The sequence below is a fragment of the Carassius carassius genome, chromosome 17 (assembly GCF_963082965.1).
Source record: "Carassius carassius chromosome 17, fCarCar2.1, whole genome shotgun sequence".
Taxonomy (NCBI): Eukaryota; Metazoa; Chordata; class Actinopteri; order Cypriniformes; family Cyprinidae; genus Carassius; species Carassius carassius.
Window position 1 is genome coordinate 23,139,220 of NC_081771.1, and position 72,089 is coordinate 23,211,308.

The 72,089-nt window shown below is 36.5% G+C and overlaps 3 protein-coding genes across 4 annotated transcripts in view; 2 read left to right on the forward strand and 1 right to left on the reverse strand.

Moving 5' to 3' along the window:
• The first annotated feature begins 3,458 nt into the window (after positions 1-3,458).
• On the forward strand, positions 3,459-21,213 carry mtmr14 (myotubularin related protein 14). 2 transcript variants are annotated; one of them, XM_059571301.1, is made up of 20 exons: positions 3,459-3,746; positions 3,841-4,192; positions 5,344-5,492; positions 8,541-8,649; positions 9,213-9,288; positions 11,585-11,645; positions 11,833-11,955; positions 12,612-12,685; positions 12,804-12,874; positions 12,984-13,058; positions 13,522-13,588; positions 13,690-13,775; positions 13,925-14,001; positions 14,677-14,713; positions 14,893-14,963; positions 16,275-16,333; positions 16,621-16,753; positions 17,921-18,115; positions 18,363-18,521; positions 19,430-21,213. In XM_059571301.1, the coding sequence occupies exons 2-20, from the start codon at positions 4,106-4,108 to the stop codon at positions 19,608-19,610; spliced, it is 1,890 nt and encodes a 629-aa protein (XP_059427284.1). In that variant the 5' UTR covers positions 3,459-3,746; positions 3,841-4,105; the 3' UTR covers positions 19,611-21,213. The 2 variants fall into 2 exon arrangements, with proteins under 2 accessions (XP_059427284.1, XP_059427285.1); XM_059571302.1 differs by having other exon boundaries at positions 3,910-4,192.
• A 2,725-nt stretch (positions 21,214-23,938) lies between these two features.
• Positions 23,939-32,452, reverse strand: rhebl1 (Ras homolog, mTORC1 binding like 1). Its single transcript, XM_059571303.1, has 8 exons — positions 32,178-32,452; positions 30,732-30,803; positions 30,121-30,188; positions 29,952-30,034; positions 26,667-26,723; positions 26,527-26,574; positions 25,633-25,714; positions 23,939-25,458 (listed from the first exon to the last, which is right to left on the reverse strand). Exons 1-8 carry the CDS (start codon positions 32,227-32,229, stop codon positions 25,366-25,368), a joined length of 555 nt encoding a protein of 184 aa, XP_059427286.1. The 5' UTR covers positions 32,230-32,452; the 3' UTR covers positions 23,939-25,365.
• Positions 32,453-68,454: 36,002 nt separating this feature from the next.
• The window catches only part of si:dkey-43k4.5 (potassium voltage-gated channel subfamily S member 2), a 10,574-nt gene continuing 6,939 nt past the window's right edge, over positions 68,455-72,089 (forward strand). Inside the window, 2 exon segments of the mRNA XM_059497828.1 lie at positions 68,455-69,484; positions 70,511-70,997. Coding sequence (XP_059353811.1) covers positions 68,459-69,484; positions 70,511-70,997 — 1,513 coding nt within the window. The 5' untranslated portion in view covers positions 68,455-68,458.

Sequence of the window (72,089 nt, forward strand, 5' to 3'; positions counted from 1 at the left end):
CAATGTGTGCCGTCTGGAAGAATATGGTGGAGAGGGAGAGTGAACATAACTTCTTACAATCTTGGCTTGATTTCCTCCACCCTTTCTCTGACAAATTTGTCTATCAATTATTTATCTGGTATGAACTTTCTTTTGGCTGGATGAGCTCAGGGACAAGTTGATTCTCATGCCATCAACAGAGGAGGATAAACTTTCATGACTGCTTGAACACTCATTGCTCTCCTCACTTTTTGCTGAGCTACTATCTTGTGATGCATTGTGAGAGGCTTGGGCATAGTTTGGATTTGCTAGAGTTTCAGGTCCTCTCGGCTTTCTTAGGGCTGGAACTGGTTAAACACGGTCTAGGGATTTGGACTGACAAGGTACAGGAAGGGTATGCCTGAGGAGGTTGTGACTGATTTTGCCAACTTAACAATTGTTTCACCTCCACGTGAAGTTGAGATGTAAATTTGACATTGGCCTGCTTGAGATCATCTCTTTCCTCCTTCAGCTGCTGAACTGTAGTAATCAGGCCCTTTTGCTGTTTCTTTAAATCCGCATTTTCTCCTCGCAGTATTTCCACCTGCTGATCCCATCGATCTGCTACATACCACTTTTGAGCACTGTAATAATCACTATGATGTGCCGCTACATGTGGGGTGTCCATCCTGACATCCTCTTCAGACACACCACAAGGGAATTTATGAGAATAGCTGGGTGGTGATAAGGATCTGTGTAGATTGTAACCAGTCAAATCATAATCCTGCAAGTGTGCAGGCAGAGATGATTGTCTCCTGGGCAGCTCAACAGGAACATCATCTGATGGCTGCATCTCCATAACTGTGGAAAACTCTAGTTCCGGCTCGAAGGACCAAAACTGGTAAAGCTAAACCAGTTGGGGTTGCAAGTGAGGGGACTAGTTCACTGCGGATATCCGGTCAGAAACATAAAGATGCGGTATAAAGTTCTTGATACTTTTATTTTCCATGAATGTCCAATAAATGTTAAGCACATAAGTGCAGACAATTACTTTGGTGTTTTCATGTGTGTGGTTTGGTTCATCTAACATACACACACAACAACAAACTTGAGAAAAGCATTGAGTACATTTTGCTTTCACCTACTCTGTGCGGGCTATTTCTATTGAACGCTAATCACTGCCAGCTGCTGGAAATGGGCGGAGTGTAGTGTCTTTATTTTATAAAAGCACATAGTTGTATTGTGAGTGCACACAAATAAAAGTAGACCCTTAACAGTTCTGAATGATGTATTTTGCTTACCTTTAAGAGAAAAAAACAAAAGTGATAGCGCTGGCGCCTCCGTGTCCTTCAAAGCTCGCTTTCACTCTCCGCACAAACTATTCGATAAAGCGCACATTTATCTAGGTTTAACATTTAAACATGCTTACATGCTTGAACTGTTTTATATCTATAGATTTTATTTTAGGCAAGTTGTGATGATTTGAGAAAGCTAAATTGATCAAACATGGGCTCACTGTCTGCCGCTGGCTGCTTGGTCATTAATTTAAAAACAAAAACTTTTAATGAACAATTATTCATTCTAAATTATCCTAATAAATAAACAAAACAAAATATAATTAATTTGCCATTACATACAAAACTGAACTATTTTAATAGCTGAAACAGTAGTATAAGCTGCTTTGGGAGAAGGGGGAAAAAAGACAGGCTCGGGCAGTAATTCTGATAAGCTGTCGGACATTGGCTACAGGACTATATTTGAGTCCCGTGCAGGGCTCGACAAGGAACTATGATGAAGCAGCACTAAATATATAGCATTATGTCAAAATACTAATTAATTTCTTTTTAAATGAAACAAATGTAATCCTTATAGTATTCCCACTTTTTACAAAATGTAGGCTAATCTGAATACTTTGTTTTTTATGTAAATGTAACCGAATACAGTAACTAGATTTTTGTATCCTGATTACGTAACGCCGTTACATGTATTCCACATAGACAGTAAAAGAAATGGACACAACGACCCCATTGGATTCAACGGAGACAAGTGAAGTAAATTAGAAGCACGCACTTCCTGGGGGTCGAGCATACTGCGCAGACTCAAACTGAACTTGATTACGTAAATGTCACGTAAGCAACCTGTAAGTCTTCTAACCGCTGTGCCAAGAGAAATCTGAATCACCCTCCGAATCTTGCAGGCGTTGTTGAATAATTTTGTCCCGTTGCTTTTATGGACTCTCTATGGGCTTCTCCCTTGACTTCATGCCTCCACGTCCCCCCGATTGCCTCATAGACAGTAAAATATTGCCTGCGAGTTTATCCTCCTGTCCATACGGTAATTTAACTACTGTGCGACAAAGAGTCTCAGGTTATGACACAATCGTTAGCCTATTTTTCTTTTACAAAAACTGCTTCTACGGGGCCACAACGTAACATACAAGGTAATGGGGCCTTTTATACATTTTCGTGTTTCTTTAGAAACAATGAATGGACAAATGGAGTATTAAAACGCCTCAGATGTAAAGTTATTCGCTGTCAAAGTGTCGCCAAAATGAATGGGAGTCAATGGAATGCAAACAGTAGCTGGGTGTCCGCTAGCCAATGGCGGCGCCCAGGAGTGCTTCAAAAAATATGAAACCCTGCCCCCCTGGTATTCCGTTACACCCCAACCCTGCATACAAGTAATATGAAGAATATAAATTATTTCAGGAAAATTAAATATTTGTTATATGCAATTAATGTGTAGCCTATATTATTCCAATCGTATGATATTCGTACTGGTATTAAATTGCACAGATTATTGGGTAAATTAATTGATCAGAGACAGAAATTCAACAAACACACACACACTTGTTATTTGTGCACGTAACTTAAACCTATCTATAGAATGTGTGGCGGATGCTTTGTCCTGGATGCTATATATATTTTATTATTTGAATGTATTGTATTATTTTTTTATTTTATTTTTTATCTTTTTGTGTTTGATACTGTATCCCCTGTGCAATTTGTAAAAAAAAAAAAAAAAAAAAAAAATATATATATATATATATATATATATATATATATATATATATATATATATATATATATATATATATATTTTATTAACCACCAGATGGTGCTGTTTTCAACGCACTCGAAGGTTTGAATCTTTTTCTGAAACAGTCAGTGGAAAGCCTCAATGCTTCACGAAGCTTCATTTGTCCATCACTGAATATATGCCTGTTTCTAAAAAACCCAGATTTATTGCAATAAATTGCTGAAATGCAATACTAATTTCAACCTTTGGGCAAATGCAAGACCAATACTTTTTTTTTTTACTATAATGTAATATCTTACATTCATTTAATTTTGGACATCTATCAAAATACCTGGATATTTACACTTGATCAAAACTGTTCATTACATTAGCCTTCGTGATGCCCCCCCATGCAAGACCAATACGCTCTCAGCTGAAATGGCAAACTTGACGTCACCTTTCAGGAAGTATTGATCACATGATCACTTCAGTTTCCTGTTTACTACTGGCCCTGGTTAAAGTTCATTGGCTATATCTAACACGGATAGATTTCATTGCAACATTACAAACTGCTCTATTGTATCCCTTTACAGACAGCCGACCGTTTTGTCGTTGTAAACAACACTGAATGTTTTGTCTCCAGATCGAAATCAAGTCGATTATAAAACTCAAGGATAAAAGGCGTATGAAAGACTCAAGGATAAAAAGTCGTGCGGATTTCCTGTGATTGGTGACCGGGTGTTGAGATTTGTGGGATGCGGTGTTTTGACGTGAGTGCTGGGAAAGAAAAGACACACTTAAACTGGGCTTTCATTATAAATGAATTACAGAACTCTTTCGTTTTGCTGATTGGGGAAATAGTAGCGTCGAGAAGTCCTGAAGGCTTCCTCGTGACATCTACTACCGTCGGTAAAGGGGTATTTTGATCACCAGGACTGTGGAGGGTAATCATCCTGCCAGGACCCTGAACTCGGGACGCGCCATCCGCTCCGGCCCCGGTGCCTTAAAGCGGGCGGTGAGGAAGAAGCTTGCCCTGAAGGGATGGCCTGGAGGATCCTCTCGGCCCCAGGGAGCTGCGCTATTTAGTGAAGGGCGGGTTCGGATCGAGCAGAAGGCGGGTGACGGCTCGATGATGGCTAGCCGGAGCGAGGATATAACCGATCTGATCTATGTGTTCTCTAAGAGTCAGTACAGAGCGAAGGAGGTCACCCCGTCGGTAAGACTGAAAACATCAAACATCAGTCAGTCCCTTCCCTTAATTCAAATCAGATTTTAAGTATGTGATGAAATGCCATGTGATATAAGTAAAAAATAATAACATTTAATGTAATTACTTCATATTGTTACTTAAGGTTTTCTTCAAAAGCATTTTTCTTAACAGGAACTGGAAGCAAGCTCATATGACCTTAAGGAACTTCCAAAGGGAAATTGATTTAATGAGTCATGAGTCTTTTCTTTCCAAAGTCACGGATTAAGCAGAGAGAGAGAGAGAGAGAGAAATGAATACATGTTATTTCCTTTTTTATTATACTTTTACATTTTTGTGCCCCTCTTCAAAACTATACGTTGTCTGTATAGACCACAGTAATTGTGATTGGTCCACAGTTGTGATTTGCTGTAGTAACTAATAGACCCTGCACTGGGATTGCAGAATGTACTTGCAGAAAGTAATATAAGATAATCTATATATAATATAAATGCAGTATGTATATATAATATAAATGCAAACAGCCATATAGAAGTTATTGTCTAGATCAAATGTTTTAAAACAGGTTGATTTTCATGTTCGAACTTGCATTGTCTGCATGAGCTCCATGGCTCAGTGTTGTGGTTAACATTAGGTGTCATCTCAGACCTACATGTGTTTTGAGATGATGAAAACCCAGGAAAATAATGCTGGTTCTGTCAAAATGGCATTACCATTCTCATATTTCACAGGCAGTTGTTGTTTAACTGGTTGCACAGTTAAACTGATTTGTACACTTAAACACTCATGCAGAGATAAGAATACGGCCAAAATCATTGTCAATGGTGGTGTTAACAGATAAATGATTGTAAATGGGTCATGAAATAAGTGATGATATAAGAAAATGCAAATGTACAATACAAATAGAAGTGCTCTGTATAATTTAATTTACCAAAAAATGGCCAATTATTTTTGCTGCTGATCTGATGATGATTAAAGTTCAACATCCCCAAAAAATAATTACTTTAGTTAGGAGTAATTTCTATTTCTTTATGTTGCTGAAATTAGAGGATTGAACTTGTTCTTGTTCTTCTGATAACCTTGTGATAATTTTTGGCTTTCTGAAAGGGTCTTTAAAAAGCTTTTAAAATGTTATGTATGTATTATGTATGCATTTTTAGGTAGAGAGAATAGAGAAGCGCTATTTGGAGCTGTTTGACCGGGACTACAAGTACAGTATCATCCACAACACCAATGGTGACGTGTGTGGTCACTACCCACGGAAGATTGTGTTTCTGGAATATGAATCTTCAGACAACAATAAAGAGAGGTAAAAACATTGCTGTCTCTTTTAGTCTACTGAAGACACACAGTAGTAGGGAAAAAGTCAATGGGAAAAAGCATTTTATATTTATGTTTTGCCTTATTTCTCTGAAAAGAGATTCTTGGAAGATACCATGATTTTTATAGTAAAAGAAAAATATAATCAGTGTGGCTTAATTCCTATATTGCTGTACTAATGACATATGCCTTAACAAAAGTCGTATACTTGATTTTTTGATGTAGTAATTTACAATTCATGCTCTATTATATGTGTAAGGGTTGCAAATAGTTAAAACACACCACACCATATCCAAGCAGGAGTAACTAATGGAAAATATGGCAGACTGATTAAATTACATCAGTGAGCTTAAGTTTTCATTCAAATGGTATGTGCGCCACCCTGTGCCATTACTTATACATGCCAAGTTTCAGTATGCTCACCCAAAATTTTAAATATAAAAATAAAAATGTTAATTAATTAATAATTAATTAATATGGTTCGTTAAATAAAATAATGGTTTGATATATAAAAATCTTTATTTCTAATATATTTTATGTATGCATTTTTGCCAATATTTATTCATATAAGATTTTTCCGGGTTTTTTTTTATCACTGTTAACAGTTATGTAAGCAAACAATCATAATCAGATAAAGATGTTGACATGTACAGCCTGTCAACACTACTTATGTTTTTAAATTATTTAAAAATTATTTAAAATTTTAGATTTTAATAATGATTTAAAAAATGCAATCAGGTTTTGAAGAACCAAAACAGCTATTTAATTCTGACAGTTCTTTACACTATCACCCAGATACCATTTTGAAATTTTTGAAACATCAAATGTGATGAATTTGAGGCTTTCTTGGGAGACTGAAGTTAGGTTAGCAATAAACCAGGAACTTGTATCTGAGATTATCACTGTTGGGAACGTTACTTTAAAAAAGTAATTAGTTATAGTTACTCACTACTTGTTCCAAAAAGTAACTGAATTAGTAACTGAATTACTCTATAATAAAAGTAACTCGTTACCAGGGAAAGTAACTATTTGCGTTACTGTAAAAAATAAAAAAAATAAAAAGTTGCTATACGTCAAAGATTTTTTTTTTTTTTTTTAGCAGTTTTCACAAGTCAGTTGAAATAAGTAGAACAGACAGGTGTTCGTACATAACTTTCGATATTTATTGCACGTCAACAGACAGCAAGAGTTTTATCCTGCACTCTTTGTAAGAAAAGTGTTTTTGGCCACTAGCTTTGTAGATGCGTGTGTATCACATTACATGCACACATTACATGCATGTTCTTGCCTTTGACTACAATTAATTTGAAATAGTGCTTATATCTCCACCTTGAGCCAACTTTTCATCAGATTGCTCCTGTCTCGCCATTTCTGCTGCTGCTGCGAATCTCTGTGTAGCTGTTGCGTGTGTGTGACTGTGTGTGTTTGGCGCCGCTGGCGCGTGTGTGTAAAAACACTGGCTCTGATTGGCTACCATGAAACACATGACTCACATGACACATGACTACCATGAAACACATGACTCTGCCTCAGCCAATCAAAAATCAAGCTTATCTCGTTATTAACCCACCTGCTCACTCGCTGTTTGAGCCAGAGGTGCATTCGGATTGCATAATAAATTAATGCATAGTAACGCACCGCATTTAACGTTCAGTAAAGTTAACAGTGTTGTAACGACGGGAAAAGTAATTAGTTAGATTACCCCGTTACTGAAAAAATAACATCGTTACCTAACGCCGTTCTTTTAAACGCCGTTATTCCAAACACTGGAGATTATACAGTTCCATTATAGTAGTGTTCATCAAATGTAAAAAAACTAACAAACATGGAACTTGTAGTTACTCAAACACAAGTAGCCTACATCGCTCACTACATTGTAATTACCTTTTAATTAGTGATATAGAAATGGTAATCTATTTTGTTTAATGTAACTGCATCTGCAGTTAAAGGGGTCATTGGATGCAAAATTAACTTTTATATGTTGTTTGAACATAAATGTGTGCTGGCAGTGTCTGTACACTACCATCCTATAATGATAAAAATCCCCCCTTTAGTTTTTAAAATCATTACCCCTTTCTCAAATCAAGCCGTTCTCAGATGCCTGTCAGTGTGACGTCACAAAGACCCAGGCCATCCTGCGATTATTGAATGACCTGTATTTTGTGGTGAACGACCCACCCTGAGTGAGCTATTATCAGCAGAGTTGCCAAGTCCGTGTATTATACGTGACTTTGGGCTTTTTTTTTGTAAAGTTGCGTGAAAAAATCAAAAATAAACTGCGTACATCCTTAAAAAAATTTCCCTCACACGGTTCCGGGTATGAATAAAGGCCTCATGTAGCGAATCCATGCATTTTTGTAAGATAAAAATCCATATTTCAAATGTAATAAACACTTTTTTCCTCACTTCCACTGACTGTGGTACACGGAAGATGTTCAGGCAGATGACGTAGGATGTATGCGTCATGCGTGCACTTCTGAGAAATGCAGGAGTACTTCTTTGATTCTCTGAGCCGTGTGAGGGACATTTTATTATGGATGCGCGCGCTTTATTTGACGTCTTCTGAACTATTGACAACCAACACCCACTTACCCCTATTGAAAGGCTTGGAGGGGCCAGGACAATTTTTATATAACTCCGAAATGGGTTCGTCTGAAAGAAGAAAGTCACATACACCTAGGATGCTTTGAGGGGGGAGTAAAACTCAGGTTAATTTTCATTTTTGGGTGAACTAACCCTTTAAGACACTAAAGAATCATATAACCTTGTGGAAAATGGGCATATGATGACCCCTTTAAGAACATTGTAAAAAAGACTACATGGTTTTGTAACTACAGGCTAATATCTGTGAATGAAATCTGAAGACATACCTTTTTGTTATGTTGACATTGTACCTGTTTTTCTTATGACTGCTTCTGTTAAATGGCCATGTGGGCAAAGTTCTTGGCTGATTGTATATTGATATATTGCTCTGTCACCAGTGTATTGTATATAAAAAAATAAAAAGTAAAATTATTCCCTCTTCATCTTTGTTCAGCTTTGAAAGTACAGTACAGATCAGTAGGTTGCAGGATCTGGTAAACCGCAGTAAGATGGCTCGCTGTAGAGGGAGATTTGTCTGTCCAGTCATCCTCTACAATGGAAAGGTAACTATCTTACCATAATCAAATAGGGAAATTCTCAGTGCAGAATTGGCCTAGTATGGCATAGTATATGATTTATGTTGCTGTTTTATTATTTACATTTATACTTTTTAAGTATAAGTTTAAGACATTTACATTTATGCATTTAGCAGACGCTTTTATCCAAAGCGACTTACAATGCAATCAGGCTATAATTTTTTTTTTTTTTTTTTTTTTTTTTTTTTTTTTTTTTTTTTTTAACCTGTATGTGTCAATTCCCTGGGAGTTGAACCCACAACCATTTGCACTTATGACGCAATGCACTACCACTGAGCCACTGGTAGACAAATCATAGTGTCAATAACGGATTTAATTTTTTCTTGTGAAATCTGGCTGTCGGGATCTTTAGTACTGAAGTGTTTAGTTCTGGACTATCAGCCTTTAACTTTGAAGGTTGGTATAATTTACTAGGAGCTACTAACAACATTCCAGACTCATCTGTAGTTAACTTTACCAGGGGCCTGTGTTTCTGTTTTTGTTCTAGTGACCTTGAATTTTTTTTTCCCTCTCTCTATCTTTTATTGTAGCATGTGTGTCGATCATCCACACTAGCAGGTTGGGGCGAACTTTATGGACGTACTGGATACAACTACATTTTTTCAGGTACACACTCACAGTTAGCTACTACAAGCTATATCATCATCAAAATGATGTGTCAAAAGTTGACAAGTATTAATTAAAAGTTTTGTGCAACTGGCAAAGACATTTCCCCAACATTGGAAAAAAATAGAGCAGACAGAATGTGTTCTGTTTGAGTGACTCCTTATAAGTTTGAATTTCCAGAAGGGCAAAAAGCAAAGAAACAAAACTGTATAAAGTATTGAAAACTGTTCATATTCTTTATGTCACCAGTGAGATTTGTACATGACACTTAACTCTCAAGTCACTTTGTATTGTGAATATGGAAGCTGTCTTGAACATTGCAGTCTAAGGTTGATCAAATAAAAACTGCTTATGGTTCTTTGGAGATTAGATATGGTTTTCTTTACAGAATGTTGGTGTGTTTGTTTGTTTGGCTTATTGGAAATGTTCCCTAACATGCACCCATATGCCAAAATATAAATGTGGACAATTGCCTATAATGGAGTATAACATTTCCCCCTAAACTCCTGAACCCATTTGATTACTCATAGAACTCCTGTCAACATTTACACCCATTTGTAAATAAGTTAACAAATATGTTTGTTATTCATATGTCAGTGGGCTATTTGTGATGGTCCTGTTGTCATTAAAACTAATTTGGGCAGTCAGTTAAAGCCATTGATCCACTACTGGTGAACAAGATAGTTATAGATTTGTGTACTTTGTGTAAGCCTTGAGTCCAAAATACATCCATGGTCAATGACAATAAATCTGTTTTCTCAGATAAATTCACACAAGACTAGTATTCACACAAGACCTTCACCAAGATCTCGATTGCCTGGATGATTGGCTGTAGAAATCACACTTCAGGATTATGAGATGATAATATCAAACATTGTCACAGACCCCAAATATCTGTCCCTCACAGCAAAACCCAAATAAAAATCATGCAGTATAGACACAATTTCAGTCACTTAAACTGAACTGTAAAAATATTACAAAGATAAAGACTCTTGTGTATACACATTAGAAAAAGGGTATCCAGTTTTGCTTGTGAAGGGCCAGAATCCTGCAAAGTTTAGCTCCAACTTCCCACAACACACCTGTCTGATAGTTTTTATTAAGCCTAAAGACTTTAAATAGATGGTTCAAGTGTATTAAATTAGGGTTTGAGCTAAACTCTGCTGGATGGTGGCCATCCAGGAGCAGGATTTGACACCCCTGCATTACGAAATAGATTTTCAGATTGTATTGCCAATTGACCTATCGGTAAGCCCCCTTAGTTACCGTTGCTCCCTCGGACAAACAAACGGAGTTGCTCACTGTCTCACAATGACAGCTGTCAATGTGAAAACCTTGTCCCACAAACCTTGACACAGAAGGGCCACCAATCAAGTGGGAATTAAATATTCCATGGAGGGATATATAAAAGATTTTAAAATAAATATGTTGGTTAACTCGAAGCAAAGGTTTAAAGATAACAATGCATGTGGGAGAAGTCTCATATTATGGTAGTCATGATTGCGGATGACTACATGCAGTATCAACACTGTTCATGTACCGCGGAGTATGATTAAATCAATGCATATTTATTATGGAGAGGCACTGAAATGTTGACCTTCGTTTTTGACTTTCACTGTATGTGAGAACAGTTCTCTATTTAGGTTTGTTATAGCATTGACTCACTAACTTTAACATTAGCTGGTTTTAGCCAGAGATACCTTGCTGAAATGCAAGATCACATTAACATTCTGCTTGAGCAGATGAAAATTGTAACTTAATGAGAATATGACAAGCAGAAAATTTAAGCTTTTGTCTTCATAGGGATTGAATGCTTGGGGACATTTTGCTCTGTTTTGTTTGGGTTTCAGGAAATGTGATAAAAGAAATTCTATTGCCCATCCTATCAGGATACCTGTAATCAGTGTTGCAAGTACCACAGGTACATCGTTTTTCCATTTTCGTAGCACAGACACCATCAAACCGATGAAATGCTTGGATCTTCCAATATTTCTCTATGACGCTGAAACCTAAAGGTGTCAGAGTTCAGCTCCTCGTGCAACTGATACTCGACTGCCATTGGCTCATCTACCTTCGAAGGGATGGGCTTAACGATAAATCAATTGGTACAACTACAGCCATTGATTAATACCTTGAAGAGATTATTGTAACATTTCTAACATAATCTGAACTTCCAAAGCTACAGTCATACACTCAAGAGAGTCATTCAAGAGAGCTTAAATTGTGGGGCAATGTAGATGTAGCTGTGGACATTACTTTTTTGGATTGTATTAGATTTAATCTCAAACTATTACAGGGGGTTCAGATGACACCTTTGGTGATGCTGAAGAGGTTCTGGAGGATGACTGTGCAGTTCGGTAAGATAAGCTGTCGAGAAATACAATCTTACAAGGAGCCAAATGTTTCAATTAAATAGCCAGTTATAGACATAGAGCAGTCGTTTAACAATGGTTCTGGCTTGCTCCTGTGAATTGTGTGTGTGTTTTGTAAGAAAATACTTGTCTTCTAATCATCTTATTCTGGTCTTTCTTTGTCACTCTACAGGAATAATGATTCACAGTTGTTTGATAAGGTTAGGGGCTCTGATATTAAGCTGTTGAAGTATTTGTCTGTACGCTACATCTGTGACCTCATGGTAGAGAATAAGAAGGTGAAGTTTGGCCTCAAGTGAGTGAACTTTGTTACATTCATGTTAGAATGTTTTTATATATATATATATATATATATATATAATTCAATTCTCTGAATTTTAGTATTTATCTCATAATGTAGGTCTTTCACACCCAAATCCAAAGCCATTATCAGGATCCAGTTTCAAGACCGTTTTTATTTTAAATTTTTAAATTTATACTACGTTTTGTGCCAAAATGATTAAAAATAAACATACAAATTAAGCATTTTCCCCCCCACATTAGGATAAGTATTATAGAAGAGACATTATAGATAATACACAAAATAAAAAGCTTGTAAAATGAAAAATGTTCTACAGGAATGCACATTCATGCCTCTGTCATACATACATGTGCGCTCACTCCTTGAAGTCTTTAAATTTAACAACAATGGCTGGTTCACAGATTTTGGTCAACTTGTTAGTTATCATACTGCAGTTTATTCTGTGCCCTTAGCCATTTATGAAATCCGTCTTCATACTAACATGTTAACTACAACCAGCCAACTACATTGCAGGAGTTAATTTTGGACCATGGCCACAGTATTCATTATGACTTGGCTGTGTTAGATTTTATTCATATGTCTGAGACAATGATTTCACTTCCTTCCTTAATGATCTCTTACTCTCTGTACAATTTTGTGTTTGTCTCCAGTGTGACTTCCTCAGAAAAGGTGGACAAGGCCCAACGCTATGCTGACTTCACCCTACTCTCTGTGCCTTATCCAGGTATAGATCTTTATGCTGATAACATTTTAAAAAAACAATTTCTCTTCTATTCTACTTATTCAATGGCAATAATCATTACAATGAAGCTGTAATATTAGTTTCATGCACTTGTTTTCAGGATGTGAATTCTTCAGGGAATATAAAGACAGAGATTACACAGCAGAAGGGCTTGTCTTCAACTGGAATCAGGTCTATACATAAACACTGAAAAAAATTGTTTTATTAGAAGTTCTACAGAAACTGTTTCTGTAAGTACAGTTGTTCTTTCGCTGACCATCACTTTTGGTTGTGTGTTTAGGACTTTGTGGATGCTCCTCTGACAATCCCTGCTTGCTTTACAAAAAACCTTAACATCAACTGGAGTGAATATCAGGTACTCAGAGTCTCCCATACATTTTCTTTTAGATAGACAGGAATTGATTGGGTTTAAGGAAATGGACAAGCTGGGTCTAAACTCTGATTGCCTTCGCATTTAAAAAATGTTGAAGCAGAATACTCTACCTGCAAAATGTCTCCATCTTTTTTTAGATAATTTGATATTAAATTTGTAACATTTTTGTCAAACAGTTAAGTAATTAATTTCAAGGCACAAACCTTACTGACGTATTCTTGGAGTGAGGGTACTATATTGACCAATAGCTTTTCAGCGTCTTCAATTTAATTGAAAAATAAAATGAAAAATAATCATCACTGTTCATTTGTAGAGACTGTAGCTTGATGGTTCAGACAAAGGGTAATAAAGAATGCTGGATGCACTGATCCACAGACTTAAATTGTGTAGCCTATATACATTTATGATTTAGAATTTGGTAATTGTTGTCTTCATCTTTTTTTAGTCATGGGACCTGGTGCAACAGACTCAGAACTATCTGAAACTGCTTCTACACATCATCAACTCTGATGGTAAATTACTGCACTTTCACACACGTCTGTACCAAACTGAAGAAATTGTTTCACTAGTCTGTTTAGTTTTGGATAACGTTTTGGAGTGTTGTGGTCTGCAGATGAGAACGGTTTACTGGTGCACTGTATATCAGGCTGGGACAGGACACCTCTCTTTGTATCTCTGCTCAGACTTTCTTTGTGGGCGGCAAGTATTAATTCCTCTGTCTCTTATTACATATGTCCTCATTTTATATCTTTATTTACTCCACCTTGCTAAATATTCTAATTTCTCCTCCCACCCCACTTTCCTTTCTGTACCTTTCTTTGTGTTTAATTAATTTCAAATTTTTAAAGGACGGTGCTATTCATGCCAGTCTGGAACCGTCTGAGATCCTTTACCTGACTATCGCATATGACTGGTTTCTTTTTGGGTTAGTCTCATTCCTGTTTCATTTATACATTAATGTTAAAAATATTACAAATTTGGCACATAGCAATAACATGATAAATATTTTCATGATATTGCAGATATTAAAAATTATTTTCTTAAAAAAAAAAAATTAATAAAAAATAAATCACACATGGTAAAACTTCAAGGTAACATTACTAAGTTACTGAACTAAGCTCATTTTATTTATGTACACATTGGCTCTACCATTATTGAACGCACACAATAAACTGCAATGAGTTCTGATGTACCTAAAGCATTCATGAACATTCTCATTCATCTCTTGGCACTTACTTGACTGGCACATGAAGCCCAAAAAGTATGTGACCTGCAGTGTACCATGGGTCTTTGTAAACAACATTTTACAATAATTTTTTGATTGACTTTAGCCCATTGATTAATTTCTAAGATTTTTTAAGCAGATTTTAAGTTATAAGTGATAAGCACAAAACATATCTGTTGTTAACATTACTTGAGTCTTTCACATTTTGTTCTACAACATAAATATACATGTATTTGCTAAAGGTAGTCTGAAGGGTGAAATAAGAAAAATATGTCTGCAGAAAGTAATGTTTGATCTGCCATCATTAGTTATGCAACAACAACAACAAAAAAGAATATTCTAATTCTCAATTTTTAATTTTGTCCTTTTCTATAGTCACATGCTGCCTGATCGGCTCTCTAAGGGGGAGGAGGTGAGACTTCACATATTTAATACCTATGCAAAGCATATGTTAGATTTGAATGGAGTTCATTACTGTGATTTAGATTGTTTAATTATTGTTTAGTATGCACCTCCCAGACAGATTGTTCATGTGTCGGTGCATTTGTCTGTTATATAAATCAATTTGATTTTTGATATTCTCTTTCCTAGATTTTCTTTTTCTGCTTCAATTTTCTGAAGCATATTGTTTGTGACACATTTTCAGTCATAAAAAAACAAAGGTAAGTTATCTGACTTCATTTTTTTAAGACAAGAATAATCTTTGTGTGTCATGAGTATGTGAAGAATAATTTGATAGATTTTAAGCGTCTTTCTGTTCTTTTTTCTGTTTTATTCTGTGTGGTTAAATTGCTGGTAGACATTGGCCTGTCCTGTTTTGGTGCAGCCATATGTGGTTGTGATTTTTTTTTTTATATATGGTGCAATAACCAATGATTTTAGCACAGGTCAGTTGTCGTCTCGATTTTGAAGTGTGTATTCATAAAAAGTTGGAGAATGTTAAGAAATATGAAGTAATATTAACTTTTTTTTTCTCATAACTTACTAATTTTATTTTTAAAATTATAAGAGTGGTCTCTTTTTATTCCTTGCTGTATATAGAAGCTTATGCTGCACAGTGTTTCTATTTTGGCCATAATAACCAGCCATTTTTACTTTTGCATTAAATTTTATAATTTACAGAGCCATTGGTTGACTTGTTTGTTTTATGTACTGCAGAAGGACTTTATCCTCAAGAGCCAGTGGTGTCGGTTAAACCTTCTTAAAAAATTATTCAAATTTTCATAAAATACTTTTTAACTTTTTCTTGTTGTTTTTGTTCTTTTACATCTCAACAATATCTTTGCAAATATACTTTTAAATCTGTAGGTCAGTAATTGAAAATGTGGCAATAAAGCATTTTGTCACAGACTCAAGAGCTTTATATTTTTGGAATTACTGGCTTTTGTTAAATGTACGTCTCAATTATAAGCCTTCTCACCCCAAACAATAAGTTGACCATAAGTTGTTATAAGCATGGCCTAATAACCCAATCACCTAAAACATGTCAACAAAATATCCAGTTTTATAAAATATCAAAAGTGTGAGATTTGCACCAGCTTGATGTTGACAAAGGGCTTCTTGTTCCTCTCTATCTGTCTGTACCTCCAAATCAAATGGCTGTATGGATTTCTGTGATCTTTTTTTTTTGTTTTTTTTTTTAGATTAGATAAATTAAAATAAAATTCCTCACAGATCAGTTAGATAATTGTGTGAAATTTTTTATGCATTATCTAGAGTCAAACACAACGAAGTTTTGATTCATCAATTTGTTTAACAGAATTTTATTTTTAAAATTTCATTTTATTCCACAAATAAGGCAGGCTGTAAGTTCAACATCTTCATAGGTTCTGTCATGGTTTCACAGAGGAAAATCTGCTAAATTCTGTGATGCATTCTGTTCTGCAAAATTTCTGTGACCCAGATATTTGCCGCTTGTGACTGTATTGATCTCTGTCTGTTTTATCTTTTTCTTTTTTGTTTTACTCTAACAGAAGAAAAAATTCTCAATTCAAAGATGCTGACTTCACAGTCGATGACCTCTGCCAGTTAAGTAAGTTTTTTTCAGAATTGACTTTCATTGAAATGAGTGATTCGAGTCTGATTATTCTGAGTACAGTAGTCAAGCAGCAGATTCACACATCTTTATGCTAATGATTATAAGATCTTACAAGTTATACAAAACCAACTGGATGTGATCCATCTGTTTGTTGTTGCCCTGCGGGAAGTTAGAGTTTTTAAATAGACTGCAGGTTTTACTTTCCTTACTGTTTTATGGTTTCTTTCTTTCTTTCTTTCTTTCTGCAATTCTTTCTGTCTTCCTCTCTCTCTATCTCTCAGAGCCCAGAGATCGGGGTAGTGTGACAAGTTTGAGCAGTGATTTCTCTCTCATCACAGAAGATACATCTGCTCCCTCCAGTTTACTTGCAGAAGCTACAGACCCTATTACCACTGGACCACAGGCTTATAATGGGTAAGGCTTACAAAATAAAAATTAAACAAGCACCTTTAATTGCACCTTATTAGCATGAATGCACTTGCCTGCCTGTTACTGGCAGCATCAGTCAGGTAGCCAGACGGAGATTGTGGTTACATGTGGATCTCAATCACACTGGCCAATCATAACGCCTGTTTCACACATACTCCATCTGCAGTACGTATGCAGTACGTATGCAGTCCGTGTGCGTTATGTATGTGGTGCAGAAGCAGCAGGGACTCATTGTGCTTTCACACAGGACGCGTTTGCAGTCCGCTACTGATCCGCGGCTGTTAGTCCACAAACAAAACATTTGTTCATTATTTTGGTTTCAAATCATGATCTGGTTTCAAATCATTTCAGCACTGTGATACTCTTTAATCACAGTACAGTAACAATCTTTCATAGACATTAGTTTAAATAAATATAAACAACGTATTATTCGTGCATTTGACTTCTAGGTTTGAATAATAAGTTGCTCAAGCAAACTGCAACATATTTAAACATAACATTTAGCCTACTTTTCTTGTTAGGCAATCAAAAATATTTTAAATAAAAAATCACCACTGACAGAAACAGTCAACTCTCATGCCTTTTGTATTTAAATCTTTATTACAAGCAATCCCATGGGTCTTAATGAACTTTGGTTTTCTGCTTCCATAAAAGTGCATATATTAGGCCACGTTGCCTTGTTTACCTAAAGGTGCTCTTTTTCTTGTTTTAAACCTAGCCAAAAACCCATATGTTGCGTGTGAAACACAGTAGGCTTTAATTGTATAAATCTTTTGCGAAATTTCTGCATTTCCATGTAAATCTATTTTCATTTTTACCGCGAACAATGCGCTGTCACTTTAATTCAGCACATGCACCACAGCAAAAATAGACTCGGTACGTAAACGATCGCTGCACTGCTGCAGACGCACCGCTCATGGAACACACTGACGAACCGCAACCATGTGCAGTGTGAATGCTGGAATCCGTTAACATGGGTGCGTAAAAAAATACGCAACGCACACACACTGCAGACGGAGTATGTGTGAAACAGGTGTAAGATATATGCAAACTGCTATAGAAAGTGGCCATGTCATTATTTTCTTGTTCACACTTTTTTGACTTCATAGCTGCTGTTTTAAATGATGTTGACGTATTTAGTGTTTATCACAGGAGGAAAGGCATGCTATTTTCTTCTCATTCTGGGCATTGGAACCGACCGATCACTTCAGAGGAGCGAACACCTAATGTAATGACTGAGGCCAGTCCTCTGGGGTCATTTAAGTCCTCAAGCTCTTCCTCATCCAACCACTCAGATCAAAATGTTGCACGGACAGGAAGCACCCCTTTAGCTGTACCAGGAAGGAGGTGAGTACTTTCAGAGTTTATTCTGTATTGATTTTGAGTGCTTTCTGATAATGTTTGTGTAGTGTGCATAATACTGTATACTTGGGTTGACATTTGTTTACTAATACACACTTCACTAATAATTTTCAATAAAGATGAACCCGAGCTTGCTATTATACCAAAGATTACATTTTCAATTTTCTCTATTCATATTTTTTTCTTGCTCTATTCATCTTTTTAATATTTTGTATCTCGTTCTGAATCTCAGGCCAGTGGTGGAATATGCTCGGTCAGGCTCCTCGCTGTCCACAGATTATGGCAGTTGGCAGATTGTGTCAGGGTGTGGGAGCATCCATGATCTTCCCCCAGTGCCCTCAGAGTCTCCTCTTCCATTCAGCTTCCAGGATGAGGCTCCCAGCGGACTAATGTGAGTCTCATACACACTCCAACCCCACCTGTACTCATTCACTTTATTCTTCTTATATTCTTGTAATTTGACTATAAAACTGAAATTGAATGAGTAATAGTTTACATGATAAGTCAAGATTATCACAATAAGAATAGGCTGCATTCCCAGGAATACGCAGCAGCCTCATCACTGCAACATGTTAAGAATTTTGTTAAATCCAAAAACTTAAGAGACCAAAAATTCTTGTTCTTTTGGCACATCAGCACCATGCTATTATTAGTATTCACACATCAGTCATTTTGTAACTGAACAGAGATGACATCACTGAATTCAATGATGAACTGCCTTTAACTATCATTTTGCATTATTGACACACTGTTTTCCTAATGAATGTTGTTCAGTTGCTTTGACGCAATGTATTTTGTTTAAAGCGCTATATAAATAAAGGTGACTTGACTTGTACAAAGCTGAATTCATTCTGGAGAAAGAACCAGACATTCCAAAAATGGCCTCACCAATTAATTAGTTTTACTTTCTACTTTAACTTTTTTCTTGTAATATTATGATCTGATTTTTGAAATATTACTTTTTTAAACTTAATATGATATTGTTAGGTCTAAGGATATTTGAAGATTTCTTTTAAAATGTAAATATATATTGTGTTTGAGGAAGGCACAAAAAATTGGTGATTTAAGTGAAGGAAGAAAATGGATACACTGCAAAAAAATTTTTTAGCAATGTTGCAAGGCAACTTTGGGAAATGTTGCCATCAACGGACAACCAGGTGAGACACATGACGAATCTAAAGTATCCAGATTGAAATTTGTTACCCATTCTCAATGGAAAAGTGCCCAATCAACATTGTTAAAAAAGTTGCCCCGTGTATCATCAGTCTAAGACGATAAATGTATCTCTTTTCTTTGTAGGTGCACATTTGTACCTGAAAGGCAAGTGAGGTTGGAGGCAGTGAGGGAGCTGTTCCTTGCTGCTTACAGCTCTACAGTAGGACTCAAGTCATCGGCTCCAAGCCCTTCTGGTGCCATCTCAGGCCTGCTAGAGCAGTTTGCCCGTGGGGTCGGCCTTCGTGGCACTAATGCCATTATCTGAGCCTTCCTTTGTTGTGCACATAAATTTCACTCATCTTACACACCCTCAGGACTTTTCATGTCATCTTTTTTTTTTCTCCTCCTCCGTATCTTGATGTGGCACCATATCTACCACATCAGAAGTACCTAATTTATTGGTGAAACTGTACAGTGTATTCTTTCATCCCCTCTTCCATCTCTTACCCTCCAGCAGCTCCTATCTTCTCATCCTTATTCTCTGCTCTCACTTATTCCAGTGCAATCCTCTCACTGCAGAAAGGAAAAGTGCCAAATCTAAATACAGGGCTACATTAAACTGACTGTTTTTTTCTTTTACATTTGTTCTCTACAGACCAAATAATACAGTACGTCCATTTGTTTTCTAATTTAGATTTTAATTTGAGCTATTTATAGTCTTACTTTTTTGTGTGTTGCACATTTGTACTGTAATAGGGTAAAATAGAGAGGGGCAGAAAAGGGAAAGTTATCTCATCTCAAAAATGAAAAATGCTTAAAATTACACTTCTTGGGACAAAAAGGTCATTGTAATTGAGAAAGAATGATTTATTTGCCCATTTTAATGGCTTGTTTTATTTTATTTGCTGATTGTCTTGTACACTTAAAATACATTTCTCTTGAAATTCTTGACTGGTTTTTAGACCTTCAGGATTTGAACCAAGCCTAAAGACATTCAGTTGTTTAGTGGTAGTTTTAGAAATGGCAACAGTTTGGGCAGTGGTAATGGAAGACAATGTCAATGTTCTTTTAATGAACACCTTTTTTGGATCATTTAATGAGTGTGTTATGAATTTAATTCATTTTTGTTGTGTCTTGATAATTTTTTTAACTGTATTATTCAAGTACGCAAAATTGTAAAGATTAATTTAATCAGAGCTAATCTATACAGAGCAGCAGTTCATCTCCTGCACTCACTTTTTCGTTCTTGTTATTAGACAAAACTTTTTTTCTTGTGAATGATTTGGGTATAATGCCTCAAAATTACTGATTTGCCTTGGCAGTAGATACAGATAAATGGCTATAAGATTGCACTTGAATTCAAGGATTGAAAACACAGAATTTGTAGTATTTTGGACATAAAACCATGGTGGCCTCTTTACCTCAGGGCCTTTTATTGTGCCTTTTGTTCTTATGGAGATACAATTCTGTTTTCATGCACAGCTGTATTATCTTGCTTTTAGATTTAAAACCATGCCTTGATATGTATCTGTTTCTCTATTTGTTCGTTTATGACAGAAACAACATCCTTGTGTACTGTAGCAGCTTCTGGTGTTGGGCAAAATTCAGACTTAAATTGTTGAAGACTATACAAACTCCTTGTCAAATGATTTTTCGAAACGAATTACAGTCAAGAACAACAGATCTGTTACAAGTACATTTAATAGGTTTTAACATCCCTGTGATTATTTTACAAAAGTGGTTGAAAGATATAATTAAACATTCTTACAATACAACTGCTTATAATTTGTTTATACACTAGTTGGCACTGTTACCAAGTTGGTAATTGCATGGTATGGTTACATGCAAAGTTTCATATTCCAAAGAATTGCTTTACATGCAAAACATCTTGCCATAAATGTGTTCTGTGAGAAGTAAAAAAAACAAAAACACCTTACTTACAGTTAGTAAAATGTCTAAATTGGACTATCAAAATAGTGTAACCAAATAAAATCCAAATACAACTGGTAACCACATAACTTATTTTTGGTATTTAACAGAAAACCCATTCAAAAACCACAATGACTCAAGACAACAAAAGTCAAAAAAAGAAAAGTCAATTTCTGGGTGTCAGGGCTAATTCCTGCAGCACTCCATAGGTGATGAGTAGTGGTATCATATCCCTTTTGATGATAATTTTCAGTGTCTTTATGAGGTCATACACATATTTCTCCTTCACATGCTCCTGTAACATCTAGTCATTGAAGACTCCAAAATTAAAGTCTCAAAATTGCCCTTTCTAAACATTAATTTATCCATTATGATGGAAATAGCAATGAAAATAAAAGGTTTTGTTCAGAAATTACAAAACATTTGAAATCAAAAACTATTTAATTTTTAGTTGAATGTTCTTATTTACATTGTCCCTTCAGTGTTCATTGCTCCCTATGCACCAAGCAGGGGAGAAAACTGTTAAAAAGTTCACGGACCCTTACAAAATGCATTTATTTGAACACACTGTTACATCAGTTTTACACCTTACATTATAGTTACGGGTGTGATGAAAATGTACTTGTGTAAATAATACTTGTTTTATTATAAATTAATGTAATCTGTCGTATCCAAAAGGCTTAATGTCTGATAAACATTTATAAATGATAAATGTCTGATGTGATTTTAATATGAAAATAACATGATCTAATTATATTGAACGTGTCTTCTTATGTGACCTATAATCATAACAGATGCATTATAACAGTTGCATCACATCTATTTTATAACCATTAATGAATCACACCAGGAACTACTTAAAATCAATTCAAACACTGGTCTCAATATCTTTTCGCTGTTTGCTTTAGCCCATTTGAATGCAGTAGACTGATGTGCAATTACTGGTGGGTAAATTGTTGTCACTACTTTTCGTTGGTTACTAAATCCTTACTTATACTTATGATCAAAGACATCACTGCACATTACCTCAATTTAAACTCACTGTTAATGAGCGTTAACTTGAGGGAACCTGACCAGTTTTCATCACCTTAAAGTGTCCATCTTTATTCTATTGCCTGAAGTAATTTCAGCACATAGGCAGCGTCTGGCTTAGTCCCCTTTGAATCAATACTCTTAACATTTCCCGATGTATGGAGACCATTTCTCATTTAACTCAAAAACTATTCCATCTATTAAATTGCAAACTTTTATGACTCATTTGGTTTTCTCTACTATGGTTAGGATTAGTTGTGGGAATGAGTATTAGAGATCCCCAGTATAACAACCAATTTGATTAACCATTGATTAAAAGAGGAAAAAAAGCAAAGTAGTCCACAGATTCCATGTTCATTTTCAGCAGTGTAACAAAAAATTATGATCCCATGAAAATTATTGACTGAATAAACTGCACATATATGGGAGGAAAGCATACAGCACTTACATTTGTGTGTGTGTGTGTGTGTGTATATATATATATATATGCACATACATATATAAAATGGAATTCGCTTTATGTACAGGTGCTTCTCAATAAATTAGAATGTTGAGGAAAAGTTCATTTCAGTAATTCAACTCAAATTGTGAAACTCATGTATTAAATAAATTCAATGCACACAGACTGAAGTAGTTTAAGTCTTTGGTTCTTTTAATTGTGATGATTTTGGCTTCACGTTTAACAAAAACCCACCAATTAACGATCTCAACAAATTAGAATAATAATAAAAACATTTAGTGAATGGTTGGCCTTATAGAAAGTATGTTAATTTACTGTACATGTACTGAATACTTGGTAGGGGCTCCTTTTGCTTTAATTACTGCCTCAATTCAGCGTGGCATGGAGGTGATCAGTTTGTGGCACTGCTGAGGTGGTATGGAAACCCAGATTTCTTTTGACAGTGACCTTCAGCTCATCTGCATTGTTTAGTCTCTTGTTTCTCATCCTCTTCTTGACGGTACCCTCTAGATTCTCTATGGGATTCAGGTCTGGTGAGTTTGCTGGCCCGTTAAGCACACCAACACCATGGTCATTTAACCAACTTTTGGTGCTTTTGGCAGTAAGGTTAGGTGCCAAATCCTGCTGGAAAATGAAATCAGCATCTTCAAAAAACTGGCCAGCAGAAAGAAGCATGAAGTGCTCCAAAGTTTCTTGGTAAACGGGTGCAGTGACTTTGGTTTTCAAAAAACACAATGGACCAACACCGGCAGTTTGAAGGCTCAGGAAACCTGTGCCGGTGTTTTGATTTGATTAGCTGTTTGGCATGTTATCATATTCTAATTAGTTGAGTGAGTTTTTGTCAAAATCATCACAATTAAAAGAACCAAAGACTTAGACTACTTCAGTCTGTGTGCATTGAATTTATTTAGTACATGAGTTTCACAATTTGAGTTGAATTACTGAAATGAATGAACTTTTCCTCAACATTCTATTTTATTGAGAAGCACCTGTACTGCAAATGACTATATTGATTAATTGTAAGATGTTATCACTCCACCATCAACTCCTAAGTTTGATGTTTGACAAGTTACTAAAAGCTGTGACTAGTTATTTAATCTCTGCAAACATGCATTGTACTAAGGTGGATAAACAGCAAGTTGCCTTATATTGAAAATGTATTGCCATAACTATTTCAACTGTGATGTGAGAAATCCAACTGTAAGAACGAAAACAAACAGAAAACAGATTAACACGTTGTTTAAATGTTTATTTTTCCATATACAAAAATTCCATATACAGAAGTCCCTAAAATTATAATGAAGAAGGATGTCAAAATTATAAAAATGAAAAACCTGGCACCCTGAACTTCACAGGAAAATGAGGAGGTCAGATTTCAAAGGACCCTTGGACTTCAGTAGTGCTGATTCAATGTAGTATAGGTCTGGACATTTCTGGATGTTATTCGTATCTTGGTGCTATTTAATATCACTAAGGGGTTACTAAACAGGAAGCAGGTGGGATTCTACAACTACACTGGAAAAAAAATGTTTTGGTAGCCGGTGTATTATCAATCGTAACGGCTCTACAGAGGTATTGTTTGTGACCCTGCTTTTAAATGAAGATTAAGCTTATACGACTATTCCACAAGGGGAAACTGTTGATCATGAATTGACTGGTCCTTGGAAACTATGTAAATATTAGACTATGCCCTCACAAACGGCAAACTGTCTGTATGAAGTTCAGCATCACACTAAAACTGTTTATTTTTCTCACAAACACTTTGATATGCCACGTTAAGATAGTTTATGCTGACAGTGGCATGAATAAAATGGGTGTAGGGCATCGTTACAGGTAACCAAGCTGAATCAAAAGCAAAACACTTTCAACAAATGAAAAAAAAAAAAACGCTAAATCTCACAAATAGATTTCCAAAAAAGTTTTAAAGATCTCATATTTACTTTGTACTGAAGGTTTAGAAAAAATACAGTTCTTGTAGTCACTTGACTGTGTATAAAACCAACAGTGTGAACAGTGGATCTTTTAGGATGTTGTTTACATCATCTTATATATACACACCCACACTTTTCATACTCCACTGTGAAGAGGAAAGGAGGAGCACAGCACTGACTTGTTAATATGTGCAGTCTCAATGACAGTCTCTGTAAAAACTAAATTTAAATGGACTACTGATACACATTTTAATTCTGCTGGTTACTCAAGATAAGTAAAATTAGTAAATAGTTGTCAAAGGGAGAGCAAAAAAAAAATAACGATATTCCAAATAAGAGCAACTGTGTACTGCTGAGATAATCGGAGACCGTAGAATGCAGACAGGTTAATACCTGTCAGATTAAACATTAAATGTCAGTCAACAAAGCTTAAAGTAAAAGAGATGGGAGATTTTAAATAAACAGTAATTTTTTTTTTACAGTAATTTTACAGTAATTTTAGCCTCATATAGCATTCATATTGAATTCCCAATACTGAATGAGAAATTTTTTTTTTTTGGAAGAATGTTTGTTGACATTGGTTTTGAACAATACTGATTTGCTTAAAAATCTGACTGCGTTTGGAAATAATTCATCAGGAGAGGACCTGTTACTGAACTGCTCCATTATAATTAATGGCATGGTGATGTGTCTCTTCAGCACTTCAGCATGTGAGTTTACTGTATGCCTTACATCACAGCACACTTCTTCTCCTCTGATGGGGCATTTCCATCAACTTTTTCCATTTCCAGAATAATCCTCTTGAAAACCTCTACAGCTGTCTGTAAAATGAATGCTCTTTTAAAAGGGAGAACATTTACAAAAATGTTCATAAGGTACAGAAAGCAAAACTGTGTATTGCAGAAATATGTCTATAAAACGTTTTGTAAATAAGTGTAAAAAAAAAAAAAAAAAAAAAAGCCAAAGTTCTTTATTCAAGAAAAAAGAAAAGCTACCTGATTTTCCTTAGCAGATGATTCCATAAAAGCGGCACCCCAAGAATCAGCAAGCTTCTTGCCCTCTTCTGGTTTAATCACTCTAAATAAAAAAAGAGAAAGAGTGAGCATGAGAGTGGAAATGCTGTGCCTACCAACTATCTCATTCCCTTTGCAACTGCCCTTACTCATATTGTTGCTGCTTATACAGACAAAAGCACAAAAAGGCATTTCATCACATTGATGAATGTTAATAATGTAAATCTCGTTCATCCTTTACCTAAATGGCCCATCAATGCCTTACTTTAACACACTTGTTTTAAGAGGGTATCATTCAACTGTATGCCCCAAGGAAGCATTATCATGATGAGACCAGGCTGGCAGACTCATGATATTAAGGCCAAATTATTAAGACTAGAAATTGCTACATACATTTTTTGTATATACGATTTTTAGTATATGCAAGTATGTCTACCACATAAAACAAACTAAATATCAAAATTAATATTAAAACTCTTCGTCAGGAGAATAAGATAATTAGAAAAAAAAAAACTTTGAACTGGAATAGGTTTGAAGAACCCTTTAAATGTAATCCAAAACTACAAAAGCCAATATGGCCTGGGTAAAAATTGATATCCAACCATTATGTCCGAAGGCAAAAAAAAATAAAAAAGCTTTATCAAAGCACCACCTTTCAGACTGATGTAAGGGTATGCCTGAATAGTATGGCATTTGGGACCATTCTACCAAATCTATGTACTTTTTCTAAATATTTTCCCTATAAAACTCAAATTAAACAGAAAAATTATAATAAATCTAAAACTTCACCATCATCGTCATCAGCAGCAGCAAAAATTGGTTTTAAGTGCCTGGTCCCTAATACATGCAAAAGGGGAATATATAGTATATGCTTACCTTTCCATGTGAAGGTCTTTTTTGTTCCCAACCAGAACAGTAGGTACCCTGGGTAAATGTAATATTTATGACTACATGTTTTATGACCTTTATGATATAATATTTTAGACCATATGTTCACAAGTTTAAACCACACTTACTGTATCTTTCCAACCATATCAAGAAGCTTGTCATGTAGAACCTGCACAACTTCAAAACTGAAAACAGAGTTGATTGTTTACATTTTATTGGCCTCTGAAAAAAAACCATATCAGTATCTAAGCCCTTACACTCGGAGGAAAAATAACCCATTTCAGAATATGAGGTTAAAATTTTCATTTTTCTCAGCCATTATTGAGTGTGTCATTAGTGTTATATATCTGCAATGGTTGTGACATATACAAAAAAAAAGTAAAATATATTCAGCGTTTCCTACATAGTGTTTTGCTGGGCAAACTGACGCCTGTCTAGAAGTAGCCATGTGTGCCCACAGACTTATGTAACAGAAAAGGTGATATAGGTGTTGTTTAAGCGACTTCATAACCAGTCCAAAAACAAATATGATGCGTCACATTGTTTGTTCTCAGATACCAGGAGTCATTCCTGTGCATTTCTGCCGGTAAGCTGCCACTAGTCTCATCTGTACTTGCTCAAGAGTAATTGAAATTGAACACGCAGATTCTCTCTCAGGCAATTTAACCTACTAAGACCTTCAGAGGAATGGAATGTTATTACATTACTCAGCAAGACTGCCATAGAGGCGGAGTGGAATCGATTTTTCCAGCCCAGAACACTGGTCAGTAATCCACACCGGAACCATTATGATGGAAAAGGGGCTTGATAGAGCCATTGCTGATTCTATTTTAATTTTTGCCCTATGTAGTACATCTATAGTAAGCTATAATATAGTATGTCTATATAGCAATCCAAATCATGTGGCAGTCATAATGGTTGCTAGTGCAACCAAAACAGAAAATGTCAGTTCACTTGCTATTGCAAAAGTTTTTATTTTTATTATAGTAAGATTAATTAGGAAACTAATGCAACATTCTGAAACATGTACAGAGCATTATTAGTACACATATATATTAAGATTTAGAATGTTATCACACATTTGAAACAGAAATTAAGCTAAATATTTCAGTCACAAATGGCATCAAAGCTGTAAACCAGAGATTGTTTTGTTGATCTGTCTTGTCATTGTGCACATGGGCTGAATACCTCTAAAGTATATTGGTTAACTGTAGTGCAATAAATCGCTAGATCACAGTCAATATATCCACACTGAAGTAGCTTTGATTAAAGGTGCTATACTTGTTTCTCTCTTTATAAGACCTGACTGTAATAACTGTACTGAAATTCCATGCTGATCTCTGTGACAGCATGTTTCTTTTTAATCAGTAAAATGAAAACCGACTTGAATTTCAAACAGTATAAAGACAACAAACAGATGAAGTATTAGAAATCAGTCTTAGTACAAATGAGTCACAATTGTCCATACAAGCTTATGGTCAATGGAATATACTCAATAATTAGGATTGTGAGACGCAGGCAGAAAAACAAAAAATAAATAAACAAGGTTACTGTCAGAATACAGAAAAAAAGATGCACAAAAAAAAAGATTTTTTTTTCATTTCGTATAGCTGGAACACAGGTGCTGGTCATATAATTAGAATATCATCAAAAAGTGGATTTATTTCATTAATTCAATTCAAAAAGCTAAACTTGTATATTAGATTCATTCATTACACACAGACTGATATATTTCAAATGTTTATTTCTTTTCATTTAAATAATTGTAACTGACAACTAAGGAAATTCCCAAATTCAGTATCTCCGAAAAAAATTTTAATATTGTGAAAAGGTTCAATATTGAAGACACTTGGTGCCACACTCTAATCAGCTAATTAACTCAAAACACCTGCAAAGGCCTTTAAATGTTCTCTCAGTCTAGTTCTGTAGGCTACACAATCATGGGGAAGACTGCTGACTTGACAGTTGTCCAAAAGATGATCATTGACACCTTGCACAAGGAGGGCAAGACAAAATGTCATTGCAAAAGAGGCTGGCTGTTCACAGAGCTCTGTGTCCAAGCAAATTAATAGAGAGGCGAAGGGAAGGAAAAGATGTGGTAGAAAAAAAGTGTACAAGCAATAGGGATAACCGCACCCTGGAGAGGATTGTGATTGTGAAAAAAAAACCATTAAAAAATTTGGGGGAGATCCACAAAGAGAGGACTGCAGCTGGAGTCAGTGCTTCAAGAACCACTATGCTCAGACGTATGCAAGACATGAGTTTCAGCGGTCACATTCCTTGTGTCAAGCCACTCTTGAACAACAGACATTGTCAGAAACGTCTCGCCTGGGCTAAAGACAAAAAGGACTGGACTGCTGCTGAGTGGTCCAAAGTTATGTTCTCTGATGAAAGTAAATTTTGAATTTACTTTGGAAATCAGGGTCCCAGAGTCTGGAGGAAGGGAAGAGAGGCACACAATCCACGGTGCTTGAGGTCCAGAGTAAAGTTTCCACAGTCAGTGATGGTTTGGGGTGCCATGTCATCTGCTGGTGTTGGTCCACTGTGTTTTCTGAGGTCCAAGGTCAACGCAGCCGTATACCAGGAAGTTTTAGAGCACTTCATGCTTCCTGTTGCTGACCAACTTTATGGAGATGCAGATTTCATTTTCCAACAGGACTTGGCACCTGCACACAGGGTCAAAGCTACCAGTACCTGGTTTAAGGACCAAGGTATCCCTGTACTTAATTGACCAGCAAACTCGCCTGACCTTAACCCCATAGAAAATGTATGGGATAATGTGAAGAGGAAGATGTGATATGCCAGACCCAAGAATGCAGAAGAGCTGAAGGCCACTATCAGAGCAACCTGGGCTCTCATAACACCTGAGCAGTACCACAGACTGACCGACTCCATGCCACGCCGCATTGCTGCAGTAATTCAGGCAAAAGGAGCCCCAACTAAGTACTGAGTGCTGTACATGCTCATTCTTTTCATGTTCATACTTTTCAGTTGGCCAAGATTTCTAAAAATCCTTTGTGTATTGGTCTTAAGTAATATTAAACATTTTCTGAGATAATGAAATTGGGATTTTCCTCAGTTGTCAGTTATAATCATCAAAATTAAAATAAATAAACATTTGAAATATATCAGTCTGTGTGTAATGAATTAATATAATATACAAGTTTCACTTTCTGAATGGAATTAGTGAAATAAACTTTTTGATGATATTCTAATTATATAACCAACACCTGTAAATGAGTCCAAGAATAAAGAATGAAATAAAAAAAGATATTATTACACAAGCATGCAAATGTGTTTATTTGCATTATTAACCTTAAGAAAACCAAAACAGGGCAAACATTCCAATTATATGACTAATGAAAACAACAACAACAAAACCCATAAAAGTATAAGAAAGAAAAAATTCTGACCTTTTCATTGAAGTGACAGAATACACCAGAACGTAACCATGAATATCCATAGAATGAGACTGGGGGAAAATGGAATACTCATCCTAAACAGAAAGGGGGAGGGGACAACTTGTATGAAAAATGATGGGGGAAAAAAAGTTACAGAAAGTTTGGACGGGGGTGTTCTGACCTGTCCAGCAGTGTCAACCAACTGGAGATTGAAATCCTGGCCATTCACAGACACCATTTTATTAAAAGCTTAAAGGCAAACAGAAAAGATGTATTCAATTGGGGATTTCAGAACATTCAAAGGTAGTTTTGGAGCAAAAATGTTCTACCAAAATTTCCTCTATGGCTTCTGAGATACTACACAGCACATCAGCAGGAATTAAAAACTGAATAAGGAACAAAAGATTTTCCACCCAATTTTCCTATTTAGTTAATCTGACAGTTGTCACAATATAGCATCCATTATAGTTGATGAAAATAAAAATATGTTGGCAACACTATCAACACAATTTGAATTACTTAAACAACATTATACTTGGCAGATAAGTGGTTCATTAAGATCCATATGATTATAACAGTACATGAATCAAATTTTAATGACACTAATTTCCATTTAAACAAATAATGATAACAGTTTGATCCTTCTACATGATAATGCTATTAAAAACTTAGTAGCTTATTCTAATGGCTAGTCACGACATGTAGGCCTATTAGTCCATAATGGCATTTTAGAATAATGCAATATATGAATGATAGAAAAACAGTACATCAATAAAATATTCCAGTACTTACTGTTTTCAATAGTAGGGTCATAGGAATCTACAAATTGTCCTTCTACAAACTGTATCGTGAGGGAGGATTTTCCTGTTTTTAAATAAATCGAAACAATTAGCAAAACAGTGTTTAACAATAATAACAAAAAGTGCCATGTATTATAAGGCTGTTAAATGGCATTAAGTACAATAATAAACAATTATTGTATTATAACAGAAAATAAAATAAATAACTAAAATAATAACTAAAGCAACAGAAAAGGTGTTGAGAAAGCTGCTGATTGATCAAACCACATGTATATGCAGTTTAAGAACATGGCACTAACACAGTGCATTTAAATGTGTAATGCATTGTGTGAACAATCCCAGGCACACAAGACCACAAGATCTGCCACTTCAGAAGGCACCAAATATAAAATGAGTTCAAAGGGCCGCCAGGTGTGCAAAATAAAGTTAAACAGATTTTTCGGTCGAAAAAAAAATCATATATACGTTTGTTCTATCAATATAGATTTACACCGTGTTGCTGCAACTGAATATTTAATTTTGCAATTTCGATTAAAAAAAAAAGAAAAAAAGTATATTTAGTATTTTTCAAGCTTTGTATTTTTATAATTATTATTATTATTTAATCAGCCATCATATGACGAAAAACCATTACTACACATCAACATATCATTGAATTAAATCTATTTATGTGTTGTCTCAAATGTAGAATTCATTGGTGCATTAAAACAGACCGGTAGAGTAACAAACTTTGGCAGCGGCAAAAGAAAGCCTCGTATTTTCCATAAGGTGCAAAAGGAGGATTTATTCTTTGTCATCGCGCAAGTCATTTTCACAAAACCATTAAAATGGTGCCGTAAAAATGTAAAATTAGACTCGACGAAGTATGTATTTTATTATTATTTTTTTTTCAAAATATTGATGGGGCAGTAAACTGTCCATGAACAGCGTCACGTTTAACGTTCCCTTGAAAATGACCGAGAATGAGGACCGTAAAGCCCTTTATGGACACAGCGGCTTCGACACGTTAACGTGGGTAGTAGTCATTTAGGTGGAACAGAAAGCGGCAATAACAAGCGAATTACAAGTTAAAGGGAACTGCAACTCGTTACAAATCACTTTTTGAGACATATCGAGATGTTACTAGAATTGCCAGATTGATGATATTACAGTTTTGATTGGCAAATAATGGCGTGTGACCCTCGTGTGTTTAGATTCGCCCGTTGCTAATTCCTGCCAGCAGCTTGCGCTTCTCAATTATGTTTTCAAATGCTGGTGCCCTGTTTGAAGTTTCTTTACAGTGTCGAAATGAATTATTTAATTAACTTGTCTGGAATTAAAGTGTCTGGACACTAGAGAACAGCTAAAATGAAATTAAATATACAACAAGAACTCTGCTAACTTAGCGACTACATAACATCAAATACTTCCTACTGAAAAAGGTATAGTAAACACTCACCAACAGAACGATACCCTAATACAGCAATCTTTCTGTATTTAGGTTGAGGCATTATTTGTGAATATCCTTTGAACGTCGAAAACAAAGAACTGGAGCTTAAGAAAGAAATACTTTATCAAACATTAGAGGTCTATCACGTGATAACAACAAACTTTTCCACGCCTTCCAGAAAGATCTTCATCGTTGTTTCTGTCGTATAAAGTAAACTTTTCAGTTTGTGTACGCCGTACAGCCAAAAAAAAAAATTTTCTTTGGAAGTAAACCTTTAGGTAGTGACGTCTTAAACCTACGACGAATGAACTAAAATGCTTATTCACTGCCGAAGTGTGTCTTCCACCTCTGGGTTATATGGCGGTTGACAAACCAATTGTTGGTACATTTCGCCACCTTCTGGGGTGGAGGCCAGGGTTCTTCTTCTTCTTCTTCTTCCTTTTAATGGCGGTTGGCAAACAACTTTTAAGTGTGCATTACCGCCACCTTCTGATATGGAGTGTGGATCACAATAGCCTTTTTTTTCACTGTCACTACTACCCTTAAATAAATAAATACATAAATAAGCCAATAAATAACTTCATAAATATCTAATAACATTATTGATATTCATACATTATCATTATTATTAAATACAACTTTCTAAGACAACTAAACTCATATCCTTCTACTAAGCCCTGTTTTATTCAAAAACACAATTATCGCTCTATACCCTACATGCCCTGAATTCATTTGTAATATTTCCCTCATTTCAAATCTAATTTTTTCTTTTCTAAACCAGTCTTTCAGCCTCATCCTTTCCTCCTTATACCTATGACAATTAATAATAACATGTTCTACTGTTTCGTTAATATTACAGACCTCACACATCCCAGTCTCATGTTTCCCTATTATTTTAAGCGTACTATTTAATCCAGTATGCCCAAATCTCATTCTCGAAATAATGTCCTCTTCTTTTTTATTCCTATTATTTTCTCTCATACCTCCTACCCTCTTTTGGATACTGTAGTACATTCTCGCTTTTGTTTCTATATTCCACTCTTCTTGCCACTTCTTCCTCATTTCTGCTTTATTTCTGCTTTTAACTTCCGCCTTACTATACCTTATTACCATATCTATCTCTGTTTTTTTGTATCATTTTTGGCATATTTATCAGCCAATTCATTTCCTTCTACTCCTATATGGGCTGGAATCCAGGGTTGCACTTTCAGGAACGCATTTGAGGGGCCGCGTTTCTAGGACCCTAGTTGTTTGTGACAGCGCCACCTATCGAGTCGGAGAGCCGAAGTACCAGGAACGCATTTCCAGGACCTTAGATTTGGAGGCCTGAAATAAGTGCCACCAAGGCAGTATTTTTACCCAGCTTTAACTACTTAAGAGTTTTAGAGGTTTTTCAAGGTTTATTTCACCCAAATACTACTTTCTTTATTGCAATTAAACCTGCTTCCTAGGAATGTTAAGTAATTATTTGGGTCTAAGTATAATAATATAATAACTCAAGTAAAATAATCAAGGAATCATGGTATAGTCTTTTCAGTCACTAGATTAACCACATTTTCAAGACACAAGGATGACTCTGGGGTAGATTTAAGATGATGTATATTTTATTAAATAATATATTACAACAGTTGAACTTGAACACACACAAAAACTAATTTGTTCATGACATGAACCACATAGAAATAGCTTGATGGACAACGTCTTCACTGACTCCTTAGAGAGAAAGAGAGAGAAGTGAATGAAATAAGGAACATTTAGTTGAACATGTTACTCTCTAATTTTAAATTTTATATTTAAAAGATCTTAGTGACCACAGAGCGCATACACATATATAATACAAAAATAATTATATAAATCTTCATACCAATTAATGTTCATAATACTGTTATTGCATATTGTTGAAAGATTTGGGAAAATGTTATTTTTATGTTGTGGGAACAAAGGTTCTTGAAAAATTCATGTCAACAAAGGCCATCTGAACTGAGAAAAAAATAATATAGATGCAAGATATCTGAATAGAAATAACAAGTTATTGACATGACTTTTCCTGACCTTTAAATATTTAAAGCGCACATTGTGATGTATGCAGCAGCACTACCTGCCACCTGGATTCTCTCCCATCTTTTCTCAGTTGTTTCTCTGTCACCCTATTAAATTCTTCAACTTAAAACTCAACTGAAATAGTAAATGGAGAACATTATCACTGCTGGGTTAACAGAAATAGTGTTTTCGCTTAAAAAAGGATCAAATGGACATTTTTGTAAAAATGTAAAGTGTAAAAAAAAAGCATACATTACAGTCCAACTACCAGGATCAATTCTGAGCAAGATCTCTACACAATAATAATAATAAAATAATAATAATAAAAAATACAATTTAAAACAGACAAGCAGTGAGACATTAGGCTGTACAGGCTATAGGAACATAGCCAAAACATGACACAATCTAACACATGATATTTTAACAGTCAATTATGATGGCCGCTCTGTAATGTCTGACTATTAAAATGTCATACATCTCAATATACATTATAAAACCATGTCAAAAAGAAGAGACGTACTGAATGTGAGCATGTGACAGTTAAAACATTAAGATTATTTTAACTTAATTAAAATGGTAAAACAATGAGTTATTAAGTAGCTTTCACAACGAATGTGCTACAGTGAATTGTACTGTCACTAAGTCAATAAAAACTTCCAAGTCATGCAACAGATTCGTAAAATGAATCAGAGGCTAAATATGATGACTATATGTATATGCATTCAAGACAATCACAATTGTTTTTAATGTTGAACAAATAAGAATTGATTCACATTTGATACTCACACTCTGATTTCCATCCATCTTCGCTGGTCCTCTAATTCAGTAGGTGGTGCTGTCACTAAAAACCTAGGGTCCTAGAAATGCATTCCTAGGATTGCGGTCCTGAAAATGCAGCCTCCGGTTTTGCAGGCAGATGCTCATACAAGGGGAATATGTACAGTAGCTATATGAGTGAAGTCATCAGTGGTGTATAAAGAACCTGAAAGTCATACTCAAGTAAAAGTACAGATTTCTTACCAGAAAATTACTTTGGTAGAAGCTGAAGTCCCCGTTTAGAATATTACTTGAGTAAAAGTCTTACCCTGATACAGTGGCGGACTGGGACAGTAAATCAGGCCGGGAATCTGACTCCACCCCAGGCCACCTCTGTTGCTGCAGTCACCACCACCCAATTCATGTGTCCACCAGACTGCTAAACTCTTTGGCTCTTTCAGTTGTTTGAATTGGGTTATATTTAAAAAATAAATAAAAATCCTTAGACTGTGGACGGGCAAAATAATCAAATGAACTATCAAGAAGTATCAAGCCATTCACTGTCTCTACCATCTTTCCCTTAATTCCCCTCTCTCTCACTCTGCACATTGAGTTTCTCTGCAATATGAAATAAGCACTTTCAATAATCTATATTAATTATGCAGCCATCAGTTGTATGTCCCAATGATCACAGTCCTACTACTGATGACCTTATAATTCATAAAAGCACATATTTTTAAGAGTATAGCTAGCATGTTTAGTTTTGCTAATAGCTTAAACTATACCTGAAGGATCCTGCCCAGACTCAAAAGCTGAACTGTCCACCCTCTCTTTTTCAAAAGCAGGAGTACTTTGTTTATTTTTTATTATTATATATTTTTTAAAATAGATTTTATCTAATGTAAGTTGCTTTGAATGAAAGCGTCCGTCTGCCAAATGATTACGTAAATATTAGGGCTGAACAGTTCAACTTTTTCACAGTTCGGTTTGTTTCACGGTTTTAGAGTCACGGCTTCAGCACCGTTGTATGTGCTATGTTTATGGAAAAACTATACTTAAAAAATATATATATATTATCATATTATTAAGAATATTCTAACTACAAGCAACAGCACAAATAAATACAATAGAGTAAAGATACTAATAAAATAAACTGACTTTCAGGTTTTTTTTTTAGGTAGGTCTTGCATTAGTTTTTAGGTACAGAAATTAAATAAAGTAATCAAATGTAAAACAGCATTGCATTTTGGACTATGAATTAAAGATTATTATTTTTTTAAAGTTAATAAAGCTTTTTAATCAAGAGCGGTGAGTGATTTCTTTGTTGTTGCTGTTCGATTAATATAAAGACTGTCACTTTAAAATAATGCACTGATACAGTGTTCGTATTAGTATTGAATAAGAGTCAATTGTCAATTGAGTCCCAATTCGCCTACTTATACTACGACCTAAAAGTTTACTGTTGGATATACTTTTGAGTGTGTAGCAAAAGAGTATGCACGTTCTGGGACATACTTCGGTGACGTCATGCAACGTGAACGACAACATGGTTGCCTAGTTACGCACACCACAACTGTTAACGTTTCATTCATTCTTGTATGTCCAATAAAATTTTATTTACCCTTCCCATCTTTTTTTCATCGTTTTTTTCACAATGCATTTTACAATGTGTTCTTCTACCAAGTTGAGGGGTGAAGAAGCAGAGGCGGCTGGTTCTGACGTTCATGTGCAGTGTGTGTAACAAAGCCATCGCAAAGCTCCTCCCTCCCGCACGCAATGGGTTGTGGGCAATATTAGCCCTTAGAGTGTGCATTGATCTGCACTTCGAATTCTAACCGGAAATAGTAGACCATCCGGGTATCTTTGGAATACTCTTTTCAACATACTACGATTTGGGACGTACTAATTCTAGTTTCGCATACTATTTAGGACGGATAGTATGCGAATTGGGACTCAGCACCGGTGATTCTTCCTTCAGTTGCATATCCCGATATAGTCAACTACCTGGTTTTCTCGCCAAGCCCATACAGAGCGGAAGACCTTAAATCCTACAAGGGTTTGGAGGCCTATAAACCACATGGTGGTGTGGATGGGTGAGGGAGACGCAGTACCAAGTTATCAACGACCGTTGTATTGTGAAGGCCAAAGTAAGTAATGCAATAACGTCTTTAATCAACCTATACTTAACTGTATGATATCATTGCGATACTCAAGGTGTAACCAAGTGACTCTCAATCATGTTTTTTTTTTCATTTCAAAGACTCCCAGTTTGCTATCTACACTGTACACTATCCGAGTTATTTTTCATAGTATTTTATTCTATCATATAAATGCACATGTACAATCTGACACCCCAAAAAACCACACACTATTAATTAGATTGAAAAAGAGTAGGCTGAAGCTATCAAGCTTATATGTGCCTACCCTTCAGTTAAAGACACCTGGGGGCCTCAAACTGTGAATCAGTGATGCAGATAAGCCTACATGTTATTTATTGATTTTGTTTTTAAATAAGTGGTGAGAAACTATTTTGTTATTCTTAGAGTCTTATATTTGGTTTTCTTGTCTTTCAGGTACTCCATTCCCAATCAATCCGAGAAACACCCCTCAAACCCTGGATAATCGCTGAGAAGTCTGGTCGTATACTTGGAGCCCACTGCACATGTATGGCTGGCCTCGGAGAGACATGCACACATGTTGCTGCATTATTGTTTCTCATTGAAGAAACAGTGAAGTTGAGGGACTCAAAGACAGTGACGCAAGAAAAGGCATATTGGCTGTTTCCTACTGCACTGTCAAAGGTGGAATAAAGGGAATGCCAGAAGATTGACTTCACTGTGACAAAGAGATCTCAAGTAAAAGCTGGCAAGATGAATTATGCTGCTCATGGACAGTCACTTGAGGAACAAAGTGCTAGTGATATTTCTACTGATACAGTTAGGAAAACACAACCACCAACCAGTGATGAACTGTCATCATTATTCAGTGCTCTTAGTGCAACTGGATCAAAGTCTGCTATTTTGTCCCTGATTGAACCTTACTCTGACAGTTTTGTCCCCAAAGTGATTGGAGAAAACTTCCCTCCTGTGTTGACTGAATTGAGAAAGGATGAAGCAGTTCACGTGGACTATAGTGATCTGTTGTCCATGTGCAAAGATGTTGACATTTCAGTATCAGAGGAGCAAGCAAAGGCAGTTGAGGCCGCTACAAGGGATCAAGCCTCCTCTAAACTGTGGTTTCGATTTCGTGCTGGTCGAATTACAGCATCTAAAATGAAAACTGCATGTTGCACTGATCCAAAACAACCATCACAAAGCTTTATCAAAAGTGTGTGCTATCCTGAGTCATACAAATTCACATCAAAAACCACTACCTGGGGATGTAATCATGAGAAATTAGCACGTGACATGTTTATAGATGTACATAAGGAATCTCATGAAAATGTTAAAGTACACGACACAGGTTTCTTCACAAATCCAAGTGTGCCATTCTTGGGTACTTCTCCTGATGGCTTTGTTTCTTGTGATTGTTGTGGTGTTAGTGTAATTGAAGTGAAATGTCCATTCTGCGTGAAAAATGACAAGTTAGAGAGTGTATCTTACTTGGAGAAGGACAGAGAAGGGAAACTGACACTTAACCGAAACCACCAGTATTTCTACCAGGTGCAAACTCAACTTGGGGTGTGCAGACTGGAATCTGCCTATTTTGTTGTTTGGACCGAAAAGGATTTGCATGTTGAGCAAATTTTATTTGATGAAGAGTTCTGGGGTATGATATGCCAGAAAAGCAAGAAAATTTTCGACACAGCCATTATGCCAGAGTTAGTTGGCAAGTTTTACACAAGGCTTTCTTCTACCACGGCCACTGTGTCATCACAATCTGGAAAATTTACCTCACCTGAATCACATGTCTCTGATTGTGATGCAAGTGCCAGTGACCAAGAAAAAACCTGGTGTTTCTGTAGCCAGGTTGAGTTTGGAAAGATGATTCTATGTGATAATGCAAAATGTCATATTAAGTGGTTTCACTACTCGTGCATTAATGTTAAGATTGCACCAAAGGGAAAATGATATTGCCCACAGTGCCAAAAGCTCCCCAGTCTCTGCCAAAAAAAGGAGAGAAACCTCCAAAGTAATAAAACAAACCTTTTTTTAGTTGGCTGCTGTGAAGTTTTGCACTTCATGCACTTTGTTTTAATGTAGGTTAAAGTACATTTAATTAATTTAGAATTGTGCACCTTTTTTTTGAAAATGTGACATGTTCTTTAAATATTTTTGGCATTTGATTTCAAGTTGTTGAGATTTTCGTAAAGCTATGCTGACAAAAAAAAGTTGTACTCAAGTTACATACAAAATTGTTTACAGTTAGTGTATTGCACTATATTATAATGTATAATTTATAGTAGTGTATAATTTATAAGTGTTCTTATAAAAGTGTTTATTCTTTAATAAATCTGTTTTCTGATGATAGTGATATGCTGTGTGTTGTCGTCCACAACAAAACAATAATAACTGTAAATTAACAATCATTTATAGATCATTTTAGGCTATATAGACAAGTCCAGACATGGATTAATTTATATTTTTATTGGCAAAGTGCATATAAAATAAACTTTAGTCAAATTCAACTACTGATGGACAAAAGTTCACCAGAGCACAACAGACAAGTCCAATCTTATCTATGGTACAATACTCATCACTATCTTTGCACATCAAGAAATCAATTGGCAATATTCCACCCAAAATGGTGTATTTCTGGTGCACACAACCAATCACACGCTCAACATGAATCCTGACGTGGGCAATTTTCCTTGTGGTTTCTAAGTCAACAGGAGCTAACTGTGACTTTCCATGAGTGAAGGCTGGAATTTCTACATGAGCCATTCTACAACCTAAAGTGGCCTGAATATTAAAGCCACGGTCAGCAAGAACTAGATCACCAGGAAGTATGTTGTCCAATAAGCCACAGTTTTCAGTTATGTATTTGTCACTTACTCTCCCTCCCCATGCATTTGAAATGTAGGAGACTGTGCCCTGGGGTGTAATACCAATAAAGAATTTAACTGTGTTATGGTGCTTGTAGGAAGACCATGTTTCTGCTCTGGCTATGAGGTTAGATGGACGTTCTATAAAAACCTCAAAACAGTCAATAATAACAGCACATTTTTCCCCAAAATGTTTCCTGAATTGCATTGGCATGGTTTTTTGCAATTGATCTCTGTCTGGCCATATGATAAGTGGCTTCATAAGAATAAACATGACATCAATGACATCAGTGACTATCCTTGAAGCAGTGGCTATTGACACGTTGAATGCATATGACAGGAAGGTTATGGAAACATTAAGCCTAAGACGCATCAATGTCAGCATCAACTGCTTAAACTTATCAAGTGACTTCCTCACAGGGAGGTGGCGACTAAGGAATGTGAAGAGTACTAGCAGTATCTGGTATGTAGGTAGGCCATTGAAAAATAAAACCTTTTCATCCTTATCAACAAAGGCACTTTGGTCATAGGAAGTGGACACATGTGCAACATCAGAGCTCAACTGAATGTTTTCAGTTCTAAGAATTTGAAGTTCAGTGGTCATAGCCTCAATGGCATCACCAGTCAATTCAGTTTGAGTCCCTGTGCAGCAAAAATTATCGCTGACATGTGGTGGGGTCATCATAACTTGTGGTGGGGTCATCATCAGTGTCAGCAGTATCAGCAGTAGCAGTAGCAGTAGCAGCAGCAGCAGCTTCAGCCTTCAGTCTCTGCTGGGTTCGGTTCATGCAACGCTTGTAGTGTGAGTTCCCTGTTTCTTTGGTTGACTGAGGTGAACCTCCTTGCTGACCTGTCATACCAACAGATTGCACCCAATCTGGGTCATCCTTTTGGTAAAGGTCAGACTTTTTACCTGGAAAATAATGAGAAATACAGCACATTTTAGCTCTACATTTTAAGAACGATAAGAATAACATAAGTCATTAATGCCACATGCAGTAGCTTGATATGAATTATATTATGTCAATGTCAGCTTTATTTATATAGCAAATTTAAAATAGCCAGTGTCCTACCAAAGTGCTTTACAGTAAAATGAACACACAGTAAAAAGAATAAAAGCAATATTTTTTTTACTATTAAAAATATTATTATCATTACAATAGAAAATTTGTTATGAGCCGCTCCAATCAACATTTCACAATACCTGACAAGAAATGTGCCGAACAAATCCGGATGTTGTCCAGATTTTTCCTTCGAAGATCTTGGTTAAGCTTTGCTAACCACAAACGCCTCCTTTCCTCTGATAATTTCTGGCATTCCTCTCCCTGGTTTTTAATAACTTAATAAAATAAAAAAAAAATTTTTAATAAAAACTTTTGGAAGTCGATAATATTCCAAATGTTTTTCTCGATCTGTCTTATTAGTACAACCTGAAACACGGCAATAATTAACCATTTTCCTTGACGACGTTCGGGATATACTTCAGTGCCCGTGCTTTGTTGTGATGCGGAGTGCCTCCAACATGGCCGACTTCCTGTCTGATGACGCGCTGTGAAAACCCTCTATTGCCCGTCAGCCTGATCGACTGCACAGCGGCAGCCGGCAGGCCAGAATGACCATCAGGCTCCCGATGGCCAGTCCGCCCCTGCCCTGATAGCACGCATAGCCTACATCACGGAGACGTCTATTTGATGTCTGCATGTACATCTGCAAGATGTATGTTAGAATGTTTTTTTATCATCTGCAATAAACCTAATAGGACGCTTCTTATAAGATGTAAAATAGAAGTTTATTAGATGCCTTTAAGACATTTAAGATTCTGTCAGATGCTTGTACACAACAGATGCTTTCCAGATCAAGTGATCTTTAATAGACAGCTTGCAGAAGTATGTGTGCTATCTGGGTATGTGATATTTATTGTACTTAAGTATGAAAAGTATTTTTAAAATCTTAAAGGTACTTAAGTATTGAAAGTAAAAGTACAAGTAAATGCAAAATATAAAAGAAGCATACACACACACACATATATATATACAGGTGCTGGTCATAGAATATCATCAAAAAGTTGATTTATGCTCAGGTGTTATGAGAGCCCAGGTTGCTCTGATAGTGGCCTTCAGCTCTTCTGCATTCTTGGGTCTGGCATATCGCATCTTCCTCTTCACAATACCCCATAGATTTTCTATGGTGTTAAGGTCAGGCGAGTCTGCTGCCCAATTAAAAACAGGGATACCATGGTCCTTAAACCAGGTACTGGTAGCTTTGGCACTGTGTGCAGGTGCCAAGTCCTGTTGGAAAATGAAATCTGCATCTCCATAAAGTTGGTCAGCAACAGGAAGCATGAAGTGCTCTAAAACTTCCTGGTATACAGCTGCGTTGACCTTGGACCTCAGAAAACACAGTGGACCAACACCAGCAGATGACATGGCACCCCAAACCATCACTGACTGTGGAAACTTTACACTGGACCTCAAGCAACGTGGATTGTGTGCCTCTCTTCTCTTCCTCCAGACTCTGGGACCCTGATTTCCAAAGGAAATGCAAAATTTACTTTCATCAGAGAACATGACTTTGGACCACTCAGCAGCAGTCCAGTCCTTTTTGTCTTTAGCCCAGGCAAGACGCTTCTGACACTGTCTGTTGTTCAAGATTGGCTTGACACAAGGAATGTAACGGCTGAAACCCATGTCTTGCATACGTCTGTGCGTAGTGGTTCTTGAAGCACTGACTCCAGCTGCAGTCCACTCTCTGTGAATCTCCCCCACATTTTTGAATGGGTTTTGTTTCACAATCATCTGGGTGCAGTTATTTTGAAGGATTGTGTGACTGGAGTAATGATGCAAAAAATTCAGCTTTGAAAGTCAGCTTTGATTGTTCCTAATAAACTGACTCACAAGTCAATATTAAATTATTTTGTGGGATAATTAAATATATTCTAAATAAACTACAAACATATAAAAAATATACATTTATTTTGTCCTCACATTCTTTCTTGCAACTCTTCCCTCTCAGTCACACACCTGACTGAATGGCTCATTATGCAGCTCATTATGCGGGCCTTTTGTCTTCTCAGGTTTAAATCACAATGATATTCATGATAGTTGACGCCTACTCGCATATAACTTTTACAAACAAAAAGTGTCTTAGAAAATTTAAATCAATATATTGTTTTCTGTGAGTGATTAAACAAGATGATTTTCACATAATTTAGAAAGAAAAATTCTAGACTACAAGCTCCAGTTCTCAAAAGTCCCAGGAAACAATGTTCTGTATGTGTTTTATGGCCTTATTCAAGTGATTAATTTTTTTTTGTTTTTCACTAACCACGCATAAACATTGTTTTCTCAAAAACACAATCATGTACATACATGCTGCTCACATATTATTATAGCCCAGTTTGTGCTGATTACAGTGAGATTAGACCATTTAGATGCTTATAAGCAACTGAAAAAAGCACAAATGTCAAGACATGACAAAACTTCTCCAGGCCCCAAAAATACCCTTAGACCTCAGAGTCTTAAAGTGAATATTTTATTTCTGCTGTTTTTGTTTCGCAGTGGGGACCAGTGTGTCAGGTTCTCATTTTGTTTATCGAGCAGTTACAGCTTTTTTCTCTTAATTATTCCCTCAAGTTAAGTGGTGTGACAGATCGGTGCAATCCTGGCAGATTTATGGGAATAATTTGAGGTAAGACCTGTTATTGAGAGGCACATTGTGGTGATCTCATTAATCTCTCGGTGTTTGCATCTCTGTTATGGCAACTGCGAGCCCATCCAGCCAATAGTATGTTCCAGCACAACCAAAGGCTGCAGTTTTAGGACCCCGGCTATAGGACCCCGGTTATAGGACCCTAGTTTTTTATGACAGCGTCACCTACCTAACTGGATGATATAGCAACGGTTGCAGTTTCAGGACCGCAGTTATAAGAGGTGGTTTAGTTTGTACATACATAGTTTGAAAGACATTTAATCTCAGGAGTATTTTTATTATATTTTATAAAATGAGTTTTTTTATTCAAAATAAATCAGAGGTTAAATTTTAACAATTTACACAAAAAAAATTACAAATATCAATCTTTAAACAACTGAGAAAGTGAAGTCTTAGTTTCTTGAATTATATACTGTATATTGATTAACCTCCTTAAGTTTAACTAATTTGCTCGTTATCAGGTAAAATAAAGATGGAATCAGAATATGCAGTCACTAAATGATATAGCCAGAAATTGTAATGGTTGTAGAGAGGCAAAACAAAACTCGAGAATGATTAAAGAATGAATTTATTGACATTTATATATACCGGTATATATATATATATATATATATATATATATATATATATATATATATATATATATATATATATATATATATATACACATACATTTACATACAAATATACATTTTTATATATATAATTTGTGCAAGAACAAAAGCACCAAAAAGACTCCTTTTTCCATCAGTTGCTGCACATGGCTGTAGGCTTCAACTCTGAGAGTCTGAGAGAAAGAGAGAGTGTGAGTGAGAGAGAGAGAGAGAGAGAGAGAGAGAGAGAGAATTAAATTAGAAATATTTGTTTAACATGTTCAACTGAAATATATATCTCTGATTTAACACTTATGAAATGTTTTTGAGCTTTTTCACATTTGGCTCCCAAACTCTGGAATAGCCTTCCTGATAATGTTCGGGGTTCAGACACACTCTCTCTGTTTAAATCTAGATTAAAAACGCATCTCTTTTGCCAAGCATTCGAATAATGCATATCTTAAATTGTGACTGCAGTTGTATCTGATCAAATGCACTTTCTTATTCTTCAGCTTGGGTTAAACTAATTAATTTTACTTTGTTGGAACAGCAGCTATGCTAATGATGTCTCTATTTGTTTCTCTGTTTCTGCTGGGATCTTCATCCCGTGGTAACTAGGATTTAAACAAGCTCCAGTCTGGATCCAGAACACCTGAGAAGAGATGATGCTGACCCCTCAGAGGACCCCTGATGATGCTAACCCTGAATCAACAAACAGAGCTTAGTGCCCACGCAGGAAATAATTTACCTGGGTCTCAGGCTGAACTCAGTCCTGTACCAGGCGTTCTTATCAGAGAAGTGCATCAGGTCAATTTGTGGTTGTCTCTCCCTTTTCCAGAAAGGAAAAAAGTCCCATTCAGACTATGTTTACATCTTCTAGGCCTGATGGCCTCGGCAGTGTCGGTCATCCCGTTGGGACTTTTATGGATGAGAGAGTTTCAGTGCTGGGTAGCGGCACAACGCTTATGTCCGAAGTGCCACCTCAACCGCAAAGTGATAGTGTCATCACATTGCTTGCACACTCTCCGCTGCTGGAGGGATCACATTTTTCTGGAATCAGGGACTCCACTAGGAGCTATTTCTCTAGCGAAAGGAAAATGTCCCATCTCGCTACAGAACGCACATATAATCTTCCTGGAACTGTTAACAGTGTTTCTGGCATTGAAACATTTCACGAAGTTTCTACGGAATCACCACGTTTTGGTCAGATTGGACAACACAATGGCGGTGGCACATATAAATCGCCAAGGGGGAACACGCTTTCCCTGCTTCACAGTGTTGCACGACAACTCATTGTGTGGGGCTTAAAGCATTTTCATTCATTACGAGCGAATCATGTCCCGGGAATAATGAATGTGGGGGCAGATCTCCTGTCCAGGGGGAATCCTCGGTACGGAGAATGAACTCTCCACCCTCAGGTAGTGAACCAGTTGTGGGAGAGGTTCGGCAGAGCTGCCGTAGATCTATTCGCCTCTCGTGAAAATACCCGTTGTCCCTATTCTTTTCTCTGGCGAGAGACGGTGCAACGATGGGTGTGGATGCTTTGGCTCACTCGTGACCAAACGCACTGCTTTACGCATTTCCTCCTATGAGTCTGATGGTACTAACTCTAAAAAGAGTAAGAGAGTGCAGTCACTCAGTAATTCTGATTGCACCAAACTGGTCAGGGAAGTTGTGGCTGACAGAGATAATCCAGTTGCATAGAGACCTCCTCTCAAAAGCTTGCGGAGAGATTTTTCATTCGGCACCGGACAAAGTGGCTCTTTGGGTCTGGCCCATGAGAGGTTGAATTTAAGTGTTACAGTTTTGCCTCTGAGGGTGATTGCAACAATTCAAAATGCGAGAGCATCTACGACCCGCTCTGCAAATGATAGTAAATGGAATGTATTTGAGTTATGGTACACGCAAAGGTAAACTGTACCTTTTCAATGTTCAGAGTCAGAAGTGTTGTGTTTTCTGCAAGAACTTTTAGATAAGCGGAGAGCCTTCTCTACTGTTAAGGTTTATCTTTCTGCAATTTCTGCTAGCCATTTGGGGATTGACAGGAATACTATAGGCCAACACCCGCTTGTGTGCAGGTTTATGAGGGGTGTGCTGCATCTGAACAGGACTTCAAAGCCGCTGATTCTGCCATGGGATCTGTATGTAGTCCTTAACGCACTCTCTGATCCGCCTTTTGAGCCGATAGATAATATCGATTTGAAGCTGTTTTCGCTAAAGGTTTCTTTGTTACTGGCTCTAATGACTGCAAAAAGAATTAGCGAATGTCATGCTTTGTTGGTTCATAACTCTTGTATGGTATTTGCTGCGGATTTCTTGTGAGTATCTCTCAAGACTAATCCAGCATTTGTGCCTAAGGTGAGCAAGTCAACTTACTTACCTGTAGACAGGTGGATTTAGTGGCTTTTCATCGTCCCCCTTTTGCCTCGTCGCAAGACCAGCAGCTTCATTGTTTGTGCCCTGTCCGTGCGTTGTGTCACAGGATGAAGGGATTAAGAAAGAGTAATCAGTTATTTGTTTTAAGGGCTGATTCTCATATAGGTAAAACTATTTCTCATCAGCGCCTGTCCCAGTGGCTGGTGGAAGCTATTATATTTTATTATAATAGCATGGGTCTAAGTCCTCCATAGGGACTGAGGGCTCATAGTACCCATGGGTTATCCACCTCGTGGGCGTTGTTTAAGGGCATTTCAATTCAGGACATTTGTGCGGCGGTGAGTTGGGCTTCGCCACACACTTTTGTCAAGTTTTATAGGCTGGATGTTACAGAGCCTTCATTGGCTCATTCGGTCCTAAGTGTGTAAAAAAAAACAAATAAAAAAAAAACACTCATTCAGATGTTGTTTTTATTTCACATGTCTCCATCATATTCTGTGAATAATACATGGAGGGCTTGTGTTATTGTTTTCACACATTACTGAGTTGGTTGGCATGCCTGCTTCGGACAGCATAGCTGCAATATGGGAGTAGACTATATCCAGAGCTGGGTAGTAATGGATTACATGTAATCTGGATTACGTAATCAGATTCCAAAATTCAAGTACTTGTTATAAGAGTAAACTACTTTTTAAAATACTCGTAATCAAACTACAGTTACTTTTTTATGGATTACATGATTGCATATTATTTGCACAATGGTAATAAGTCGTTCACAATTCACTGATTCTCCTAAGTTTCTTTTTTTTTAACGTTTATATTTTTTCCTAATAAACCTGCCACTTATGAACGTTCGTGATTTTTGTACTTCAAGTGTTTTGAGATGAAATATTTGACCTGGAAATGGTCTTTATATATTAGCCAGGGCTCGACATTAACGCTTGTCCGGAACAAGTGGATTTTGTGAAGGGGCAAGTGAAAGAGAATTTTACTTGCCCGAACGGACAAGTAACCTGATCAAAATTTTTATAACAAAAAATAACTAGGGCAGCACAATTTGGCGAGAATGATTCTGATTTTATTACTTTCAGTGTAAACTGTGACTAATAACGGATAATGTATTTCCATGGGAGTGATGGGGTGATGTTTTCCCGACTTTCAGCTCGATTGCAAATGTGATATTGATTATATACATCTTCAGTTAAATAAACAAATAATGTTAACTGACTTACATTTTAGAGACATTGTGGATCGTTTTTAATTCATTTCAAACAAAAATCACTATAAGCAAAGCCACAGCAGAACAGTAACGCATCCCCAAGCAACACACAAGTCTTTCGTTACTAAATTATTCAATTTTAAACGAGTCAATGATTCAGTGAGCCAGTTACTTGCTTCATTTGTTGAATGAATCAGCCGTTTGAACGAATCGGTTGAATCAATGATTCACTCATTAAGACAGTGACTTGCCACCACCTACTGGTGGTTTAATATCATATTTAAAAGTATCATTGCATTTTTCCAACATTTCATATTTTGTATGTCAAAAAAGTAAAAAATTAATCTAATAACATTATTTATGCATTTTGTAAGATGGAGTTTGTTGATACTGTTTTCATTTTAATAATAACAACCATAATGTCTTAATATTACAATTTAATGTAGACTATTGATCACATGTAAGAATTCAACATAATTATTATTATTATTACTCTTTATTTCAGACTCATGGTCCGTATGAAAAGAAGAAAGAAAGAAAGAAGAGGAAAATACACACACAGAATTTAAAAGACATACAAGCTTGCATTCCAATGCTTCCGCAAACTGGAAAAAGACCTTGTATCACTTAATATAACATCATTTAAGACCATTATGATACCATTTTTTGAATCATTCAATCGACATATGAAATTATACATACACTTCCTTAAGACAGCATGCAAAGTAGGTACATTATTAGATACAAACAATCGGCTTGCACTTGTCCACCTTGGATGTTTAAGCAAAATTCTTAAATACTTCATTTAAATCTCATTAAATGCCACCTGGAGTTTTTGCATTTTAGCTTTAGCATAATTACACCACAAGTAAGCTGTATAAAAAGAAGTACAGAATGCCCTAAATAGAGCTATTTTAACAGCATCAGTACACATATAAAATTTAGTATTTAACTTTATTTACCACATTCAATACTTGGTCATCTATATAAAAAGAAGTAAAATTTTGCTTAAGGTCCTCTTTGGTTTTAACAATCATAATCACACTCTTTTTAACATTAAATTTTATATCATGCTGCACACCATAACTTGAACATACTCGAAGCAGCTTTTGTAATCCTGCGCTACAAGGAGACATAATAACCAGATCATCAGCATACATCAAATGGTTAATGACATCTACATTTAATCAGTTTAGGAAAATATTTACCTTTATAAAGTTAAAAAGTATAACAGCAATCATTTTAAGGCAAATATTAAAAAAAAAATTGTTGATTAAAATAATACCTGATAGAGCACTGATGAGACTGCTTCAGAATAAATTACATTTGTGCCAAAAAAAAAAAAAACTTTTTTACTCGTACAAGTGAACTATTTATTTACTTTTTACATGACAAGCTCATGTAAAAGCTTAATGTCGAGCCTGTATTAGCAATGCTATTGTTGTGAGTTTCATCTTCTTTAATATTCATTTTTGTAATGTTGTTATTGTTTGTCTTTTCCTCATTGTTACTATGCACTTAAAATGGTTTGAGATGGATAGAAATGTCTTTGCTGTATGTGTTTAGTCTTTTTCAAAATTCATGTTTGCAATGTACCTATTGTTTGATGTTTTTCATTGATACAGTCATATTCACTTCTAGTGTTTTTTTATTTTTTTATTAAAGACACAAGTATGTGTAAAGACACAAGAAGCTATTGTGGCTCTCTTTGGTGAATTAAATATATATATATATATATATACAGTACCGACCAAAATTTGAACACACCTTCTCATTCAAAGAGTTTTCTTTATTTTCATGACTATGAAAATTGTAGATTCACACTGAAGGCATCAAAACTATGAATTAACACATGTGGAATTATATATGGAATTATATACATAACAAAAAAGTGTGAAACAACTGAAAATATGTCATATTCTAGGTTCTTCAAAGTAGCCACCTTTTGCTTTGATTACTGCTTTGCACACTCTTGGCATTCTCTTGATGATTTTCAAGAGGTAGTCACCTGAAATGGTCTTCCAACAGTCTTGAAGGAGTTCCCCGAGAGATGCTTAGCACTTGTAGGCCCTTTTGCCTTCAGTCTGTGGTCCAGCTCACCCCTAAACCATCTCGATTGGGTTCAGGTCCAGTGACTGTGGAGGCCAGGTCATCTGGCGCAGCACCCCATCACTCTCCTTCTTGGTCAAATAGCCCTTGATGCCTTCAATGTGACTCTACAATTTTCATAGTCATGAAAATAAAGAAAACTTTTTGAATGAGAAGGTGTGTCCAAACTTTTGGTCTGTACTATATATACATATATAGATATATATCTATGTATCTATCTATCTATCTATGTATCTATCTATCTATCTATGTATCTATCTATCTATCTATCTATCTATCTATATATATATATATATATATATATTTTTTTTTTTTTTTTTTTTTTTTTCAAAAAAAGTACAAGATTAAGCTAACTGGATATGTGTGATATCAAAAAAGGGTTAGCACAAATGTAATCTAAATGTAATCCAAAAGTAATCAGATTACGTTACCAAAAATGTGTAATCTAAGAGATTATATTACTGACTACAATTATTTTCATGTAATCTGTAATCAGTAACTGATTACAATTCATAAGTAATCTACCCAGCTCTGTCTATATCCCATATTGAGATACCGAATTCTGGTCTCTGGTCTCTGGTCTCTAGCTCCATCCTGGCTACCTGGTCACCTGCTCTGCCCTGATCTCTCGCTCTGCCTATGCCACTCTGGTCACTTGCTCCACCACAGTCTTCAGGCCCTCTTTGCACCACATGGTCCTGGGCCTCCATCCTTCCCCAGTTTCACCTCTGCTCCATCACCCTCTAGCAATGTGATCTTGTTAGGAAGACCTTAGTAGGGGGCTATATCATGATCCCTGTCTGTGTCAGTGGTCATGGGCTGTTGTTGTGTAGTTCTGTGTCTTCATTGTTGCTTTGTTCACCTTATGTTTGCCTGCTGCTCTGTTTCCTTGTTTGTTGACATGGACACTCATTGGACTACACCCATCTCCTTGTTACTTTCCTTAGTTACTCATTCGTTCATTGTTTCAACTCAGCTTTGTGTTTCTCTTATGCTCTGTCAGTTGTTTGATGTTCCTCGTGCCCCCAGTATCTGTGTTTGCAGTTGCATCAATAAATTCCTGGACTAAGATGCTTGTCCTTGCCTGTATCGTTACATGTATATCAGCTCAACGCCAGCACTCGGTTCTAAAAATTACCAACTTGTTCATTAAGGCCTTGATTGTTTAGTTATTGTAACGATTGGGACACAGGAGACGAGAGATCCAAGAGCAGTGTGTGTTTATTGGGTAACCCCAAAAATCTGAATCCAAACAAGCAGGGGGTCATAACCAAAAATCAGTCCAGGGCCTTGGCCAAAGAAAGCTGCCATGGATTCCAAACCATCAGCTGTCAGTCTGAAGGTCTGGCTACATGAGTCTAATGAGTTACACTGTCATGACTGTGGGTCATTTATGGGGTGATAACTTACTTTTAACCTTTCACTTTATAAATTTCTCTTAGAGTGAGCAGTGGGCCATTAAGGTTGACCATCATTAAATTTAAAACATTTATGCATACCTCCTGTCAGACATTGATAATCATAGGACTAAAAGCCCTGCTACATTCTGCTGTCTGACAGGAAAGGTCTGCGTAGAGTTCCTGAGGGGTTTCAAATCTTGGCACTCAGTATGAGGAGATTCAATTAAGTCTTGCATTCTCCTAATGCCTTGGACCGAGCATAAACTAAAATGTGTACAGAGTCTACAAATCTCTGCTTCACTATAAAGTATAGGCTACTAAGCTCCAATGGATTCTGTAAAGAAAACTTAGATCTTTGAGAATTTTCTTTGCAAAAAAAATCTTTAGTGTTGATAGAATGGCTTTAACAATGAAAGTGTCTAGTCCACTCACTACACTGCCTTCCCTCAATTGATGACGGGGGTCAAGGGTATGTAATGGTACAATTCAAGTGACAATGTACTAATTACAACAAAAAAATCAAATTCGGATAAAGTTAAACGTCAAGCTAACATTAGGAAAGTTATGGACTTCCAAAGCAGCAAAACAAGTGTACGAGGGTAAGAAAAGACAGATTAAGTTGTTATATGCAAACAGCCCAGGGGAAAAAGTAAGCATACAGCTATGTGGTCCCGAATGGTGAGCATGATTTCACCAAGTACAACATGTTCCTGGATCAACATTCTTGTTGATCCTGGAACAACATTCCAATCAACCAATCAGAATTGAGATATAACTTTTCAAGAAATATCTGTTTTAGGCTTACAAACAGGGTTAGGTGCTTCTACACCCTTGATAATCAGCTATAATTTTCCACTGATTTTAGGAATATATTTTGGGTGGGTTTAGGTCAAAGGTGGTTAAAGTGTTAGTTCACCCAAAAATGAAAATTATGTAACTAATGACTCACCCTCATGTCGTTCCAAACCCATAAGACCTTCGTTCATCTTCGGAACACACTTTAAAGGGTAAGTTCAGTCAAAAATAAAAATTATGTCATTAATGACTCACCCTCATGTCGTTCCAAACCCGTAAGACCTATGTTCATCTTCAGAACACAGTTTAAGATATTTTAGATTTAGTCCAAGAGCTTTCTGTCCCTCCATTGAAAATGTATGTAAAGTATACTGTCCATGTCCAGAAAGGTTATAAAAACATTATCAAAGTAGTCCATGTGACATCAGAGGGTCAGTTAGAATTTGTTGAAGGATCGAAAATACATTTTGGTCCAAAAATATAAAAAAATTGTGACTTTACTCAGCATTGTCTTCTCTTCAGGGTCTGTTGTGAGCGTGTTCACAATACTGCAGTGATGCTGCTGACGTGTTACCTTTGTTATTGGGCACACCAGAAAACACGTCAGCAGCGTCATACATCAGCAGCATTGTGAACGCACTCACCACAGACCAGGAAGAAAAGACAATGCTGAATAAAGTTGTAATTTTTGTTATTGTTGGACCAAAATGTATTTTCAATGCTCCTCTGATGTCACATGGACTACTTTGATGATTTTATTACCTTTCTGGACATGGACAGTATACATACATACATTTATACCGTACATACATTTTCAATGTAGGGACAGAAAGCTCTCTGACTAAATCTAAAATATCTTAAACTGTGTTCCAAAGATGAACAGAGGTCTTACGGGTTTGGAACGGGTTTTTGTCATTAATGACATCATTTTCATTTTTTGGGAGAACTAACCCTTTAAATCTATATTTTTGGGCAATAATGTTAATCCAGGATTATCAAAACATGTTGATAAATGTATTTATGAATGTATTTACAATTTATAATGAAATATTTTCTTACTGTGATTATAATAATGCAAAAATATTAATGTGAAAAATCAGTTTAAGAACAGTTATTCTAATTAATTCATGGAGGAGAATAGGCCTACTATATTTTTCAGTATAACAATTATTTGACACATTAATTGTTTTTAATTGACTGACCCATTGTGAGTGACAGACAAGGATAGACAAACATTTCTTAGACAATGAAAAAAGCAAGATTTCACCCAGGAAAAAAAAATCCATAACAAACTTTTTTCTTCCCCGAAACTTGACTAAAAAAGATTCAACGAATATCCAAATAGCCTAAGTTAATTCAAGAATTGACGTTCATGTGAACTGCGGTGTTTGACTGCTAGGGTGTGTACTTTCCGCGCCTTACTGGACAACTGCGCATCATTTCACACCGAAGCAGCAAGAGCGGAGGGAAAATGAGCTAGGGGAGTCAGAGGAGCAATTTATTGCGAGGCGAAAAGATAAACTGATATTAGAGAAATAAAATATTTACAAAATCAGTGAACATAGATTACTATAGATCAATGTACTGATACTTTATAACATCTTTCACAGGCGTCGTAAACAAACGTGCAAAGAAAACAAGTGGAGAACAAACAGTGACATCTGTGTGGTAGGTTTCCTTTTTAATTGTTGAATCATAAGCTGATATTTAGGGGGAAACGAATTAAAAACGGAGATGCATTTTGCTTTAAATATCATGTTGATTTCTATCAAAACGCTAAAATAGCCTAATGGATAAACATTTTTATTTTCTATTTTCAGGAAGTATGCTACATAAAATGAATAAATAAATAAATAAATAAAAAGGTTAAAGAGAAGCGCATATCCAGTATAATGACAAAGGAACAAATTGTATTGATTAAATGGAACCTGGACGATTTATTGTGTTTAAGAGCATAGCGATATGCAGGTTCTTAAGAAACAGTAGTGGCTATTGGAACGCTTTAAATTTAATACAGTGCTTGCAAATGTCTAGGACATCCTGCGTATTTGTAATTATTATTTTATTTATTTTGAATGTAAGCTATATAGCCTGTATAGTCTGTGTGTTTGTGACCTTTTAAGTCCTGTAGGCTATTGAACTGGATCTTTACAGCTTGGTTTTGAGGTCTCAGAGTTTAAAAAGAGTAAAAGCTGTCCTTTGGTTTTGATTTATCCTTTGACCACTGCGCTTTTGACCAAGTTGCGCTGTACGGTATTTAATGTAAGCAAACTGAAAGCTTGTATCACCTGGCTGTACACATTAATAAAGTAAAAAAAGTAAACAAAATGTATATAAAACTTTACTAAAGGATGCTTTTTATATAAACTATTTATATTTTACTTATTGTATCTCTAGATTATATTATTATTTCTGGTGTAGCCTACATGAAAGTTGACTACGCACTACTGATTCCAGATGCCCAATGGATGGTGTTGGAGCCATTCTGTGTATTGGGATGGGTTGGCGCTGTGTTCTGCCACAAGTCTACTTAAGACAGGGGCTAATTAGTGCAGGTGTGGCGCACAGCGAGGTGCATGGTTTTGAACGTGAGACACGGCGTGTAACATGGAGACTGACTTGTGTTAAGTTTATTTTAGAAATGTTTCATTTTTCGTTATATTAATAAATGGATTGGCATATCCGAGTTCAGACTTTTGAAAGTTTATTATTTTAACCGTATTTAATTATTTAAGCCACAAGAAACAGCACGTCGAAAACACGCTTGCAAAAACAACTTAAATGTGCGCCAACATTTAGTCAAACCCACCTTTGTATGAAGAAAAGACTGATCAAGTTTAAACGACACGGTCCTTGTGCTGTTCGTACACCTTGTTTTCGACGGTGAATGGCTGAATGGAAACGCTGGCGCATTGAACAGTGAGGCGGCCAGGAAGTGGAGATCGATGCCGGACGAGCGGAGGTCGGTGACGGAGACAGTGGAGATCGGTGCCGGACGAGCGGAGGTCGGTGATGGAGACAGTGGAGATCGGTGTTGGTAGCGGACGTCGGAGTAAAACGCTTTGAGCCTCACAGTGGATAGTTAAAGGGTCTGGACGTGGTGAGGACGGACGCAATAGATGACGGAAGTTGGTAAGCGGTCTCACATTGGACAGTGAGGAGTGGACACTTTGATGCAGACATGTCACCAAGTGGAGGAAAGTTCTTTGGGACCTTGAACAAGTAAAACGAGGTAACGGCAGTTAACACACACACATAAGAAGATGTATGAATTTAAGAGCTGCAGTTATTAAAGTGTTAACAGCAAGAGTGACGAGAATACATTGACATTTGTTTTAAAGTAAACAAGGACTTGAAATAAGAGACATTTGGTTCAAAGGGTTTACACAAGAAAATTGATGTTTATGCTTTATTTCTGATTTCTCGTTTTCATGATATGTAAATGAAATGTTTTTTGTTGGGGTAGTTGGTTGAAAACGAGGTAAAATGGATGAAAATCATCAAGGTAAAAAGGTAACTCATGTGGTGTCAGCTGACTCACAAAATGTTAATGAGGAAGAAGCCTCTGTGAAAAAAAAACATGTGGTGTCAGCTGACTCACAAAATGTTAATGAGGAAGAAGCCTCTGTGAAAAAAAGGTCTATAAAACTTACAACAAAAGCACTGCTTTCTAAACTAAGTGACTTAGAGACACTAAGAAAATCCAAATTAAGTAAAGCTGCCAACATCAAACAAACTGTTCAAGGTTTAATGTGTGAGTCTGGTTATGAAGTTGAAATTAAAAATAGCTTCAGCAAATATCAAGTCTTGATTAACGATGCAAAGGTTGCACATAACAATCTGCTTGAGTTGCTACCCATGGATGAAAAGGAAAAGCATGTAATCTGGTTCAAAGCAAAGCTTTTATGTGTGAATGAATTTTTTCTGTGTGTGGAAAATCATTTTAAAAGTACAAATAATGGTACTACTGAAGATGTTCACCTTGAGGATGATATAAAACCAACGGACAGTGTATCAAATGTTGGAACATCATCATGCACTAAAAGCCGCACCAGTGAAAGATCAAGTCGATCAAGCAAAGCTGCATTTGAAGTTGCACATGTGCAAGCAGAAGCCAAGAAAGCTGCACTCCTGGCACGCGCAGCAGCACTGAAAAAAAAAACATGAACTGGAAAAGGAGGCGGAATCAATACGCAATAGAATGGAACAAGTGGAAATGGATGCTGAGATTGAAGCCTCAGATGCAGAGTTGGCAATACTGCAAGCATTTTCATATCAGGATAGAATGGGATCTTACTTTGAGAAGCAAAATTCAAAAGAAAGACCTGACATTCCTGATGCAAAGTTTGAGAAGTCTACCAGATTGGTGAAAAATAAAGGCTTACCTGTTGCAGTTGCAAGATCCACTGAAAATGTTGCACATGCGGTTGATGACAATTCTACACGACAGATTCTGCAAAGGCAAAATGAAATATCCGAGCTGCTCATACAACAACACAGAGCAAGCCAACTGCCACCAAGACAAATGCCTGTTTTGAAGGTGACCCACTGAAGTTCAAAATGTTCATGCAAGCTTTCAGGCACTGTGTGGAGGAGAAAGCAGCATCTAAAGGTGTTTGCATGTATTTTTTGGAAAGGTACACCAGAGTGCGCCCACACGACCTTGTACAAAGCTGTTTGCATATGAGTGCGGAGAGAGGCTTTGAAACGGCTAAAGCCCTCCTAAAGGAACACTTCGGTAATGAAACAAAGATCACAGCAGCATATATGGAAGAGGTTCTCAACTGGCCTGTGGTGAAGGCTGAAAGTGTTTCGTTACTACAGGACTATGCATTGTTTTGATCATGTCAGATCTACAGGACATGAAAAAGTTGGACATGTCTGCCAATCTCAAAATTATTGTTTCGAAACTTCCTTTTAAATTGAGGGAAAAATTTAGAAAATTTGAAGTTCTACATGTGATATTCGTGAGAGACATAACCGCAGACCTATGATGTTGTACACTTTGTGGAATATCAAGTCAAAATCTTGTCTGATCCTATTTTTGGTGATATTCAAACTACTGAAAGAGAAAAGCAGGTTAAAAGGGATGTGTATACAGCAAAGTCTAAGTTGAAGCGAGACAACTTTGCTACAAACATCTGCTCTGTTAGCAAAGTACAACACAAAGACACAAAAGAAGGTAAACAGAGGGACAGCAACATCAGCATCAATTATTTATTCTGTTTACAAAATCACAGTCTGGATGAATGTCAACGATTTGTCAAGAACAAACATCGTGAGAAGATCAACTTCTTAAAGGAAAAAGGAGTATGCTTTGGGTGTCTTAACACTGGGCATTTGAGCAAAAATTGCGATAAGCGTAAAATCTGTGAAAAAGGCAAACAAAGCCATCCAACAGCTTTACACATTCATGTCAAACAAGTGGACAAATCAATGAACACCAGCAGAATCTACCCCAATGAACCTAAACCAGCTGTAAACCATATGCTTGTGTCAGCTCAGACATTTGGGAGCCAGACCGGGGCCGGTATCAATGGAGCGCTCTCCATCTTGCCAGTTCAGGTAAAAGCACAAAAAGGCAACGAGGTAATTCAGACTTATGCATTTCTGGATAATGGCTCAACATCCACGTTCTGCTATGAAGCTCTTATGCGTAGGCTTAATCTCACTGGGACAAAGTCAAAAATATGTTTGTTAACGATGAGCCCAAAGACATCAGTGTCAACATACATTTTGAATGGACTTGAAATAGCTAGCCTTAATGGAACAAGGTTCTACAGTCTTCCAAATGTTTACACACAGAAAACGATGCCAGTAAATACAGCAAACATCATAAAACAAAAGGACCTTACATAGTGGCCTTACCTTGAGCACATTGATATCCCTGAAATTGATGCTAACGTGGAGTTATTAATAGGTACTAATGCTTTTGCTGTTAAAACCCAATTAGGGTGGGTGGTCAAAGGCTTAGAAAAGGATTGCAAAGACAACATGAATGAAAATGGCTGTCATAGTGTTGCTGTAAACCGATTATCTGTGGAATCACTTCAGCTGCTATTGGAGAAGCAGTACCAAAGTGACTTCAATGAAAAAATTTCTGACGACAAAGAAGAAATGTCAAGGCAGCAGGCAAGATTCATTGAAATAATGGATCAGTCTGTAAAATTAAAGGACGGACATTACAGTTTAAAGCTGCCATTCAAAGCCCAGGAGGTAACACTGCCAAACAATCGTTGTATTGCTCAACAGTGCCTCATTGGACTAAGAAGGAAAATGGAAAGAAATGAGAAGTTCCACCAAGAATACGCAAGCTTTCTTGAGAATGTCATTAGCAGTGGCTATGCAGAAATAGTACCGCAGGATGAATTGCGTTGTGGAGAAGATAACCTGTTCTATATTCCTCATCATGGAGTGTATCACCCACACCAAGGCAAGTTGCGAGTTGTCTTCGACTGCGGAGCTAAGTTTAAAGGAACTTCTTTGAAAGAACAGCTTCTGCAGGGTCCAAACCTCACAAGTTCCTTAATAGGAGTGTTTTTACGATTCAGACAAGAACCAGTTGCTTTTATGTCTGATGTGAAGTCTATGTTCTATCAAGTCAAAGTGGCTGAGGAAGACAAAGACTTTCTAAGGTTCCTATGGTGGCCTAATGGTGATCTGTGCAAGCAAGTTGAAGAGTACAGAATGACTGTACATCTCTTTGGAGCAGTGTCGTCGCCTAGTTGTGCATGTTATGCTTTAAGGAAGACTGCAGACGACAATTGGAACAGTTATTCGGACAAAGTGATTGACACGGTACATAGAAATTTTTACGTGGACGACTGTCTGAAAAGCTCACCATCGGTGCAGAAAGCGATACAAATTGTCCATGACCTGACTGACCTTTGCCAGAAAGGAGGTTTTCATCTTACGCAATGGATCAGTAACACTCGCAAGGTCCTTCAAACAATTCCTGAGAAAGAACACTCTAAAAGTGTGAGTGAACTCAATTTGGACATAGACCAACTCCCGGTAGAAAGGGCACTGGGGCTACATTGGTGTATGGAAAATGACAAATTTAACTTTCGTATGAACTGCAAAGAACGTATGCAAACACGACGAGGGATTTTATCAGTCATTAGTTCAGTGTACCTTGGGGTACCTTGCGCCAGTCCTTCTTCCAGCCAAGCACATTTTACAAGAGTTGTGCAGAATGAACTATGGCTGGGATGAAGAAATTCCACAAGCTTTAAATCAACAAAGGATAAATTGGTTGACTGACCTGAAAGAGATCTCAGAGTTGAAAGTGAGTAGGTGCTTGAAACCACATGACTTTGGAACACCAGTCCATGCCCAGTTGCACCACTTTGCTGATGCCAGCGAACGAGGATATGGCACGGTATCATACCTGAGGTTACAGAACAAAGCAGGTCATGTACATGTTTCCTTTCTTCTTGGAAAGGCCAGAGTAGCACCTCTTAAACCGTAACCATTCCTCAATTGGAACTCCCTGCTGCTGTTTTGGCTGTTCGGGTGGACAAAATGGTAAAGTTAGAGTTACAGCTTTCTTTATCAGTATCCTGTTTCTGGACTGATAGTAGTACAGTCTTGAAGTATATCAGCAATGAAAACAAAAGATTTCGAACATTTGTGACCAACAGAATAGCCATCATTAGGGAAGCTTCAGACCCAGCACAGTGGCGGTATGTTCACACAAAACAAAATCCTGCAGATGACGCATCTAGAGGACTGACAGTCCATAAGCTTCTGAACAGCAAAATATGGCTATCAGGTCCAGAATTTCTGTGGAAAGCAAGAGAAACATGGTTGCAGTATGAAGTAGAGTCCACAATTGAAGAGGATGATCCAGAGGTGAAACTGGAGATCTCTACAAACACAATAACTATTCAAGAGGATAATGCAACCAATCAACTCATCACATATTTCTCTGCTCTGGTTACTCAAGTTCAAAAAGACTCTATTGGAGTTGAGTCAAAGAAGGAAGCAACTTGTGAAGGTTGAAATGGCTGATCTTTGTTATGTTGACAAGAAAATGTTGGAAGCCAGAAAATCGTTGCCACAAGACAGTGTATCAACTGAGGATCTATTAGCAGCAGAACATGCTATCCTTCAGTTCTGTCAGAGAGAAAGATTTGACAAAGAGATTTGTGCACTAAAGACAGGAAAACCCGTAAAAAGGTGTAACCCTATCTACAAGCTGTATCCTGTTCTAGAGGATGGACTGTTAAGAGTAGGTGGAAGATTGTCTAGGACTGCAATGCCCAAAGAGAGCAAACACCCAGTCATCCTGTGTAAAGATCAGTACATCTCCATGTTAATTTTTAAAAATGTTCATGAACAGACGAGGCATGGTGGGAGAAATTACATCCTCTCCAAATTGAGAGAAAAGTTTTGGGTCACTCATGCCAATGCAGCAGCAAGGAAAATCTTGTCAAGTTGTGCTTTTTGCAAACGTCACAAAGGAAAAATGTGTGATCAAAAAATGGCTGATCTCCCCAAAGAAAGGATTACTCCAGACTTGCCTCCATTTACTAACGTGGGAGTGGACTATTTTGGGCCCATTGAGGTAAAACAAGGACGTTCCTATATGAAGCGTTATAGGGTTATCTTTACATGCATGGCCAGTAGGGCAGTTCATTTAGAAGTGGCACACTCATTAGACACAGACTCTTGCATCAGTGCTATTCGTCGATTCATATGCCGAAGAGGACCTGTAGCACACTTTCGTTCAGACAATGGCACGAATTTCACAGGAGCAGAAAAAGAGCTAAAAAGAGCAATTGCAGAATTAAACAACAAATCAATTGAGAAAGCTTTAATACATGACAACATCAAGTGGACGTTCAACCCACCTACAGCTTCACATCATGGCGGTGCTTGGGAAAGCATGATCAGACTGGTCAGGAAGGTCTTAGTATCTGTTTTACATCTACAGGTTTTAACTGATGAAACCTTAGTCACAGTCTAATGCGAAGCCGAAGCAATCTTGAATGACCGACCAATTACGAAAGTTTCTGAGGATCCTAATGATTTAGAGCCACTGACACCTAACCATCTTCTTACTTTGAAAAGGAAACCAGTTTTGCCTCCAGGTCTGTTTGATCAAAGGGACCAGTACGTAAGACAAAGGTGGAAACAGGCTCAGTATCTTTCAGATTTATTCTGGAAAAGGTGGACAAAAGAGTATCTTGTTACACTACAGGAAAGACAAAAGTGGAACAAAACAAAACGTAATCTTATGGCAGGAGATATCGTTTTGTTTGCAGATGCTACAGCACCACGAAATTCTTGGATGATTGGAAGGATTATTAAATCCTTTCCAGACAAAGCAGGCATAGTCAGATCTGTGCAAATCAAAACCAAAACAAACATAATTGAAAGACCAGTGACAAAATTAGGGCTATTGGTAGAACAGTCAATGTAAAATTGAACAAACACATAAAAGAGGGGTTTATTTGTTTGTTTATTCGTTCGTTGTTTTTATTGTAAGATGTTTTTTGTTATATTAATGTCTCCATTTATGTACATGTTTATAATTGTTATGTCTTATAGTGCCATGAACAATTAGGGGCCGGTTGTGTTGGATCCATTCTGTGTATTGGGATGGGTTTGCGCTGTGTTCTGCCACAAGTCTACTTAAGACAGGGGCTAATTAGTGCAGGTGTGGCGCACAGCGAGGTGCATGGTTTTGACCGTGAGACACGGCGTGTAACATGGAGACTGACTTGTGTTAAGTTTATTTTAGAAATGTTTCATTTTTCGTTATATTAATAAATGGATTGGCATATCCGAGTTTAAGTTCAGACTTTTGAAAGTTTATTATTTTCACCGTATTTAATTATTTAAGCCACAAGGAAACAGCACATCGAAAACACGTGTGCAAAAACAACTTAAATGTGCGCCAACAGATGGCATTAAGACACAATTCTCTCGTTTTAATAGGAGTTAGCCTATTTCTAGTAGGCCTAATCACTGGCTTCAATGGCACTTGAGACAGGATATTGATGTCTGTGAAAAACTATTTCTATTTTTGATAAAGATAAAGACGTTGATATCAGATTGCATCTGTTTTGACTGAAACACTAAACCACAATAAATTATTTTTTTCATTAATTTTAACTTTGTCATGTGATATGGGAAAATAGGTCTATCAATATTCAACTGTACAATCAGCAATGCGTGACACAAAATTGCATATTTTTTGCAGGGACCCTCAGTATAGGTGTACTGGTTTTTCAGAGCTAATTAATTTGTCTATCCATTAACCCTAACCCAACCACCCACTAAACATAACCTCACAGAAAACTTATGTCATTTTTTTACTTTTAATTTTGTGAGTTAACAGCTTATTTCTGCTTATTTCTTAATTAACTGACAGCCTCTTCACTAATCTTCAGTGTATTTGCCATAAAATTTGTCAATTTTGTTTTGAAGTGAGCTATATTTGGACTTTACAATGGAAACTAAAAGTATTCAGTTTACATTTATGCATTTGGCCGACACTATTAGAAACTCAAGAAACCCATCACCCTTACCAAAAAGAAGTAGGGTTATACTTCAAGTTTATTTTATTAAGTATACTTAAGTAAAGTTCAAGTATATTTTAAGTATACTTTATGTAGTGAGTATACAAATATCAGTGTACTGGTAGTATAGTATTATAGTATACTAGTGTACTATTTCAATACTCCTTGGGATTAAATTGGCCCACTGTCTAGTTTATAAAAGTTTACTTTTAAGTATACCTTAAGTATTCCAGCAGTAAACTTTTTTTAACTAGTTTACCTCTGTGCTTTTAGTTTGTACTGCAACTATACTAAAAGTGAACTTATAGGTATACTGATAGTTTAATAATTAAATAGTTTAATTTTTTTTTGTACTAATTTAGTACAATTTGAAGTATAGTCTCAGTAAACTACTAAACTACTTTAGTAGTTTTATACTGCAAGTATACTCGTAAGTTTTCTTTAAGTTAACTTTCATCATACTTTACGTATACTACTGTGTACTTATTAATTTGTAAATATTTTGTTATGTGAATATCTGAACATACAAAACATCAAAAGAAAGAACGGAATATCTGCTTGTAAACAAACATTTTAGCTCTATGCATTCTTTTTTACTGGGTAGGTTTCATAAGTAAATAAATAAATAAGTAAACAACATTTTAAACAAAAATCTGAAAAAACAAACAAAAAAAGGATTCAGAATGATAATTAAAACATAGATGGAGTCGATCAGCACCCCGAAGCTTGACTCTTCATGGGTCAACATTTTATTCCATAACATAACACAGTTTTGATGCTATTTTATGTCAGATACTCATCTTAGAGTACATGTAGAAGCAACTGTTGTTTCGGTTTCTTCTTAGCTTGTATTTTGGAAATTCTGTACAGAGGATGTGTTATAGTGCCCCCTACCATAACAATGAAAACATTATCTGTGGAAGTATAGCTCAAATATATTTAGACCTTAAGTAAAGTATACTTAAATTTAATTTTAAATATTTTTTCTGAGACGTAAATTAAGCACATTTTTGAGAAGTACAAAAGTAGACTGAAAGTATACTTTTCAAATTTTAGTTTAAAAGAAGTATACTAAAAGCACACTTGAAAAAACAGTTATTTATCAATTCTTGCTTTTCTTGGTGATCAAACCCATGACCTTGGCACTACAGTATGCTGGACTAATTGAACTACAGGAAGGTATTTATGACACTAAGTATTTATTTTTATGGTATCCACAAATAGTTACTGAGAGTCCTAAAACCAAGAAAGTGATTTTATGATGCAGTGTGATTGGTTTACAAGGGACACGTGATCCAAGATGGTGATTACAATTTATCCAACTGTAGAGCTGTGGAGGTCAGCTTCTTATATATATAGAGGTCACTTACTTGCCCTGCATTAGCAGCTCTTTCTTTGGGCCATTATGCATAAGCTGTCTGAATGCTCAATTGAGAGCAACATATATGAATAACTATATGTGCTAATATTCAGCAGATGATTTTCGAAGGATATAATTTATAATTTATGTAACATAATTCTGCACATGGTAAATAGAATGGCAAAAAATACTGGTTAAAACTCCTAGAAATATAAAACAGTTGATCATAAGAGAACCATATATTTCTTTAGTTCTTACAAGCATAGAGTCCACAATGTTATGGCATTTACATGAAAAATTATTGGTTTTGTTAGTATGAGTGATGAGTAGCCTTAGCATGTTGAATGCTCCAAGATGCTTGACATGTTGAGATGTCTGGTACAGACAAATTAGTTATCTATGTGTAGATATATGTTACTGCCTAGTTCCCAAAGTCTGTTTGAAATGTGTGTTCAGAAGTAGATTTGTTTTCATAAAGAGGCATGGAAATATTCTGAAATATTCAAACGAAAGTCCTAAAATGTGCTAGATAACTGCACATTTCTCATGAATAAATCTTTGCAAAAACCATGAACTAAAATGTGGAATCAGCTGCTTTCAAGAAGATAGGGACATACTGTACCAGTTTCTGTGACAACAACAGACAAAGCATTATGAAGTAATTTACTTACGGTATGTGATGCAGCTGCGGTCAGATCTACAACCCGAATTCCGGAAAAGTTGGGACGTTTTTTAAATTTTAATAAAATTAAAACTAAAGGAATTTCAAATCACATGAGCCAATATTTTGTTCACAATAGAACATAGATAACGTAGCAAATGTTTAAACTGAGAAATTTTACACTTTTATCCACTTAATTAGCTCATTTAAAATTTAATGCCTGCTACAGGTCTCAAAAAAGTTGGCACGGGGGCAACAAATGGCTAAAAAAGCAAGCAGTTTTGAAAAGATTCAGCTGGGAGAACATCTAGTGATTAATTGATATCAGGTCTGTAACATGATTAGCTATAAAAACTTTGTCTTAGAGAAGCAGAGTCTCTCAGAAGTAAAGATGGGCAGAGGCTCTCCAATCTGTGAAAGACTGCGTAAAAAAATTGTGGAAAACTTTAAAAACAATGTTCCTCAACGTCAAATTGCAAAGGCTTTGCAAATCTCATCATCTACAGTGCATAACATCATCAAAAGATTCAGAGAAACTGGAGAAATCTCTGTGCGTAAGGGACAAGGCCGGAGACCTTTATTGGATGCCCGTGGTCTTCGGGCTCTCAGACGACACTGCATCACTCATCGGCATGATTGTGTCAATGACATTACTAAATGGGCCCAGGAATACTTTCAGAAACCACTGTCGGTAAACACAATCCGCCGTGCCATCAGCAGATGCCAACTAAAGCTCTATCATGCAAAAAGGAAGCCATATGTGAACATGGTCCAGAAGCGCCGTCGTGTACTGTGGGCCAAGTCTCATTTAAAATGGACTATTTCAAAGTGGAATAGTGTTTTATGGTCAGACGAGTCCAAATTTGACATTCTTGTTGGAAATCACGGACGCCGTGTCCTCCGGGCTAAAGAGGAGGGAGACCTTCCAGCATGTTATCAGCGTTCAGTTCAAAAGCCAGCATCTCTGATGGTATGGGGGTGCATAAGTGCATACGGTATGGGCAGCTTGCATGTTTTGGAAGGCTCTGTGAATGCTGAAAGGTATATAAAGGTTTTAGAGCAACATATGCTTCCCTCCAAACAACGTCTATTTCAGGGAAGGCCTTGTTTATTTCAGCAGGACAATGCAAAGCCACATACTGTAGCTATAACAACAGCATGGCTTCGTCGTAGAAGAGTCCGGGTGCTAACCTGGCCTGCCTGCAGTCCAGATCTTTCACCTATAGAGAACATTTGGCACATCATTAAACGAAAAATACGTCAAAGACGACCACGAACTCTTCAGCAGCTGGAAATCTATATAAGGCAAGAATGGGACCAAATTCCAACAGCAAAACTCCAGCAACTCATAGCCTCAATGCCCAGACGTCTTCAAACTGTTTTGAAAAGAAAAGGAGATGCTACACCATGGTAAACATGCCCCGTCCCAATTATTTTGAGACCTGTAGCAGAAATCAAAATTGAAATGCGCTCATTTTGTCCATAAAATTGTAAACTTTCTCAGTTTAAACATTTGCTATGTTATCTATGTTCTATTGTGAATAAAATATTGGCTCATGTGATTTGAAAGTCTTTTAGTTTTCATTTTATTAAAATTTAAAAAACGTCCCAACTTTTCCGGAATTCGGGTTGTAGTACCACTTCATCTTTCAATGTTCATGTTCCTTTGTGAACTCTCCATGACACTGTGCTTCATTTACAAAACAAAATGCTCTAAACAGTCCTCTGACACAATCCGGGATGGCATAAAATAAAAAATAAAACAATATATCCACTTGTTCCTTACTGTGGGATACTTATGATATCTGTACATTCGCAAGTTGTTTAAATGACACAGGTCAAAGTGTACATTTTTTTTCTCAATCGTGCAGACTGTGTAAAAAAAATTGACTGCTCATCTGTATACTGCATCCAGATACTTTTGGCATAACTTGATGCCAGTGGGTGTGGCCTATGGTGAGAAGATCAGTGTTTGTCAATGTCTTGCTCTGGGGGCAGTGTGATGCAAATATTTATTCCCTCGTGATGACATCATGTCCTCTCAGATCCGAATGAGCCATTTTTGAAGCTTAATTAAATAAATGCTTTGTTTATAATGATATGATGTTTTAAATTGCCAAAATATTATTTTAATGAGAACTTTTTAAACTATTAAACTTGCAGGATGTTTTAAATTGCCAAAATATTATTATAATGAGAACATTTTAAACTATTAAACTTGCAGGATGTTTTAAATGGCCAAATATTATTTATTTATTTGCCAAAAGATCAAGCCAAATTTGATTTCTCATGTGATGACCCCTTTAAGACAAATAGTGACAAATCATTGGTGCGATACAGCTCCTTAAAGCTCTCCAACATTTATCCATGTTTTTCAGAAGGTCTGCCTGATAGGTCTGCAAGACCACCATTCATCTTGACTCACCACTGCATAAGTCTTACCAACCAAAAAGTGCATGAGCCTGCACAACTTTGGTAGAAAACTAGCATGCTGCACATAAGTGCAAGCGGGCTGGCAAAGCCTTGTTGACAGGGTGTGGGTAGATACCCATTCTAAATGGCAATGTCCAATGCCAAAGTCAGACACCAGTTTTACCCCATTTCTCCACCCCACAGAGGAGAGATTCTTAAAGAAACTTATCTGATTGTGACAAGACCTCACTTTTGGAGAGTATTAATTTCCTCATCTTTGCAGCCAAAAGTGACAGGATAGGATAAAACGAAAAATACAAGGCCTCATCTGGCAGATTCCCCTTTCTTCATGTCCTTCACTTCCTTTGCTCATGTGACCTCTTAGGCACCACAGAGGTTAGATATTGGAAAAGCTGGGGATTTATCTTTTTAAAGGGATCATATGATGCGATTTCAATTTTTCCCCTCTCTTTGGAGTGTTACACACTCTTCATGCAAAGTAGCAAAGACTAAAGTCTCAAATCCTAAGAGATATTCTTTATAAAAGTTAAGACTTGTCCACACCTTCCTAAAACGCCTCGTTTAAAGATGCCCCCTCACCTACGTCACTGTGTGGGAAGATTTGCATAACACCACCCAAATGTTCATGCAAAGAGAGGTGTAACTTTTATTCTCACTGTAGTATTGTTGTTGCCGCCACCACCATGTTGTGGAGATGCTTTGTGTTTAATTGTGAAAGCGAAACTACTTTGTTTGGCTTTCCAAAAGAGGACAATAGCTGCTTTGTCATGCCTAGAGCTGACCCGTGCTGTTTACATTTTGAAGCAATATCATTGTAATTAATCTAATCATCATATCTAAATACATAGGTTAGCATCACTCAAATGGACAATTGGAGTGCCCTGCTACATTCAATTGGCGGATCGGTTTGGGGCCCAAGTTATAAATATCAAACATGTATCAAAAAAAAAACAAAGAAAAAGAATTTTTATTTTATAAATAATGGTCCATTAATCATTACTTTTACAAAAATATGTAAGAAGTACATGATTGTGCATCCACCACTACTATAGGCCTATGTAAAAACAAAAAAACAAACACAACAAAAAAACATAATAAATTATAAAAAGGATAACATTTTACATATAAAGAGTTAAATTTATTTCATGTTAAGAATCACAGGCTAAGCTGAGAGCCTCATACATAACAGGTTTTTTTTTTTTTGAGCTGAATGGCATGCATATTCAGTAACATCAGCATGCATTAAATGCCTCAGGAAGTAGGCAAAAATTAGGGTGCTTTAATTATATTAATATTTTTAATGTTAAAATGAACGAACCCATTATGAATGCCAGCTATACTAAAACAAATGTTGTCCTCTTTTTCTATTACAGTGTGTAGGTTGATCATGGTGAAGGAAAGACACACTTGGTGGTTTTTGAATCCGAAGGACAACCTTTTAAACATCAATGTGGGTGGGTTAAGACACACTCTATGTTCAAGCATTCTGAAGAAGTTTCCGGACACACGTCTTGGCCAGCTCTTGTCCTGTGACTCAGAAGAGGACATTCTACAGCTCTGTGATGATTTTGATGTTCAACAGAAAGAGTTTTACTTCGACCGTAACCCTGGCCTATTCCCTTATGTCCTGCACTTCTACCAGACTGGCAAGCTGCACATTATGGAAGAGCTGTGCATTTTCTCCTTCTCTCAGGAAATAGAGTACTGGGGCATCAGTGAATTTTTTCTGGACAGCTGCTGTAGTTACCGTTACCTTGATCGTAAACTAGAGAGACATCATAAATCATGGGATGAAGAGAGTGATGTTAGCAGTGTGGATACATCAGTTGATGAGATTTCTGATCTGAACAAAGATATTGAGCACTTTGAGGAAATGCGTTGTGGAAACATTCGAAAGTGTCTGTGGCTAACCCTGGAAAATCCAGGTTATTCAATTCCTAGCAAACTTTTCAGCTTGCTTTCCATTTGTGTGGTTTTAATATCAATTGTCACCATGTGTATCAATAGCATTCCAGAGTACCAGATATTTGATGAAAATGGTAATCAAACCGAAGACCCAACTATGCATGTTTTAGAAGTGTTCTGCATCTGCTGGTTTACCTTTGAGGTAGTAACACGAATGCTTCTTGCACCAAACCATCGTAAGTTCTTCCTGCTACCACTAAACCTGATTGATATCATCTCAGTGATGCCAATTTACATCACTGTCTTTTTTGATCTCATCATTGGGAGTGAGTCTGAGTTGGACAACTTGGGAAAACTGGTCCAGGTTTTGCGGCTGATGAGAATCTTCAGGGTGCTGAAGTTGGCTAGGCATTCAACAGGGTTAAGGTCACTAGGTGCTACACTACGGGTGAGAATATACCGCTACTCTTCAAGTGCATTTACAAGCTGTATATTGAAGTGGTGTTCAAACCTGCACTTGGAGTGAGACGCCCAGCAATTCACATTTTGTATGTTTAAAAACCCACTATGCTTCCTACTAATGCATACTATCCACCATAAGTATATCCAAGATTAGAATGAATTTGTCCCAAAATACAGTTTGTTGAAATGGGAATCCAAAGATACCTGGTTGATCTACTATTTCCAGAGGATTTTTTAAGCATACATCCATGCACAGTCTAACAGCTAATATTGTCCAAAAGCCCTCCTGATTTAAAATTACAAACACAAATATCAAAGAACTATAAACTTGGCATATGAGCATTAAATCTATGTACATATGTTCCTTACTTAAAAAAAAAAATCAATTAGGTTTAATGCTTGATTGCAAATTGTTACTAATTTTTGTAAGGCTAGACAAAAAAAAAAAAAAAAAATGGAATAAAAAATAACCTCACCACTCCACCAACTTCTCACTCACAACAGTAGCAAACAACAATGATACAATGATCCAGTTTCATGAATTCAAAACAGTAGGCACAAAAAAGCAGTGGTCAAATAACAGACAAACAGTCCAATGGACAAGCAAGACAAAAATGCCAATCCAATAAACAGGTAGAACATCATAACATAAGGCTGATCATCTGAATCAGGTGTGCTATATAAAGGGAGATGCAGTTCTGTGGGTCCCCAGAATCAGGATTGAAAACCACTGACATATTGATTAGTACTAACTGTAAATGTTTTGATTATGATTTATTGAACAAAATTAATCCATGACACCAGTAGCAAATAATCCATAAATAGCATATATTTTGACCTTTCTTTTTATTAAAAATTCCTTCCAATTATTAAAAAAATGGAGTACAAAAAAATACAAAATAATGGGATACAAAAAATTATTCCTGAACCAGTTCAGGCAACTCCATAGCTTTTAAGTGCTTCTACTTATATTTACCATTTTAAAAAATCATGTTTTTGTTTCTTTGTGTAGCACAGTTACAGAGAGGTTGGAATCTTATTACTGTACCTGGCAGTCGGCGTATCAGTGTTCTCCGGAATAGCTTACACTGCAGAATATGAAGAAGATGTTGGTTTGGACACGATCCCAGCCTGCTGGTGGTGGGGGACTGTTAGTATGACAACAGTGGGATATGGAGATGTAGTGCCAGTGACAGTGGCAGGAAAGCTTGCAGCATCTGGCTGCATCCTAAGCGGTACCTTAGTTGTGGCATTACCCATCACCATCATTTTCAACAAGTTCTCACATTTTTACCGCAAACAAAAAGCTCTTGAGGCTTCAGTGCGAAACAGCAACAACAAGAGGCTTATTATAAGACAACAGAGTAATAGTGAAGACAGCGCAATACATGGTCATAACCACTGTTTGGAGGATGAAGAGAAGGATGAAGATGTGAATTATGAGAGAGGAGTTGTCAACTTTTGCTATGAAGACCATCCACTGACGTATAGAGTCTGATGTCTCCACTATGCAAGAAAACGAATATTATACTAATATCAAACATCATATCCTGGCTGAAAATAGGGGGACAAATTGAAGGAAAACCTGTACAATCCAGTTGTTCCGCTATGCTGTGGGGAGCACTTTGCTGCTATGCTTTGGGTCCACTATCTCCCTTTGAGGAAAGAGTGTTTCTTAACCAGAAGGATGCACTTTTTTTAAGACCAGTCCTTCTGAGGCTTTTAGACTAGAGTTATCCTCAGCATTAAACAACAGAATGAGAGTCTAGTAAGTTGGCATGGCTCCACTGCAGTCACAGCATGAAAATACTATGAAAAATTAATTTTGGGGGTAAACTATATTGACAGTCTTTATATTATATAACTTTCTTTTAATGCAATACAGTGAACAACAACTGTCAGTGTTTTTTTTTTTTTTTTTTTTTTTATTATAAATTGGAATGTAAGCAATAATGCTGAAGTCAACTCACATTGATATTATATTTATATAATGCTTTATTCAGTACAAATAGTTTCAAAGCAGCTTCACAGTAATAAACAGGAAAATAACCCTGACAGTGTTACAAAGTGCACAATTTAGGAAAAACTTTAGTTATAAATATAAGTAAACTCTACATAACGTAGTTGCAAATAGTGGCATTATTTAGCTCAAGTAAGTTTAAGTGACTGTCAGTTTTGTAAAGTTGATCAGTTATAAAACAACTTCAAAGGAAGCTATACCAAAGGAAATAGTATTATTCAGCTCAATTTAAGACTGAATAGCCTTAGTGCAGTCAAATCAATTTCTGAAACAATAATTGTTTTAAACCCCAACTGAGCAACCAAAACTCCATCAGACAACAGCAGTGAAGAAAAAAATTTGTCATAATAACAATAATTCATTACATTTATATAGTGATTTTCTAGGCACTCAAAGCCTTCCTTGTGAGGAAACAGACACAGGTAGGGGTCCGGTTTTCTTCTGGCCTTAAATGAACAAACACTATGGGCCCTATTTTAATGATCTAAACGCAAAGTCTAAAGCACGCGGTGCAGGTGCACTCAGGGCGTGTCCAAATCCACTTTTGCTATTTTAAAGACGGAAAAATGGT

Bases quoted from the DNA above. Each gene is read 5' to 3' on its own strand.
- mtmr14 (XM_059571301.1), top strand. From the start codon at position 4,106: ATGATGGCTAGCCGGAGCGAGGATATAACCGATCTGATCTATGTGTTC. The intron at 11,646-11,832 runs GTAAGATAAGCT...GTCACTCTACAG, and splicing joins GAGGATGACTGTGCAGTTCG to GAATAATGATTCACAGTTGT. The intron at 16,334-16,620 runs GTAAGTTTTTTT...TCTATCTCTCAG, and splicing joins CGATGACCTCTGCCAGTTAA to AGCCCAGAGATCGGGGTAGT.
- rhebl1 (XM_059571303.1), bottom strand. From the start codon at position 32,229: ATGCCTCAACCTAAATACAGAAAGATTGCTGTATTAGGGTATCGTTCT. The intron at 26,724-29,951 runs GTCAGAATTTTT...CTCTGTTTTCAG, and splicing joins TCTGTCACTTCAATGAAAAG to TTTTGAAGTTGTGCAGGTTC. The intron at 25,459-25,632 runs GTAGCTTTTCTT...TTCATTTTACAG, and splicing joins CATCTGCTAAGGAAAATCAG to ACAGCTGTAGAGGTTTTCAA.